Below are 71,818 nucleotides of genomic sequence, written 5' to 3'. Positions count from 1 at the left end.
TGACAGGAACAAGCATACATTGACCATAACATAATCAGTTATTAATATTTTGTTGGTTCTCTCATAATTTCTTTGTATGGCATTTACATTTAGTCATTTAGCAGACGCTTTTGGCAGCCTGGACAAAAATCATGTCCACACAATTTGTCATATTTCATTGCGTTATTATCACAAATAAAACAGACTCCAAGCACAACTGCACAATATGACTACAAAATCTTTAACACATTTAATATTTGAACAAAGGGTGAAGATGTGAATTCACTGAAATCACTTTTGGCCACTCCTGTCTGATAATTAAAACAAAGTGTGCCTATTATTGATGATTAATACATATTCTTCTTCTAAACAGCCTGAAATTTACAGAATTTGCTATTAATAAACACCTAAAAGCGTACTTGGATGCTAGATTGTGCTATGGTGCAGTTTGAGTTCAAATTTTTTTATTTAAGTTGAATTTAAACGAAAAAGTGGTATAAATTTTTGAAATTAAGCGATTGGTTTGATCTTCTCACCTGCGGATAATTTACTCATTCAACCTGTTTGTTATAGTGAATAACTTTCCCGCATTATTAGCACAGAACTTGCATGAGTTAAATCATGTGCAATATCTGCGCCAATATCTAAATAATTTTTTTTTTTTTTTTTTAAAACATCAAAATGTTACAACTGTACACTTTCCTACACTGATATGAGTGCAGTTATCAAAGTATAAATACTCATCTGAGCAAAAAGATTAAAGTGCAACACTTACCTGTGCCATTTATCACAATTTCATTTGTGAAGATCTGGAAGGGTAATGAGTTGCTTCTGGCTGCTCGAACAATAGTGTTCACTATCTGGGTGCTGTTGGGGAGAGCGGCGTTCGCTGCAAATGTAAGATCCATGGAGTTTCGGATCGAGGGTACACTCCTTGTTTTTACACTGGCATCACTACAGAGAGTTTCAAATCAAAGTTCATTGATTAAAACTATGCAGTATTATGTTAAATCAAAAGCTATGTTCAAGAACACGCCAGCATATGCATACCTGAACTTGTTTATGGTTATTATGCTGAATGATGCAGGGTAATCGGCAAAGAAAAACGGTTCAAGCTGCAAAACAAGAGTGTTGTTTAGACTAAATTGGCACAAGCATGTTTGCCGAAATAACCAAAAAAAGTAGACGTGTCACACCTACCCCTGTTTTTATCATTGTTGCCCTGTTCTTAAATTCAGGTGAAGTTGTAATTGAAAGAGCAGCCGCAAAGGTCCCATTAGTCAGGATTGTCAGTGGAATTATCTGCAGTGATTCTACAAAAATGATTTGAAAAGGTATCACATATTGCACAGAATTTTCTAGCCAAGTCAACATGGTACATTTCATAGCAATCAGGCATATCAGATAACTGTACATCGACTGTGATGACTTACTGATGACACTAATAGTGTTGGCATCAACGGTGATGTTGAGGCCGGAGTTTGGATTCGTGGCTGCTTCTTTCAGAGTCTCCACAATGGAAGTGCTGCTGGGAATGGGTTCGGTTGACTTTTCACTAAACACTATCTCAACCTCTGCCTGGACATTTTGCTCTGCTCTGGTTTTGGTAACAGCTCTGAAATGAAAAACAAGAGATTATAACTGCTTCCAGATATACTGTGCAACTAACCATAAATGCAACTAACCACACAACCATAAATGCTTAGGAAAGCAAATATTCAAAAAGGAGATGAAATCTTCTCATGTTTTGAGCTGTGTTGACAGTAATGAGTATGGTAATCATGATAAATTACAATGAAAGTACAAAATTAGTTTTTCTTGTCAGGGGGATTTAAGTACAGGCATTCCCATTGCTCAAACAGCAGAGCATCACGCTCGCAGCGGCAAAGTCATGGGTTCCAATGCGAGTACTGATGGAATATATTACATTAAATGTAAGTTCTAATGCATCTAATCTAATGCATAAATTATCTAATGAGTTAATACGACATTCTTCAGTACTTTAAGAACGTCACAAAATCTGTCAGACTGAAAGCATGATGGAGTGGAAATTTTAGGGATGCACCGATATGAAAATCTTGGCTGATACCAATAACCGATAATTCTTTATATTTGAAAGCCGATAACCGATATATTGTCCGACAATTTAAATCCAAAATTTTATAGAATGTTTGAGAGCCTGATTACAAAAACAAAAGTCTCACCATCAAAAGCCATGTCCCAAACACACAATTATTATGTTCTTATGAAAATTGTATGTAGCCGATATGACAGATTTGTGCTGCACATGTTGCAGTGAACTGTATTTTCCTTTTGAAGTGATTCCAATCATATTTCATGCCATTCAAAACCATCATGTTGAACAGTGCGCATCTGAAGTGTCTCAGCTGAAGGAAATCATACATTATTTAATTGCTTTAATATATCGGCCAAATTTTCTTATCGGGCCGATAACGATAACATAAAAATGTAAAAAAAAGAATTTAGCCGATACCAATATGGTGGCCGATATATCGTGCATCCCAAGCAAATTTAATAAAGAAATCATTTAAGTAATGAAGCAAACTTTTAACTTACATGAAACGAATCACGATGGTCCTGATGAAAAGGTCCCCATACTTATTTTTATAGACGATATCAAACTGTAAAAACAGTGAGTCAGTTTTAGGAATGTTTCAAAATATTCTATGAAAATAAAACAATTACAGTTTCTTTTAAGTTTGCCACATAATTGAACAATACTGCTAATAAACATTTATATTTGAAACCAAGTTTAGATTTTCCTTTTAGAATTGTACTATTATAAAAAAAAAGAAAAAGAAAAATGTAAGCATTTAAAATCATGAAACATTTTAAAATATATATATTGTTCTGCAGTTCCCTCAACCCTACAGAAGATAAGCAGTTTTGAAGAATGGATGAATGTTCTGCAGTTTGAAACTTACCTGACTCTCTACTTGTGTGGCTAGTTCCTGAAATTCTGGACTTTGTGGGTTTTCAAGTTGTGGAACAAATATCACAATAATGACAATCTGTATGGCTACCGATGGCGGAGGACGTGGTGGTAGTGTGGTTGTTGTGGTGGTGGTGGTGGTGGGCGTTGTTGTTGTTGTTGTTGTTGTTGTTGTTTGTGTGGTGGTTGGTTTTGTTGTAGTTGTAGTAGGACGGGTTGTGGTTGTAGTTGTAGTTGTAGTAGGACTGGTTGTGGTTGTATTTGTAGTAGGACTGGTTGTGGTTGTAGTTGTAGTAGGACTGGTTGTAGTTCTATTTGTAGTAGGACTGGTTGTGGTTGTAGTTGTAGTAGGACTGGTTGTAGTTGTATTTGTAGTAGGAGGGGTTGTGGTTGTAGTTGTAGTAGGACTGGTTGTAGTTGTAGTAGGACTGGTTGTAATTGTGGTAGGACTGGTTGTGGTTGTAGTTGTAGTTGTAGTTGTAGTAGGACTGGTTGTGGTTGTAGTTGTAGGGTTGGGTGGATTTACTGTTGTGTGTTTGGATAATTTGTAGAATAAAGTTAAATAAAATAACAATTGAGAAAACTATTAATCTTCAGCAAAATCCATAAAAATATTGTATAAACAAAAACTACAAACAACTATAGTTTAATAACAATAAAGAGTAACACAGAAAGCATTCCAAACCGTTTAGAATGACATTGCATTGATGATATTGCTTGATTGACTTACCATTAACACTGGTGATGTTTAGAGTGGTGTTGCCATTTAAAATGGCATTGGATATAGTCGTGTCACTGGGTACGGTTCTAAATGTTACATCCATATCAGTGATGATTGATCCAGCACTACAGAACGGACGGGGGAGAGAAAGAGTCATTGTCATTGTTTTTTTTTTTAAATGTAAGACTCAGTGTACAAACTCTCATAAGCATTTGGTGAAGTGTTCATGCAGCTATTATTGTTATCTTGTGGTTTTATACAAGTCTGTCAGATGCTGTTGTTAACAAAATATAGATGATTCAAAAAAACATTTGACAGTTGCTGATATATTTTGCCCTAGTGTACCAGTAGAATTCTAGATTTACAAATTCCTTTTGCAAGTTTTGTAATAATCTTGACGTTTTGTTTTATAAATAAGGAGCCCAACAACCGATGGGACAGCCCACACTGAGATCTCATCTCACCATCATTGAATCCGTCTGGGATTACATGAAAAAACACAAGCAATTGAGACTAAAGCCATACATAGATCTGTGAAAGCCTTTCCAAGATGCTGGAACAACCTGCCAGCAAACTACTGCACTGTTTAAGGGTTAATGTCTACTAAGCAAATCAAGTCAGTGTTTGGTGTGACCACACTTTGCCTTCAAAACAAGTCTTTCCTAGGAGTTTTTTAAGGTTGGTTGTTCCAAGCATCTTGGAGAAGTTGCCATAGTTCTTCTATGAATTTATGGTGTTTAGCCTCAGTTGTTTCTGTGTCTTCCATGTAATTCCAGGTTGACTCGATAATGGTGGGATCAGATCTCTGTGTGGCGCACATCTTCTGTTATAAAACTCCTTGTTCATACAAAAATATTTCTGAATTATTACAGCATTCGTAATAGGAATGTTTGGAAATCTAAAATTGTTATTTCCAACTTGTCCACTAAAGCTATATATATAGAGAGAGCTGTCTAGACTGTAGACATTTTTTGTTTTCCAAAAATGAAATGTATTCTTATTATAAGGAAAGAAATACCCACCGGAATGAAGCAACTTTCAATTCAACGAAGGAGTTACCGAATTCCCTTTCAAAGATTGGCTTAATCTGTGGAAAACAGATTCACAATGTTAGGTTCAACATTTAGTTACAAATTTTAACCACAGTTAAAAACCTACAACATGAAAGACATTTGGTGGTCATTAATTCTTTTTTACATGATCTGCCATTATTATTTACAAATTTAAGTGCATATTAACATTTACTGTAATAATCTACTCTTTAGTTCTTGTTCAACGGTGTATCTTAAAGTGCACCTGTTATTCTATTTTAAGGTCTATTTTAGGTTAAAAAACCCACATTATTTTCACATTGTCAGGCTTCTGGGAGGATGAAGTAGGAGACGAACACGAAGATGATGAATTCCAAGATTTTAATTCTCAATATAAACAAATACAAACAAAAAGGGAGCGTGTGCTCAGAACATAGATAAACCTAACATAAACATTGACCGACAAGTGAGGAGTGAACAGAAGGAACTTAAATACACAGACAGATGAACACAAGACAGGTGATGCAGATGATGATGATGATGAACAGGTGGGTAATGAAGGGAGTGAGTTCAGGTGTGGAAACAAGGAGGATTCTGGGAACTGTAGTGCAGACAGGACGATGACAGACAGTGAATGTGACATTACTCCCCCCTCCCAGTAGGCGCGTCCTCGCGCCATAGAAAGACCAAAGGGGTGGGAGGGTGGGCGCCCTGGAGGCTGACGGGGAAGACAAGGCAAGGGAGACAAGGCAGGAAGCCTCCAGGGCGGAGCAGACTGTGGGTGTGGTCACGGTGGAGCAGGCTGTGGGCGTGGCCAGGACGGAGACGACCCCTCGGGCGGCCACGGCGGTGATGTCCCCTCAAGCGACCACGGCAGTGAGGACCCTTCGGGTGGCCATGGCGGTCCGGACCCTTCGGGTGGCCAAGGCGGTGCGGACCCTTCGGGTGGCCAAGGCGGTGCGGACCCTTCGGGTGGCCAAGGCGGAGAAGACCCTTCAGGTGGCCATGGCGGAGAAGACCCTTCAGGTGGCCATGGTGGTGAGGACCCCTCAGGTGGCCATGGTGGTGAGGACCCTTCAGGTGGCCACGGCGGTGAAGACCCTTCAGGTGGCCATGGTGGAGAAGACCCTTCAGGTGGCCACGGCGGTGAAGACCCTTCAGGTGGCCATGGTGGTGAGGACCCCTCAGGTGGCCATGGCCCCTCGAGTGGCCAGGACGGAGCCCTATGGCCCCCCCCCAAAAAATACTTGGGAAAAGTCCTGGGTACCAGAGAGGGCTCGGTGCTGGGCAGCGACGAGGGCTCGGTGCTGGGCAGATCCAGCGACGAGGGCTCGGTGCTGGGCAGATCCAGTGACGAGGGCTCGGTGCTGGGCAGATCCAGCGACGAGGGCTCGGTGCTGGGCAGATCCAGCGACGAGGGCTTTGTGCTGGGCAGATCCAGCGGTGAAGGCTCTGTGCTGGACGGGACCAGCGGTGAAGAAGGCTCTGTGCTGGACGGGACCAGCGGTGAAGCCTCTGGTCTGGACGGGACCAGCGGTGAAGGCTCTGGGCTGGACGGGACCAGCGGTGAAGAAGGTTCTGGGCTGGACGGGACCAGCGGCGAAGAGGGCTTTGAGCTGGGCAGGACCAGCGGCGAAGAGGGCTCTGTGCTGGACGGGACCAGCGGCGAAGAGGGCTCTGTGCTGGACGGGACCAGCGGCGAAGAGGGCTCTGTGCTGGACGGGACCAGCGGTGAAGAGGGCTCTGTGCTGGACGGGACCAGCGGCAAAGAGGGCTCTGTCGGGCCGATGAGAGGAGGAAGATCGCTGTCAGTCACAGGCGCGGCGGGCACGACGCTTACTGCCTTGGTCTCGGCAGATCTGGCGTGAAGTGCGGGCTCGGCTGGACTGGCGTGAAGTGCAGGCTCGGCTGGACTGGCGTGAAGTGCAGACGGTGACATGGCGTGCCACGGGAGGAAGCTCTCCAGACAACAGGAGAGTGCCTCTCTCCAGTCCTGACCGGAGAGATCTGGAAGCTCCCTCGGGTCGACCTCCTTGGCCCCAAGCCGGTAACACGCCTTGATCGTCTCGTCATCCAGCGAGCAGGAGGCAGCAAGAGGAACAAACCCCCAGGTGAATTGGAACAGATCGCGGCTATCCTGAGCCAAAGCCGCGATCTGTCCAGCGAGCTCCCAGCTCATTATTTTGGTCGGTCAATCTGTCAGGCTTCTGGGAGGATGAAGTAGGAGACGAACACGAAGATGATGAATTCCAAGATTTTAATTCTCAATATAAACAAATACAAACAAAAAGGGAGCGTGTGCTCAGAACATAGATAAACCTAACATAAACATTGACCGACAAGTGAGGAGTGAACAGAAGGAACTTAAATACACAGACAGATGAACACAAGACAGGTGATGCAGATGATGATGATGACGAACAGGTGGGTAATGAAGGGAGTGAGTTCAGGTGTGGAAACAAGGAGGATTCTGGGAACTGTAGTGCAGACAGGACGATGACAGACAGTGAATGTGACACACATAATATACATTGCACATTACCTCATTTCTCAAAGAGTCTGGTAACTGTTTGTTTGTTAATTCAGTCTCTCTAAACCCCTCCTTTCTGCAAGCCTACCCTGCACTGATTGGTCAGATGGCCCAGTCTGCTGTGATTGGTCTACCGCTTACAGTGGGTGTTGGAAACAAAACGCCTATTAGCATATCTGAATTCCAGCTCTTCCTCAGCTCTTGATCACGGTGATATGAACAGTAGCGATGGCGTGGATTTTACCGTATCAATCTCATCAAAGTGGATTTGCTTTGTCAGCAGAAAACAGCATCTTCTCGACATGAACAACACAAACCAAACTCTTCGTCTCAGAAGAGGCGAAGAGGGCTCTGTGCTGGACGGGACCAGCGGCGAAGAGGGCTCTGTGCTGGACGGGACCAGCGGCGAAGAGGGCTCTGTGCTGGACGGGACCAGCGGTGAAGAGGGCTCTGTGCTGGACGGGACCAGCGGCAAAGAGGGCTCTGTCGGGCCGATGAGAGGAGGAAGATCGCTGTCAGTCACAGGCGCGGCGGGCACGACGCTTACTGCCTTGGTCTCGGCAGATCTGGCGTGAAGTGCGGGCTCGGCTGGACTGGCGTGAAGTGCAGGCTCGGCTGGACTGGCGTGAAGTGCAGACGGTGACATGGCGTGCCACGGGAGGAAGCTCTCCAGACAACAGGAGAGTGCCTCTCTCCAGTCCTGACCGGAGAGATCTGGAAGCTCCCTCGGGTCGACCTCCTTGGCCCCAAGCCGGTAACACGCCTTGATCGTCTCGTCATCCAGCGAGCAGGAGGCAGCAAGAGGAACAAACCCCCAGGTGAATTGGAACAGATCGCGGCTATCCTGAGCCAAAGCCGCGATCTGTCCAGCGAGCTCCCAGCTCATTATTTTGGTCGGTCAATCTGTCAGGCTTCTGGGAGGATGAAGTAGGAGACGAACACGAAGATGATGAATTCCAAGATTTTAATTCTCAATATAAACAAATACAAACAAAAAGGGAGCGTGTGCTCAGAACATAGATAAACCTAACATAAACATTGACCGACAAGTGAGGAGTGAACAGAAGGAACTTAAATACACAGACAGATGAACACAAGACAGGTGATGCAGATGATGATGATGACGAACAGGTGGGTAATGAAGGGAGTGAGTTCAGGTGTGGAAACAAGGAGGATTCTGGGAACTGTAGTGCAGACAGGACGATGACAGACAGTGAATGTGACACACATAATATACATTGCACATTACCTCATTTCTCAAAGAGTCTGGTAACTGTTTGTTTGTTAATTCAGTCTCTCTAAACCCCTCCTTTCTGCAAGCCTACCCTGCACTGATTGGTCAGATGGCCCAGTCTGCTGTGATTGGTCTACCGCTTACAGTGGGTGTTGGAAACAAAACGCCTATTAGCATATCTGAATTCCAGCTCTTCCTCAGCTCTTGATCACGGTGATATGAACAGTAACGATGGCGTGGATTTTACCGTATCAATCTCATCAAAGTGGATTTGCTTTGTCAGCAGAAAACAGCGTCTTCTCGACATGAACAACACAAACCAAACTCTTCGTCTCAGATAAACTACAGTGTTTGAGCGCGGGGCTAAGAGACGCTGTTCAGCCAATCAAGACCACAGGCTGGCATTATGCAAATTAGTTACAAACCTACGCGGGTTCAGCAGGAACTGAGACTGAATTACTGAAGCCTTTACCTTCACAAAGAGCTCTATTACACACTGCATGTAAGGCAATACTCGGTTACACTTTATTTTAAGGTGTCATTGTTACAGTGCAATTATATGTTTAAGTACTGAGTAATATTAAGCAACCACATGTACTTACTATAGGGTTAGGGTAGGATTAGGATTTGGTTGAGGGTTAGTTGCATGTAATTATGCTGTTATTACTATGGTAAGTACATGTAACATGTAACAAGGACACTGTGAAATAAAGTGTTCCCCAATACTTTAAATTTGTTTGTACATCATCTGGAACAAGTATTTAAAGGGGTGGTTGACTATGATTTCACTTTTCTAACTTTAGTTAGTGTGTAATGTTGCTGTTTGAGCATAAACAACATCTGCAAAGTTACAACGCTCAAAGTTCAAAGCAAAGGGAGATATATGCTTTTAAATAAATAGTTTTTTAAGGACTACAACAAAAGGCTGGTAGGGACTACATGACATTCCTCCAGGGTTAGTGACATCACCAACCCTAGAATTTACATAAACCCCGCCCCCGGAACACGCAGTCCATGTTGAGAAGAGGAAGAGTTGTTGTAGTCGAGCACATTTGTGAGTCAGCTCAAACTGTAGCATCCGTCTTTCACATGCAATAGAAAGTCACACTGAGTGCATCTCACAACAGTTCCTATATGAGCGATTTATAGATTATCATGACAGAATATGCTAATTGAACATAGTTAACTCCACATCAGCAACATAAATTCATCAACTAACCATTCAAAAATGTCCTGTTGCATTCTACGTGTTGTCACTTCTTCTTGAGTCTCTCCATCTTTGTCTGACTCCATTTAAACATAAAAGGCAGAACAGTTTCTGTCATTTTAGTGTGTGTCTGCATGAGGTAATCGTAGCTGCTAACACACGAGCTCTTGAAACCCCGCCCTCTGCGCCGGGAGCAGCAGCTCATTTGCATTTAAAGGGCCAGACACAAAACGGTGCGTTTTTGCTAACCCTCAAAAAGTGACAACTTTAACATGCTATATAAAAATATCTGTGCGGCATTTTGAGCTAAAACTTCACACACACACTCTGGGGATATCAGAGATTTATTTTACATCTTGTGAAAAGGGCATTATACAACCCCTTTAAATGCTTGGAGGGAGTATTTGCATGTATTTTCACCTAATGTTTCTGTTGTTGTTGCAAATTATTTCTGTTGTTATTTATTCACTTATCTTTTCAGCTCATAACTTTTAAACCATTTGGTGTAGGAATTTATTTTTTTTCCCTCTGTACCCTTGTTCAATAGAGTAGACCACCCGAGTGAGGGGGTTTAATTGTCAAATGTCTTTAGCACAGACAAAGTCTTCCACAATGAATTTAACTTAGGATGGACTGCTTAAACTCTTAGCAATGGCTGCGCTTTCCAAAAGCATTGTAAGCCTATGTTGATTGTAGAACAAGGATTTAGTAAAAGACTACTTACTACCTTCATCTTCGTGTTTGCGTGCATTTATCAAACTCAGACCCTTTTTTTTTTTTTGCTGATCCATAAAATGATTCCATCTGTGACTCAAAAACCGCAGTATGATTCGAGCTTTGAGTTATATGATCCGTTGCATCACTATTAAGTGGTGAAAGTAAAATCTGGACTAGAAGTTCTTTAAAAAACAGCTAATTGATATCTACAGCTGGACGCAAATAAAATACAACACTATCTGCACTTAAATAACGTACATTACATATGATGGGTGCAAATACTTTACACTAATATTAATTATGAATCCACTTTATATTAGGATTCAAAATAAAATGCTTAATACATTAAAATGCAAGAATGTTACTGTTCATTTTGCAGTTCAAATTGCATGTGCCTTAAATATTTATAACACAACTTACCTCTGTTATGGTTTTTTTTTCTCTGTTTTTAAATGCTTCTGATGATGAATTTGACAGGTCAGGTACAAAATCTTCATTGCTGGAAAAGCTAACTAGAACTGTAGAGGTTAAAGGAGTTGTAACCGTTGCTTCAGTTGTGGAAGTAAGTTGTGTTGTTGTGGTAAGAGGGGAAGAAGTCGTTGCTGTAGTGTCAGTAGTTGTAGTGCCCGCTGATGTTTGAGTTGGCGGAGCTGTTGCAGTTTCAGTAGTTGTAGCGTCAGTTGATGTTTGAGTTGGCGGAGCTGTTGAAGTTTGAGTAGTTGTAGTGCCCGCTGATGTTTGAGTTGGCGGAGCTGTTGTACTTTCAGTAGTTGTAGTGCCCGCTGATGTTTGAGTTGGCGGAGCTGTTGTAGTTTCAGTAGTTGTTGTGCCCGCTGATGTTTGAGTTGGCAGAGCTGTTGTAGTTTCAGTAGTTGCAGCGTCAGTTGATGTTTGAGTTGGCGGAGCTGTTGAAGTTTGAGTAGTTGTAGTGCCCGCTGATGTTTGAGTTGGCGGAGCTGTTGTAGTTTCAGTAGTTGTGGCGTCAGTTGATGTTTGAGTTGGCGGAGCTGTTGTAGTTTCAGTAGTTGTAGTGCCCGCTGATGTTTGAGTTGGCGGAGCTGTTGTAGTTTCAGTAGTTGAAGTACCCGCTGATGTTTGAGTTGGCGGAGCTGTTGCAGTTTCAGTAGTTGTTGTGCCCCCTGATGTTTGAGTTGGCGGAGCTGTTGTAGTTTCAGTAGTTGTTGTGCCCCCTGATGTTTGAGTTGGCGGAGCTGTTGTAGTTTCAGTAGTTGTAGTGCCTGCTGATGTTTGAGTTGGAGGAGCTGTTGTAGTTTCAGTAGTTGTAGCGTCAGTTGATGTTTGAGTTGGCGGAGCTGTTGAGGTTTGAGTAGTTGTGGCGTCAGTTGATGTTTGAGTTGGTGGAGCTGTTGTAGTTTCAGTAGTTGTAGTGCCCGATGATGTTTGAGTTGGCAGAGCTGTTGAAGTTTGAGTAGTTGTAGTGCCCGCTGATGTTTGAGTTGGTGGAGCTGTTGTAGTTTCAGTAATTGTTGTGCCCGCTGATGTTTGAGTTGGCGGAGCTGTTGAAGTTTGAGTAGTTGTAGTGCCCGATGATGTTTGAGTTGGCAGAGCTGTTGAAGTTTGAGTAGTTGTAGTGCCCTCTGATGTTTGAGTTGGAGGAGCTGTTGTAGTTTCAGTAGTTGTGGCGTCAGTTGATGTTTGAGTTGACTGAACTGTTGTAGTTTCAGTAGTTGTAGTGCCCGCTGATGTTTGAGTTGGCGGAGCTGTTGTAGTCTCAGTAGTTGTAGTGCCCACTGATGTTTGAGTTGGCGGAGCTGTTGTAGTTTCAGTAGTTGTAGTGCCCACTGATGTTTGAGTTGGCGGAGCTGTTGTAGTCTCAGTAGTTGTAGTGCCCTCTGATGTTGGAGTTGGCGGAACTGTTGTAGTTTCAGTAGTTGTTGTGCCCGCTGATGTTGGAGTTGGCGGAGCTGTTGTAGTTTCAGTAGTTGTTGTGCCCGCTGATGTTTGAGTTGGCAGAACTGTTGTAGTTTCAGTAGTTGTTGTGCCCGCTGATGTTGGAGTTGGCGGAGCTGTTGTAGTTTCAGTAGTTGTAGTGCCCGCTGATGTTTGAGTTGGCAAAGCTGTTGTAATTTCAGTAGTTGTAGTGCCCGCCGATGTTTGAGTTGGCGGAGCTGTTGTAGTGTCAGTATTTGTAGTGCACGCTGATGTTGGAGTTGGCAGAGCTGTTGTAGTTTCAGTAGTTGTAGTGTCTGCTGATGTTGGAGTTGGCGGAGCTGTTGTAGTCTCAGTAGTTGTAGTGTCTGCTGATGTTTGAGTTGGCGGAGCTGTTGTAGTTTCAGTAGTTGTAGTGCCCGCTGATGTTTGAGTTGGCGGAGCGGTTGTAGTCCCAGTAGTTGTAGTGCCCTCTGATGTTGGAGTTGGCGGAACTGTTGTAGTTTCAGTAGTTGTTGTGCCCGCTGATGTTGGAGTTGGCGGAGCTGTTGTAGTCTCAGTAGTTGTAGTGTCTGCTGATGTTTGAGTTGGCGGAGCTGTTGTAGTCTCAGTAGTTGTAGTGCCCTCTGATGTTGGAGTTGGCGGAACTGTTGTAGTTTCAGTAGTTGTTGTGCCCGCTGATGTTGGAGTTGGCGGAGCTGTTGTAGTTTCAGTAGTTGTAGTGCCCGCTGATGTTTGAGCTGGCGGAGCTGTTGTAGTCTCAGTAGTTGTAGTGCCCTCTGATGTTGGAGTTGGCGGAACTGTTGTAGTTTCAGTAGTTGTAGTGTCTGCTGATGTTGGAGTTGGCGGAGCTGTTGTAGTTTCAGTAGTTGAAGTGCCCGCTGATGTTTGAGTTGGTGGAGCTGTTGTAGTTTCAGTAGTTGTAGTGTCTGCTGATGTTTGAGTTGGTGGAGCTGTTGTAGTTTCAGTAGTTGTAGTGTCTGCTGATGTTTGAGTTGGTGGAGCTGTTGTAGTTTCAGTAGTTGTTGTGCCCGCTGATGTTTGAGTTGGTGGAGCTGTTGTAGTTTCAGTAGTTGTAGTGTCTGCTGATGTTGGAGTTGTTGGAGCTGTTGTAGTTTCAGTAGTTGTAGTGTCTGCTGATGTTTGAGTTGGCGGAGCTGTTGTAGTTTCAGTGTCTCCTGATGTTTGAGTTGGTGGAGCTGTTGTAGTTTCAGTAGTTGTAGTGTCTGCTGATGTTTGAGTTGGTGGAGCTGTTGTAGTTTCAGTAGTTTTTGTGCCCGCTGATGTTGGAGTTGGTGGAGCTGTTGTAGTTTCAGTAGTTGTAGTGCCCGCTGATGTTTGAGTTGGCGGAGCTGTTGTAGTTTCAGTAGTTGTAGTGCCCGCTGATGTTTGAGTTGGTGGAGCTGTTGTAGTTTCAGTAGTTGTAGTGTCTGCTGATGTTTGAGTTGGTGGAGCTGTTGTAGTTTCAGTAGTTGTAGTGTCTGCTGATGTTTGAGTTGGTGGAGCTGTTGTAGTTTCAGTAGTTGTTGTGCCCGCTGATGTTTGAGTTGGTGGAGCTGTTGTAGTTTCAGTAGTTGTAGTGTCTGCTGATGTTGGAGTTGGTGGAGCTGTTGTAGTTTCAGTAGTTGTAGTGTCTGCTGATGTTTGAGTTGGCGGAGCTGTTGTAGTTTCAGTGTCTCCTGATGTTTGAGTTGGTGGAGCTGTTGTAGTTTCAGTAGTTGTAGTGTCTGCTGATGTTTGAGTTGGTGGAGCTGTTGTAGTTTCAGTAGTTTTTGTGCCCGCTGATGTTGGAGTTGGTGGAGCTGTTGTAGTTTCAGTAGTTGTAGTGCCCGCTGATGTTTGAGTTGGCGGAGCTGTTGTAGTTTCAGTAGTTGTAGTGTCTGCTGATGTTTGAGTTGGAGGAGCTGTTGTAGTTTCAGTAGTTGTAGTGCCCGCTGATGTTTGAGTTGGCGGAGCTGTTGTTGTTTCAGTAATTGTTGTGCCCGCTGATGTTGGAGTTGGTGGAGCTGTTGTAGTTTCAGTAGTTGTAGTGCCTGCTGATGTTGGAGTTGGCGGAGCTGTTGTAGTTTCAGTAGTTGTAGTGCCCGCTGATGTTTGAGTTGACGGAGCTGTTGTAGTTTCAGTACTTGTAGCGTCAGTTGATGTTTGAGTTGACTGAACTGTTGTAGTTTCAGTAGTTGTAGTTTCCGCTGAGGTTTGAGTTGGCTGAGCTGTAGGACTGGTTGTAGTGGCTTTGGTAGTCGTGATGAGTGGATTTACTGTGTTTGGATAATTTGTAGAATAAAGTTTAATAAAATAACAGTTGAAAAAATTATTAATCTTCAGCAAAATCCATATAAAATATTGTATCAACAACAACTACAAACAACTATAGTTTAAAGGGCACCTATTATGCAAAATTCACTTTTACATGGTGTTTGAACATAAATGTGTGTTGGCAGTGTGTGTTCACAACCACCCTATAATGATGAAAATCCACACAGCGGCTTTTTTTAAATACCCATAAATCATAAGCACTATCTCAGAACGAGCTGTTCTAAAAATCTATGCAATGTGACGTAGAATTGCACAAGCCCCGCCCACGACTGTTGACTGACACTGCAGTTTGAGCATAGCCCCGCCTTGAGTGAGCTGGACACAGGCCACCATTGCTCCGACGCCAGAGCAGCTGTAGACAAGAATGTTTCCTAAGCGATTGAGATGTGTTGTTGTTGGATGTAAGAATGAACATAGCAGTCTTCATTTACTCCCGTTGTTACTCGAGGATGGATCTGTACAACTGCTCTCGTGATCCAGCTTACAGTCTCCGGTGGAGCGACAGGACTAACATTACTGGCAGAAATGAAAGTCAGAGCGAGCACTTTATGACAGCTCATCGAGTCGTTTTACGGATATAAAGTTTACCAGTTTATAAGCACCCACTGAAAAGGTGTGTATATATTTGTTTACTATTGGTTGGTTGTAACGAGTGTTTTGTGTACTTCGCTGTGTATGTTAATGACAATGATAGGGAGAGAGAGAGAGAGAGAGAGAGAGAGAGAGAGAGAGGGAGTTTATGGATAAGACTTTAATGCGCACTATGTTTATTAGCTTTTACAGTGATTTTCTGGAGTAAAACTAACGCTTCATCTTTTGTGTGATGTACAATAAACTTCATTAAACTCATCAGTATATTTTGGTCATCATTCGGACGGGGTCTGCTACAGCAGGCTTGTATTAATAGTGGATAAAAGCAGATGACAAATGAGTTATAACTGTAATTAAACTAAACGATACCTGTTCTATCTCCATACAGCATATATTCTCTTGCTCTGTGGGCATTATTGTCCGACTCCTGGTCGAAATGAACAGCGTTACTGAGAGTTTCTGTTTTTTATATTATTAGATGAGATTGTCCTAGCTCTTAGGGACCGTTCGGTATTTATTGAAAGGACCACCGGAGGAAAATAGGGGAGGGTCATGTCTTTTTATTCTTTGTTGAGGGGAGGGTCATCCAACTTTTTTTAGTCTAGGGGGAGGGTCACCCAACTTTTATATTCATGAAAACAGCAACATTTCAAAGTGGCTTGTTTGCTGCATATCTTTTACACGTAGCTCCATGTAGCTCTCGCGGTCTCTGCCCCCCATCGCTATCAGATGCGTCTGACCCAACAAAAATCCAGTTTGACGCTGTATGAGTTTGACAGTGCGCGCGCACTTCAGTACGCGCTCAGAAAAAGTGCATCATGTCAGAACAGAACGCCTATGAAATGTTTACCCGGCAAAGCTTTAAAGCACGAGCAAATATTTAACTTTTGTGACTGCGAATAAGTGCACAGTGTCCTGTGAGTGTAACTCTACCGCTGCATTAACATGTGATGTGAATGTACGTCGAGTTTTACAGTATTGGGACTGAGGCGCCAGAACTGCAGCTGATAGAATGTGCGCTGTAGCGCGATACTACCATATTTTGTTTCCACAATAATGTTAGTGAGTAAATATACTGAAATTGCCACCATAACAGTGGAGTGTGATGTGTAAGATGTAAGGCTACCACATCTTTAAATTACTATTAGTATTATTTAAGTTAACATAATAAAATACGTAGACCTACACCAAAAAACTAGTTGAGGATAAATTCGTTAAAATTGGGCCATTCCAGCGTTATGGACGTGACATTTGCAGTCAAAACTTGAAATATAAATTCTCAGAAAATGCATTTAATACCAATATATTGAAACGTCTGTTAATATATCCATACTCCCTTAATAAAGGAGTCAAGACATTAGAAAAATATCAGTCTACACATGCGTTTTATATTTAATATGAGGGAAATACACATGTGACGTGACACAACTTTTAGGTGGCAAAATATTTTTTAGTAATTCTATGAATTACACTGCGCAAACCAAAAGATACCCACCGGATGAAGAAGGGTCGGCCTCCACAGAACATAAAACATTCGTTTTATTTTATTTTTCGTGTTCGCATTTATGTGAAAAAAAAAAAAAAAAAAAAACAATGTTAAGGACGTGACAGTTCTCCATTACGGACATGACTGCTCTGAAAGCGACTTTAAAACTTTCACAGAGACCTCAAACAGAAAGCACAAAGCCTGTCTTTAAAGTGAATTTCGTTTTTTATTAATGGTATCTTAATTTTAATCAATGTTTCATCAACCAATTGCCTGGATTTAATAAATCAATTGCCTGGATTTAATAAAATATAGTAGAAAATAGATAATCATGACACGGAGGCGCCGGCGAGTGAACTGGACTCTCGTCTCATAAATGAACCGAAACTCAGCGTAAGGTAGGCTACTTGCCTCACAGACCTGAGAAATATATAGAAAGCTTGAAATGTCTACTTTTAAACAGAACAATTCAAAACTAAAGAAAACAGACTGCTCTCTTCTGTAATCCGTATGAAATGCGCATTTCTCTCTGCCCTGTTCTGCGAAGATCACGACGCATCGTCAACTTCATCTTTGCAGTCGACACAGAAAACACTTGTTTATTAATAAACAATTAAAATGTCTCCTTATATATTTGACATATTCATAATCATTACTTTTGCTGGTTCTTTGTGACAGCTTTTAGATGCTTTATTGGCAGCGCCACCCACATGTTGAACGCGTCACACCGCATCAGTACCGAAAACATGATTTTTTTCTAATAAAATCAAAAATCGTGATACGAACCGAATCGTAGGTTTGGTCTATCGTTACAGCCCTAGTAAGATGAGAAAGCAGGAGTTTATGGTTGTAAAAAAAACAAAAAAACAATGGCTATCTAAACATCTTTGCCAAGCGCAAACAAGTACAGAAGTAGGCTAATCGATAAATTATCGGGGAGGGTCATGCCTTTTTTCACAATCATTTTGGAGGGTCATAGAAAAATGTATTGCTGGCGAAGGGAGGGTCATGTATTTTTTGACTACAGATCTCAAAACTCCTCCGGTGGCCCCTTTAATAAAAAACGAACAGTCCCTTAGCGCGAGCTCGTGAGGCTCCGCCCCCTGCACAGACAGCAGCAGTTCATTAGCATTTAAAGGGATACACACTAAAACGGTGTGTTTTTCTGAGCCCCAAAAAATGACAATTTAAACATGCTGTAAAAAATTATATGTTGGGTATTTTGAGCTAAAACTTCACATACACACTCTGGGGACATCAGAGACTTATTTTACATCTTGTGAAAAGAGGCATAATAGGTGACCTTTAATAACAATAAAGAGTAACACAGAAAGCATTCCAAACTGTTTTGAATGGCATTGCATTGATGATATTGCATGATTGACTTACCCTCAACACTGGTGATGTTTAGAGTGGTGTTCCCATTTAAAATGGCTTTGGATATAGTCGTGTCACTGGGTACGGTTCTAAATGTTACATCCATATCAGTGATGATTGATCCAGCACTACAGAACGGACGGGGGAGAGAAAGAGTCATTGTCATTGTTTTTTTTTTAAATGTAAGACTCAGTGTACAAACTCTCATAGGCATTTGGTGAAGTGTTCATGCAGCTATTATTGTTATCTTGTGGTTTTATACAAGTCTGTCAGATGCTGTTGTTAACAAAATATAGATGATTCAAAAAACATTTGACAGTTGCTGATAACTTTTGCCCTAGTGTACCAGTAGAATTGTAGATTTACAAATTCCTTTTGCAAGTTTTGGAATAATCTTGACATGCTTTTTTTTTATATAAATAAGGAGCCCAACAACCGATGGTACAGCCCACACTGAGATCTCATCTCACCATCATTGAATCCGTCTGGGATTACATGAAAAAACACAAGCAATTGAGACTAAAGCCATACATAGAACTGTGAAAGCCTTTCCAAGATGCTGGAGCAACCTGCCAGCAAACTACTGCACTGTTTAAGAGTTAATGTCTATTAAGCAAATCAAGTCAGTGTTTGGTGTGACCACACTTTGCCTTCAAAACAACTCTTTCCTAGGAGTTTTTTAAGGTTGGTTGTTCCAAGCATCTTGGAGAAGTTGCCATAGTTCTTTGAATTTATGGTGTTTAGCCTCAGTTGTTTCAGTGTCTTCCATGTAATTCCAGGTTGACTCGATAATGGTGGGATCAGATCTCTGTGTGGCGCAAATCTTATGTTATAAGACTCCTTGTTCATACAAAAATATCACTGAATTATTACAGCATTCATAATAGGAATGTTTGGAAATCTAAAATTGTTATTTCCAACTTGTCCACTAAAGCTATATACACTCACCTAAAGGATTATTAGGAACACCATACTAATATTGTGTTTGATTGTGTTTGATTATTTTAGTACAGTGAAATCTTTGTCATGTTCAAGAAACCAATTTGAAATGATTCGAGCTTTGTGACATGGTGCATTATCCTGCTGGAAGTAGCCATCAGAGGATGGGTACATGGTGGTCATAAAGGGATGGACATGGTCAGAATCAATGCTCAGGTAGGCTGTGGCATTTAAACGATGCCCAATTGGCACTAAGGGGCCTAAAGTGTGCCAAGAAAACATCCCCCACACCATTACACCTCCACCACCAGCCTGCACAGTGGTAACAGGGCATGATGGATCCATGTTCTCATTCTGTTTACGCCAAATTCTGACTCTACCATCTGAATGTCTCAACAGAAATCGAGACTCATCAGACCAGGCAACATTTTTCCAGTCTTCAACTGTCCAATTTTGGTGAGCTCGTGCAAATTGTAGCCTCTTTTTCCTATTTGTATTGGAGATGAGTGGTACCTGGTGGGGTCTTCTGCTGTTGTAGCCCATCCGCCTCAAGGTTGTGCATGTTGTGGCTTCACAAATGCTTTGCTGCATACCTCGGTTGTAACGAGTGGTTATTTCAGTCAAAGTTACTCTTCTATCAGCTTGAATCAGTTGGCCCATTCTCCTCTGACCTCTAGCATCAACAAGGCATTTTCGCCCACAGGACTGCCGCATACTGGATGTTTTTCCCTTTTCACACCATTCTTTGTAAACCCTTGAAATGGTTGTGCATGAAAATCCCAGTAATTGAGCAGATTGTGAAATACTCAGACCGGCCCGTCTGGCACCAACAACCATGCCACGCTCAAAATTGCTTAAATCTCCTTTCTTTCCCATTCTGACATTCAGTTTGGAGTTCAGGAGATTGTCTTGACCAGGACCACACCCATAAATGCATTGAAGCAACTGCCATGTGATTGGTTGATTAGATAATTGCATTAATAAGAAATTGAACAGGTGTTCCTAATAATCCTTTAGGTGAGTGTATATATAGAGCTGTCTAGACTGTAGACATTTTGTTTTCCAAAAAATAAATGTATTCTAATTATAAGGAAAGAAATACCCACCGGAACGAAATAACTTTCATTTCAACGAAGGAGTTATCGAATTCCCTTTCAAAGATTGGCTTAATCTGTGGAAAACAGATTCACAATGTCAGGTTCAACATTTAGTTAAGAATTTTAACCACAGTTAAAAACCTACAACATGAAAGACATTTGGTGGTCATTAATTCTTTTTTACACGATCTGCCATTATTATTTACAAATTTAAGTGCATATTAACATTTACTGTTGTAGTCTACTCTTTAGTTCTTGTTCAACGGTGTATCTTAAAGTGCACCTGTTATTCTATTTAATGTCTATTTTAGGTTAAAAAACCCACATTATTTTCACATAATATACATTGCACATCACCTCATTTCTCAAAGAGTCTGAAAACGGTTTGTTTGAAAATTCAGTCTCTCTAAACCCCTCCTTTCTGCAAGCCTACCCTGCACTGATTGGTCAGATGACCCAGTCTGCTGTGATTGGTCTACCGCTTACAGTGAACGTTGGAAACAAAACGCCTATTATCATATCTGAATTCCAGCTCTTCCTCAGCTCTTGATCACAGTGATACGAACAGTAACGATGGCGTGGATTTTACCGTATCAATCTCATCAAAGTGGATTTGCTTTGTCAGCAGAAACAGCGTCTTCTCGACACGAACAACATGAACCAAACTCTTTCAGTCTCAGATACACTACAGAGTCTGAGGGCGGGGCTAAGAGACGCTGTTCAGCCAGTCAAGACCACAGGCTGGCATTATGCAAATTAGTTACAAACCTACGCGGGTTCAGCAGGAACTGAGACTGAATTACTGACGACTCGTTTCAGTTCAGAATCAAGTCTTCCGTTTAGTAGACAAAAACTCAGTTTATCTGCACTGTAGCGTCTGGACCAATCAGACACACACAAATTATTCATTTATTTAATGAATAATCCAGCAAACTCACTCTCCCAACAAATGCCTGTGAATCTTCCCCCAAAAACTAACATCCCCAAATGAAGTTAACACACTGGCAGAACGCAGTGTCTTGTTACAGGACACACAGAGACTGATAAGAGGATTTTACGATCCAAAATAATCCAGAAAGCTGCGACTCTAACTTAATTCTCACTGAGAAGGAGAAATAAACCCTGTTAATTGAATTCTATATATTCTATATATAGCCATTTGAGAAATGTGTAAACATGTATCTAATTTTCCGATCTCATGATTTTCCTTTAATGTGGTTGTCTTTTGTATTCTTGTATACTCTATTGGGTTAATATTTCAGACTTTGGATAATATGGTTAACCAAATCAAATGTGTGGCATTTTTGGAATCTGTAAACTCCAATCTTCATCCCCGTTTTGATCATTTACATTACATTCTGCTAACTTTGTGACACATTAGTTTTATAAGCATCGTAAATATTATTGTGTTAAACATCCAATCAAATTGCATGTTCAAAGGGACAATGGGTCGTAAAATTTCCCTCCAAAGGGAAATCTTCTCATTGGCTTACACAGCTCCAGAGGTTGTGCCATCTTCACGCTTTAAAGTCACTGATCAGCTCTTAGCTCTCGCTTAGTCCCTTTCTGAAATGCTGACGTGAAGATGATGCTGAACTAGAAGCCTCTAAGGAACCACCAAGCTTGTGCCAGGCTGCGGCCTTGTCTTTCCATTCACCAAAGATACTCTGGAAACCACTGGTTCTCTCTCATCAAGACCATATCAGCAAAGATAAACTGGAGCCTCAACAAATTGCATCAGGACAGTTTAATTCAAATGGGCGAGACATGCAAGTATCAAACTCAGTCTCATTATTTGATACATTAAGTATCCTTACCCCTTTAAAGGAAGGCCGTGCTAGAACTAAACTGATGGTTTGCTCAAGGCTGTTGATCTGTTGAATTTCAAACAATGCTATAACTTCTTGCTTTCCTGTATTCTGCTTCAGCTCTCTTTGCCTTGGTAAACTGTATGCATGTATGTGTGTGTATGTTAGAATAGTTTAAGTGTTTAGACTAGTTAATAAAATCTTTTTCATGTGACACGTAAAGTTGTCCATGTCTCAAGCTCATAACTGGAGTCACTAATTATTTAGATTTTTGCTAAATGATTTTAGATTTTAGATCATTTAGATTTTAGCTAATGTTGAGTTAACTCCACATCAGCAACATAAATTCATCAACTAACCATTCAAAAACGTTGTGTTGCTTCTACGTGTTGTCACTTCTTCTTGAGTCTCTCCATCTTTGTCTGACTCCGTTTAAACATAAAAGGCAGAACAGTTTCTGTCATTTTAGTGTGTGTCTGCGTGAGGTAATCAGAGCTGCTAACACACAAGCTCTTGAAACCCCGCCCTCTGCGCCGGGAGCAGCAGCTCATTTGATTTTAAAGGGCCAGACACAAAACGGTGCGTTTTTGCTAACCCTCAAAAAGTGACAACTTTAACATGCTATATAAAAATATATTTGCGGCATTTTGAGCTAAAACTTCACACATACACACTCTGGGGACATCAGATATTTATTTTACATCTTGTGAAAAGGGCATTATACAACCCCTTTAAATGTTTGGAGGGAGTATTTGCATGTATTTTCACCTATTTTTTCTGTTGTTGTTGCTAATTATTTCTGTTGTTATTTATTCACTTATCTTTTCAGCTCATAACTTTTAAACCATTTGGTGTAGGAATTTAGTTTTTTTCTCTCTGTACCCTTGTTCAATAGACCACCCGAGTGAGGGGTTTTTAATTGTCAATGTCTTTAGCACTTAAGTCTTCCACAATGAATTTAACTTAGGATGGACTGCTTAAACTCTTAGCAATGGCTGTGTTTCCCAAAAGCTTTGTAAGCCTATGTTGATTGTTGATTGTATGTTGTTTTGGAGTTTACCAAACTCAGACTCTTTTTTTTTTTTTTTTTTTTGCTGATCCATAAAATGATTCCATCTGTGAATCAGAAACCGCAATATGATTCGAACTTTGAGTTATATGATCCGTTGCATCACTATTAAATGGTGAAAGTAAAATCTGGACTAGAAGTTCTTTAAAAAACAGCTAATTGATATCTACAGCTGGACGCAAATAAAATACAACACTATCTGCACTTAAATAACGTACATTACATATGTTGGGTGCAAATAGTTTACACTAATATTCATATTATATTAGGATTCAAAATAAAATGCTTAATACATTAAAATGCAAGAATGTTACTATTTATTTTGCAGTTGAAATTGCATGTGCTTTAAATATTTATAACACAACTTACCTCTGTTATGGTTTTTTTTTCTCTGTTTTTAAATGCTTCTGATGATGAATTTGACAGGTCAGATTCAAAATCTTCATTGCTGGAAAACCTAACTAGAACTGTAGAGGTTAAAGGAGTTGTGACCGTTGCTTCAGTTGTAGAAGTAAGTTGTGTTGTCGTTGCGGTTAGAGGGGAAGAAGTCGTAACTGTAGTGTCAGTAGTTGTATTGCCCGCTGATGTTTGAGTTGATGTTTGAGTTGTCTGAGCTGTTGTGGTTTCAGTAGTTGTAGCATCAGTTGATGTTTGAGTTGTCTGAGCTGTTGTAGTTTCAGTAGTTGTAGCGTCAGTTGATGTTTGAGTTGTCTGAGCTGTTGTAGTTTCAGTAGTTGTAGCGTCAGTTGATGTTTGAGTTGTCTGAGGTGTTGTAGTTTCAGTAGTTGTAGCGTCAGTTGATGTTTGAGTTGGCTGAGCTGTTGTAGTTTCAGTAGTTGTAGTGTCCGCTGATGTTTGAGTTGTCTGAGCTGTTGTAGTTTCTGTAGTTGTTGCGTCAGTTGATGTTTGAGTTGTCTGAGCTGTTGTAGTTTCAGTAGTTGTAGCGTCAGTTGATGTTTGAGTTGTCTGAGCTGTTGTAGTTTCAGTAGTTGTAGCGTCAGTTGATGTTTGAGTTGTCTGAGCTGTTGTAGTTTCAGTAGTTGTAGCGTCAGTTGATGTTTGAGTTGGCGGAGCTGTTTTAGTTTCAGTAGTTGTAGTGCTCGCTGATGTTGGAGTTGGCAGAGCTGTTGTAGTTTCAGTAGTTGTAGTGCCCGCTGATGTTTGAGTTGGAGGAGCTGTTGTAGTTTCAGTAGTTGTAGCGTCAGTTGATGTTTGAGTTGTCTGAACTGTTGTGGTTTCAGTAGTTGTAGCGTCATTTGATGTTTGAGTTGGCTGAACTGTTGTAGTTTCAGTAGTTGTAGCGTCAGTTGATGTTTGAGTTGTCTGAACTGTTGTGGTTTCAGTAGTTATAGCGTCAGTTGATGTTTGAGTTGGCTGAACTGTTGTAGTTTCAGTAGTTGTAGCATCAGTTGATGTTTGAGTTGTCTGAACTGTTGTGGTTTCAGTAGTTGTAGCGTCATTTGATGTTTGAGTTGGCTGAACTGTTGTAGTTTCAGTAGTTGTAGCGTCAGTTGATGTTTGAGTTGGCTGAACTGTTGTAGTTTCAGTAGTTGTAGCGTCAGTTGATGTTTGAGTTGGCTGAACTGTTGTAGTTTCAGTAGTTGTAGTGCCCGCTGATGTTGGAGTTGGCTGAGCTGTTGTAGTTTCAGTAGTTGTAGCGTCATTTGATGTTTGAGTTGGCTGAGCTGTTGTAGTTTCAGTAGTTGTAGTGCCCGCTGATGTTTGAGTTGGCTGAGCTGTTGTAGTTTCAGTAGTTGTAGCGTCATTTGATGTTTGAGTTGGCGGTGCTGTTGTAGTTTCAGTAGTTGTAGTGCCCGCTGATGTTTGAGTTGGAGGAGCTGTTGTAGTTTCAGTAGTTGTAGCATCAGTTGATGTTTGAGTTGTCTGAACTGTTGTGATTTCAGTAGTTGCAGCGTCATTTGATGTTTGAGTTGACTGAACTGTTGTGGTTTCAGTAGTTGTAGTGCCCGCTGATGTTGGAGTTGGCTGAGCTGTTGTAGTTTCAGTAGTTGTAGCGTCATTTGATGTTTGAGTTGGCTGAACTGTTGTGGTTTCAGTAGTTGTAGTGCCCGCTGATGTTTGAGTTGTCTGAGCTGTTGTAGTTTCAGTAGTTGTAGCGTCATTTGATGTTTGAGTTGGCTGAACTGTTGTGGTTTCAGTAGTTGTAGTGCCCGCTGATGTTTGAGTTGTCTGAGCTGTTGTAGTTTCAGTAGTTGTAGCGTCATTTGATGTTTGAGTTGGCTGAACTGTTGTGGTTTCAGTAGTTGTAGTGCCCGCTGATGTTTGAGTTGTCTGAGCTGTTGTAGTTTCAGTAGTTGCAGCGTCATTTGATGTTTGAGTTGACTGAACTGTTGTAGTTTCAGTAGTTGTAGTGCCCGCTGATGTTGGAGTTGGCTGAGCTGTTGTAGTTTCAGTAGTTGTAGCGTCATTTGATGTTTGAGTTGGCTGAACTGTTGTGGTTTCAGTAGTTGTAGTGCCCGCTGATGTTTGAGTTGTCTGAGCTGTAGTAGTTTCAGTAGTTGTAATGCCCGCTGATGTCGGAGTTGGCTGAGCTGTTGTAGTTTCAGTAGTTGTAGCATCAGTTGATGTTTGAGTTGTCTGAGCTGTTGTAGTTTCAGTAGTTGTAGCGTCATTTGATGTTTGAGTTGGCTGAACTGTTGTGGTTTCAGTAGTTGTAGTGCCCGCTGATGTTTGAGTTGTCTGAGCTGTTGTAGTTTCAGTAGTTGCAGCGTCATTTGATGTTTGAGTTGACTGAACTGTTGTAGTTTCAGTAGTTGTAGTGCCCGCTGATGTTGGAGTTGGCTGAGCTGTTGTAGTTTCAGTAGTTGTAGCGTCATTTGATGTTTGAGTTGGCTGAACTGTTGTGGTTTCAGTAGTTGTAGTGCCCGCTGATGTTTGAGTTGTCTGAGCTGTTGTAGTTTCAGTAGTTGTAATGCCCGCTGATGTCGGAGTTGGCTGAGCTGTTGTAGTTTCAGTAGTTGTAGCATCAGCTGATGTTGGAGTTGGCGGAGCTGTTGTAGTTTCAGTAGTTGTAGCGTCAGTTGATGTTTGAGTTGTCTGAGCTGTTGTAGTTTCAGTAGTTGTAGTGCCCGTTGATGTTTGAGTTGTCTGAGCTGTTGTAGTTTCAGTAGTTGTAGCTTCAGTTGATGTTGGAGTTGTCTGAGCTGTTGTAGTTTCAGTAGTTGTAGCATCAGTTGATGTTTGAGTTGGATGAGCTGTTGTAGTTTCAGTAGTTGTAGCTTCAGTTGATGTTGGAGTTGTCTGAACTGTTGTAATTTCAGTAGTTATAGCGTCAGTTGATGTTTGAGTTGGCTGAGCTGTTGTAATTTCAGTAGTTATAGCGTCAGTTGATGTTTGAGTTGGCTGAGCTGTTGTAGTTTCAGTAGTTGTAGCGTCAGTTGATGTTGGAGTTGTCTGAGCTGTTGTAGTTTCAGTAGTTGTAGCATCAGTTGATGTTTGAGTTGGATGAGCTGTTGTAGTTTCAGTAGTTGTAGCTTCAGTTGATGTTGGAGTTGTCTGAACTGTTGTAATTTCAGTAGTTATAGCGTCAGTTGATGTTTGAGTTGGCTGAGCTGTTGTAATTTCAGTAGTTATAGCGTCAGTTGATGTTTGAGTTGGCTGAGCTGTTGTAGTTTCAGTAGTTATAGCGTCAGTTGATGTTTGAGTTGGCTGAGCTGTTGTAGTTTCAGTAGTTGTAGCGTCAGTTGATGTTGGAGTTGTCTGAGCTGTTGTAGTTTCAGTAGTTGTAGCATCAGTTGATGTTTGAGTTGGATGAGCTGTTGTAGTTTCAGTAGTTGTAGCTTCAGTTGATGTTGGAGTTGTCTGAACTGTTGTAATTTCAGTAGTTATAGCGTCAGTTGATGTTTGAGTTGGCTGAGCTGTTGTAATTTCAGTAGTTGTAGCGTCAGTTGATGTTTGAGTTGGCTGAACTGTTGTAGTTTCAGTAGTTGTAGCTTCAGTTGATGTTTGAGTTGGCTGAACTGTTGTAGTTTCAGTAGTTGTGGCGTCAGTTGATGTTTGAGTTGTCAGTTGAGCTGTTGTAGTTTCAGTAGTTGTAGCTTCAGTTGATGTTTGAGTTGGCTGAGCTGTTGTAGTTTCAGTAGTTGTGGCGTCAGTTGATGTTTGAGTTGTCTGAGCTGTTGTAGTTTCAGTAGTTGTAGCTTCAGTTGATGTTTGAGTTGGCTGAGCTGTTGTAGTTTTAGTAGTTGTAGCGTCAGTTGATGTTTGAGTTGTCTGAGCTGTTGTAGTTTCAGTAGTTGTGGCGTCAGTTGATGTTTGAGTTGTCTGTGCTGTTGTAATTTCAGTAGTTGTAGCGTCAGTTGATGTTGGAGTTGGCTGAGCTGTTGTAGATTCAGTAGTTGTAGTTTCCGCTGAAGTTTGAGTTGGCTGAGCTGTAGGACTGGTTGTAGTGGCTTCGGTAGGACTTATTACTGTTGTGTGTTTGGATAATTTGTAGAATAAAGTTAAATAAAATAACAGTTGAGAAAACTATTAATCTTCAGCTAAATCCACAACAAAATATTGTATTAACAACAACTACAAACAACTATATTTTACTAACAATAAAGAGTAACACAGAAAGCATTCCAAACCGTTTTGAATGACATTGCATTGATGATATTGCTTGATTGACTTACCCTGAACACTGGTGATGTTTAGAGTGGTGTTGCCATTTAAAATGGCATTTGATATATTCGTTTCACTGGTTACGGTTCTAAATGTTACTTCGATATCAGTGATGATTGATCCAGCACTACAGAAGGGATGGGGGAGAGAAAGAGTCATTGCCAAAAAAAACCAAAACATTTGACAGTTGTTGATATCTTTTGCCCTAGTGTACCAGTAGAATTCTAGATTTACAAAATTATTTTTGCAAGTTTTGGAATAATCTTGACATGTTTTGTTTTATAAATAAGGAGCCCAACAACCGATGGTACAGCCCACACTGAGATCTCATCTCACCATCATTGAATCCATCTGGGATTACATGAAATAACACAAGCAATTGAGACTAAAGCCATCCATAGATCTGTGAAAGCCTTTCCAAGATGCTGGAGCAACCTGCCAGCAAACTACTGCACTGTTTAAGGGTTAATGTCTACTAAGCAAATCAAGTCAGTGTTTGGTGTGACCACACTTTGCCTTCAAAACAAGTCTTTCCTAGGAGTTTTTTAAGGTTGGTTGTTCCAAGCATCTAGGAGAAGTTGCCATAGTTCTTCTTATGAATTTATGGTGTTTAGCCTCAGTTGTTTCTGTGTCTTCCATGTAATTCTCGATAATGGTGGGATCAGATCTCTGTGTGGTGCACATCTTCTGTTATAAAACTCTTTGTTCATACAAAAATATTTCTGAATTATTACAGCATTTGTAATAGAAATGTTTGGAAATCTAAAATTGTTATTTCTAACTTGTCCACTAAAGCTATTTATATATGTATATACAGTGGGTACGGAAGGTATTCAGACCCCCTTAAATTTTTCACTCATTGTTATATTGCAGCCATTTGCTAAAATCATTTAAGTTCATTTTTTTCCTCATTATTGTACACACAGCACCCCATATTGACAGTTGACAGAAAAACACAGAATTGTTGACATTTTTGCACATTTATTAAAAAATAAAAACTGAAATATCACATGGTCCTAAGTATTCAGACCCTTTGCTGTGACACTCATATATTTAACTCAGGTGCTGTCCATTTCTTCTGATCATCCTTGAGATGGTTCTACACCTTCATTTGAGTCCAGCTGTGTTTGATTATACTGATTGGACTTGATTAGGAAAGCCACACACCTGTCTATATAAGACCTTACAGCTCACAGTGCATGTCAGAGCAAATGAGAATCATGAGGTCAAAGGAACTGCCTGAAGAGCTCAGAGACAGAATTGTGGCAAGGCACAAATCTGGCCAAGGTTACAAAAAAATTTCTGCTGCACTTAAAGTTCCTAAGAGCACAGTGGCCTCCATAATCCTTAAATGGAAGACGTTTGGGACGACCAGAATCCTTCCTAGAGCTGGCCGTCCGGCCAAACTGAGCTATCGGGGGAGAAAAGCCTTGGTGAGAGAGGTAAAGAAGAACCCAAAGATCTGTGGCTGAGCTCCAGAGATGCAGTCGGGAGATGGGAGAAAGTTGTAGTAAGTCAACCATCACTGCAGCCATCCACCAGTCGGGGCTTTATGGCAGAGTGGCCCGACGGAAGCCTCTCCTCAGTGCAAGACACATGGAGTTTGCTAAAATACACCTGAAGGACTCCAAGATGGTGATAAATAAGATTCTCTGGTCCTAGATAGAATTTTTTGGCCTTAATTCTAAGCAGTATGTGTGGAGAAAACCAGGCACTGCTCATCACCTGTCCAATACAGTCTCAACAGTGAAGCATGGTGGTGGCAGCATCATGTTGTGGGGGTGTTTTTCAGCTGCAGGGACAGGACGACTGGTTGCAATCGAGGGAAAGATGAATGCGGCCAAGTACAGGGATATCCTGGACGAAAACCTTCTCCAGAGTGCTCTGGACCTCAGACTGGGCCGAAGGTTCACCTTCCAGCAAGACAATGACCCTAAGCACACAGCTAAAATAACGAAGGAGTGGCTTCACAAAAACTCTGTGACTGTTCTTGAATGGCCCAGCCAGAGCCCTGTCTTAAACCCAATTGAGCATCTTTGGAGAGACCTGAAAATGGCTGTCCACCAACGTTTACCATCCAACCTGACAGAACTGGAGAGGATCTGCAAGGAGGAATGGCAGAGGATAACCACATCCAGGTGTGAAACACTTGTTGCATCTTTCCCAAAAAGGCTCATGGCTGTATTAGTCCAAAAGGGTGCTTCTACTAAATACTGAGCAAAGGGTCTGAATACTTAGGACCATGTGATATTTCAGTTTATATTTTTTAATAAATTTGCACAAATGTCAACAATTCTGTGTTTTTCTGTCAATATGGGGTGCTGTGTGTACAATAATGAGGGGGAAAAAAATAACTTAAATGATTTTAGCAAATGGCTGCAATATAACAAAGAGTGAAAAATTTAAGGGGGTCTGAATACTTTCCGTACCCACTGTATATGTGTGTTTGTGTACACACACACACACACACACACACACACAGACACACACACAGACACATATATATATATATATATATATATATATATATATATATATATATATATATATATATAGCTGTCCAGACTGTATACATTTTTGGTTTCCAAAAATGAAATGTATTCTTATAATAAGGAAAGAAATACCCACCGGAATGAAATAACTTTCATTTTAACGAAGGAGCTACCGAATGCCCTTTTAAAGATTGGCTCAATCTGTGGAAAACAGATTCACAATGTCAGGTTCAACATTTAGTAACAAAGTTTAACGTCAGTCAAAAACCTTCAACATGAAAGACATTTGGTGGTCATTCATTCATTTTTACATTATCTGCAACACAAAGCTTTGTTTACAAAAGAAATAACAGGTTATCACTTAAATGTTACATCGCAGCCATGGAAATATTGGGGGAGAATTGGGATTCACGACGAATGAGAGAGTTGTGCGTGAGCCCATAAATTTAAGCTTTGTCGGCTTTGAATTCTGTTTTGCGATCTGGTCACCTGATTATTAGCGGATTTAACAATATTCCATTAGTTATTCCATATAGAAAGCTTGAACTCTCTACTTTTAAACAAAACATTTCAAAAAGATAATAAACCGACTAGCTATACTCTCTCTGCTTATGTAATCCGTATGAAGGGTGCATCTCTCTATAGGCGCGTTCACTGCAAGATGACGAGTCAGCATCGCCAACTTCATCTTTGCAGCCGACACTGACACACAAAACACTAGTTTATTAAAAAACAATTAAAATGTCTCCTTGTATATTTGACACATTCACAATCATTACTTTTGCCGGTTCTTTGTGACAGCTGTTATGTGCGTTATTGGCAGCGTCACCCTCCGGTTACATGAACTAAATGTAATGATGCGTCATCACCGCATCAGCGCCAGGACATGGAGATTTTATTTTAGAGAATAATGGCACAACCTATTCGATATTCTATAATTACATCAACTAATCGAATATTCAAAAATCGTGACTCATCCCTGCATGGAATCTATTGTTTCTTTTCCCAAATCTTCACTCACATCTCACCATTTTCTAAGGGGACTATAAACGTTTCTTCCTTGGTTAGCTGTTAATTAGGCCTATTGTATTCGTATCCTTAACTGTGGTAAAGTAGAAAAACGCTGTTGGACAGCCTACATTTTTACTTGCATATCATTCTTTTTAACACAGTTTGTGCTTGTTATTATATATGGTAAGGCGCGTCGAGTTAAACCGTGTTTCACACACGCGGGTGATTCTAGTTGAGAAGAGGAAGATCTCTTGTAGTTGAGCACATTTGTGAGTCTGCTCAAGCTGTCGCATCCGTCTTTTCACATGCAATACAGTACGTAACACAAATGCAATAGCATGTCACTCTGTAGGCATTTTACAACCATTCCCGCACGAGCGATTTTATATGTTGTCACTTCTTCTTGAGTCTCTCTACTATTGTCCGACTCCAGTTTAAACATAAAAGGCTGAACAGTTTCTGACAATTTAGTGTGTGTCTGCATGATGTAATCGGAGCTGCTAACTCTTGAAGCTCTGCCCTCTGTGCCGGGAGCAGCAGCTCATTTGCATTTAAAGGGACATAAACGAAACAACACATTTTTACTGACCCTCAAAAAGGGACAATTTTAACATGCTATAAAAATATATCTGTGGGGTATTTTTAGCTAAAACTTCACATACACACTCTTGGGGACATCAAAGACTTATTTTAAACATTGCAAAAAGTGGCATTATACCACCCCTTTAACTTAGGGTGGACTGTATCAACTCTTAGGCCCCGTCCACACTACTGCGTTTTAGTTTAGAAACGGAGAATTAAAACGAATACGATCTCCGTCCACACCAACTTTTTAGCTGCGTATTAGAATTGATCTCTGTCCACATTAAAATGACTGAAAATGCGGATCACGTGACCATTCACCAACACTGGGCATGCGCGTTCCGGTGTAAACACAATTTCATTGATAAAATGATCCCACCATGCGCTGGTTCTTCCCGGGTTAACCCAAAACCGACGCTCCATGTACGGTCGATGCCGCTGCTGCACACGGGAATGGTCACAGATCGCTCGAATAATAGCTCGGCGCATGTAGGCAGTTATAGCATTGTAAAATGCAGAATTTACTTGCACAACAGCTGCTAGCAAAGATATACGCCATGACTGATGACACCCAATCATAGAGCCAAATGTGAGCCTCTACTACGTCATAGTTTCTAAAGTCCTCCGTTTTGACCCGTCTTCACTAAAACGCCCTCCGGAGATTCAAAACGAAAAACGGGTCAGCAGCGTTTCTAAACTTCTCCGTTTTGGGTCTCCGTTTTTGCCGTTTTAGTCTGGACGGGATCTGTAAAAATAGCAAAAGGTCTCCGTTTAAAAAAAAAAATGCAGTAGTGTGGATGGGGCCTTAGCCATGGCTGCGTTTCCCAAAAGCATCGTAAGCCTAAGCTGATCGTAGAACAATTGCATGGATTTCCTTGTATGGATTTACCTGTGTATTTATTAAAAGACTAACTACTACCTTCAGAGTGTTTGTGTGCGTTTACCTAACTCAAATCTTTTTTTTTCGTGACTCAAAAATCGAAATTTTCATCCGTGACTCAAAAACCGCAATATTATCCGAACTGTGAGTTTTGTAATTTTGTCATTTCCAGATTTTGCTTTCACTATTTAATAGTGGTGCAGCGGATCACACCACTATTAAGTAGTGAAAGCAAAATCTGGACTAGAAATTATTAAAATACCAGCAAATTGATACCTACACCTGGAAGCAAATAAAATAGAACACTATTTGCACTTAAATAACATACATTACATATGTTGGGTGCAAATAGTTTACACAAATATTTATATTAGGGTTCAAAAATAAAATGCTTAATACATTCAAATGGAAGAATGTTACTATTTAGTTTGCAATGCAAATCACATGTGCCTTAAACATTGATCACACAACTTACCTCTGTTATGATTTTGTTTTCTCTGATTTTAAATGCTTCTGATGATGAATTTGACAGGTCAGGTACAAAAGCTTCATTGCTGGAAAAACTAACTTGAACTGTTGAGGATAAAGGAGTTGTGACCGTTGCTTCAGTTGGAGAAGTAAATTGTGTTGTTGTGGTTAGAGGGGAAGAAGACGTAGCTGCAGTGTCTGTAGTTGTAGTGTCCTCTGATGTTTGAGTTGGCTGAGCTGTTGTAGTTTCAGTAGTTGTAGCGTCAGTTGATGTTTGAGTTGGCTGAACTGTTGTGGTTTCTGTAGTTGTAGCATCAGTTGATGTTTGAGTTGGCTGAGCTGTTGTGGTTTCTGTAGTTGTAGCGTCAGTTGATGTTTGAGTTGGCTGAGATGTTGTAGTTTCAGTAGTTGTAGCATCAGTTGATGTTTGAGTTGGCTGAGATGTTGTGGTTTCAGTAGTTGTAGCGTCAGTTGATGTTTGAGTTGGCTGAACTGTTGTGGTTTCAGTAGTTGTAGCATCAGTTGATGTTTGAGTTGGCTGAACTGTTGTGGTTTCTGTAGTTGTAGCATCAGTTGATGTTTGAGTTGGCTGAACTGTTGTGGTTTCAGTAGTTGTAGCATCAGTTGATGTTTGAGTTGGCTGAACTGTTGTGGTTTCTGTAGTTGTAGCATCAGTTGATGTTTGAGTTGGCTGAACTGTTGTGGTTTCTGTAGTTGTAGCATCAGTTGATGTTTGAGTTGGCTGAACTGTTGTGGTTTCTGTAGTTGTAGCATCAGTTGATGTTTGAGTTGGCTGAGCTGTTGTAGTTTCAGTAGTTGTAGCATCAGTCGATGTTTGAGTTGGCTGAGATGTTGTAGTTTCAGTAGTTGTAGCATCAGTTGATGTTTGAGTTGGCTGAGATGTTGTAGTTTCAGTAGTTGTAGCATCAGTTGATGTTTGAGTTGGCTGAACTGTTGTGGTTTCTGTAGTTGTAGCATCAGTTGATGTTTGAGTTGGCTGAGATGTTGTGGTTTCTGTAGTTGTAGCATCAGTTGATGTTTGAGTTGTCTGAGCTGTTGTAGTTTCAGTAGTTGTAGCATCAGTTGATGTTTGAGTTGGCTGAGATGTTGTGGTTTCAGTAGTTGTAGCATCAGTTGATGTTTGAGTTGGCTGAGATGTTGTGGTTTCTGTAGTTGTAGCATCAGTTGATGTTTGAGTTGTCTGAGCTGTTGTAGTTTCAGTAGTTGTAGCATCAGTTGATGTTTGAGTTGGCTGAGATGTTGTGGTTTCTGTAGTTGTAGCATCAGTTGATGTTTGAGTTGGCTGAGATGTTGTGGTTTCTGTAGTTGTAGCATCAGTTGATGTTTGAGTTGGCTGAACTGTTGTGGTTTCTGTAGTTGTAGCATCAGTTGATGTTTGAGTTGGCTGAACTGTTGTAGTTTCTGTAGTTGTAGCATCAGTTGATGTTTGAGTTGTCTGTGCTGTTGTAGTTTCAGTAGTTGTAGCATCAGTTGATGTTTGAGTTGGCTGAGATGTTGTGGTTTCAGTAGTTGTAGCGTCAGTTGATGTTTGAGTTGGCTGAGCTGTTGTGGTTTCAGTAGTTGTAGCGTCAGTTGATGTTTGAGTTGGCTGAACTGTTGTAGTTTCTGTAGTTGTAGCATCAGTTGATGTTTGAGTTGTCTGAGCTGTTGTAGTTTCAGTAGTTGTAGCATCAGTTGATGTTTGAGTTGGCTGAGATGTTGTGGTTTCAGTAGTTGTAGCGTCAGTTGATGTTTGAGTTGGCTGAACTGTTGTGGTTTCAGTAGTTGTAGCGTCAGTTGATGTTTGAGTTGGCTGAACTGTTGTGGTTTCTGTAGTTGTAGCATCAGTTGATGTTTGAGTTGTCTGAGCTGTTGTAGTTTCAGTAGTTGTAGCATCAGTTGATGTTTGAGTTGGCTGAACTGTTGTGGTTTCTGTAGTTGTAGCGTCAGTTGATGTTTGAGTTGGCTGAACTGTTGTGGTTTCTGTAGTTGTAGCATCAGTTGATGTTTGAGTTGGCTGAACTGTTGTGGTTTCTGTAGTTGTAGCATCAGTTGATGTTTGAGTTGGCTGAGATGTTGTGGTTTCTGTAGTTGTAGCATCAGTTGATGTTTGAGTTGTCTGAGCTGTTGTAGTTTCAGTAGTTGTAGCATCAGTTGATGTTTGAGTTGGCTGAGATGTTGTGGTTTCAGTAGTTGTAGCGTCAGTTGATGTTTGAGTTGGCTGAACTGTTGTGGTTTCTGTAGTTGTAGCATCAGTTGATGTTTGAGTTGGCTGAGCCGTTGTAGTTTCAGTAGTTGTAGCATCAGTTGATGTTTGAGTTGGCTGAGATGTTGTAGTTTCAGTAGTTGTAGCGTCAGTTGATGTTTGAGTTGGCTGAACTGTTGTGGTTTCTGTAGTTGTAGCGTCAGTTGATGTTTGAGTTGGCTGAGATGTTGTAGTTTCAGTAGTTGTAGCATCAGTTGATGTTGGAGTTGTCTGAGCTGTTGTAGTTTTAGTAGTTGTAGCGTCAGTTGATGTTTGAGTTGGCTGAACTGTTGTAGTTTCTGTAGTTGTAGCATCAGTTGATGTTTGAGTTGTCTGAGCTGTTGTAATTTCAGTAGTTGTAGCGTCAGTTGATGTTTGAGTTGACTGAACTGTTGTGGTTTCTGTAGTTGTAGTGCCCGCTGATGTTGGAGTTGGCGGAGCTGTTGTAGTTTCAGTAGTTGTTGGGTCAGTTGATGTTTGAGTTGTCTGAGCTGTTGTAATTTCAGTAGTTGTAGCGTCAGTTGATGTTTGAGTTGTCTGAGCTGTTGTAGTCTCAGTAGTTGTAGCGTAATTTGATGTTTGAGTTGGCTGAACTGTTGTAGTTTCAGTAGTTGTAAAGTCAGTTGATGTTTGAGTTGACTGAACTGTTGTGGTTTCAGTAGTTGTAGCGTCAGTTGATGTTTGAGTCGGCTGAACTGTTGTAGTTTCAGTAGTTGTAGCGTCAGTTGATGTTTGAGTTGGCTGAACTGTTGTAGTTTCAGTAGTTGTAGTTTCCGCTGATGTTGGAGTTGACTGAGCTGTTGTAGTTTCAGTAGTTGTAGCGTCAGTTGATGTTTGAGTTGGCTGAACTGTTGTAGTTTCAGTAGTTGTAGTGCCCGCTGATGTTGGAGTTGACTGAGCTGTCGTAGTTTCAGTAGTTGTAGCGTCAGTTGATGTTTGAGTTGGCTGAACTGTTGTAGTTTCAGTAGTTGTAGCATCAGTTGATGTTTGAGTTGTCTGAGCTGTTGTGGTTTCTGTAGTTGTAGGGCCCGCTGATGTTGGAGTTGTCTGAGCTGTTGTAGTTTCAGTAGTTGTAGCGTCAGTTGATGTTTGAGTTGTCTGAGCTGTTGTAGTTTCAGTAGTTGTAGCGTCAGTTGATGTTTGAGTTGACTGAACTGTTGTGGTTTCTGTAGTTGTAGGGCCCGCTGATGTTGGAGTTGTCTGAGCTGTTGTAGTTTCAGTAGTTGTAGCGTCAGTTGATGTTTGAGTTGTCTGAGCTGTTGTAGTTTCAGTAGTTGTAGCGTCAGTTGATGTTTGAGTTGACTGAACTGTTGTGGTTTCTGTAGTTGTAGTGCCCGCTGATGTTGGAGTTGGCGGAGCTGTTGTAGTTTCAGTAGTTGTAGCATCATTTGATGTTTGAGTTGGCTGAACTGTTGTGGTTTCAGTAGTTGTAGCGTCAGTTGATGTTTGAGTTGGCTGAGGTGTTGTAGTTTCAGTAGTTGTAGCTTCAGTTGATGTTTGAGTCGGCTGAACTGTTGTAGTCTCAGTAGTTGTAGCGTAATTTGATGTTGGAGTTGGCTGAGCTGTTGTAGTTTCAGTAGTTGTAGCGTCAGTTGATGTTTGAGTTGTCTGAGCTGTTGTAGTTTCAGTAGTTGTAGCGTCAGTTGATGTTTGAGTTGACTGAACTGTTGTGGTTTCTGTAGTTGTAGGGCCCGCTGATGTTGGAGTTGTCTGAGCTGTTGTAGTTTCAGTAGTTGTAGCGTCAGTTGATGTTTGAGTTGTCTGAGCTGTTGTAGTTTCAGTAGTTGTAGCGTCAGTTGATGTTTGAGTTGACTGAACTGTTGTGGTTTCTGTAGTTGTAGTGCCCGCTGATGTTGGAGTTGGTGGAGCTGTTGTAGTTTCAGTAGTTGTAGCATCATTTGATGTTTGAGTTGGCTGAACTGTTGTGGTTTCAGTAGTTGTAGCGTCAGTTGATGTTTGAGTTGGCTGAGGTGTTGTAGTTTCAGTAGTTGTAGCTTCAGTTGATGTTTGAGTCGGCTGAACTGTTGTAGTCTCAGTAGTTGTAGCGTAATTTGATGTTGGAGTTGGCTGAACTGTTGTAGTTTCAGTAGTTGTAGCGTCAGTTGATGTTTGAGTTGGCTGAACTGTTGTGGTTTCAGTAGTTGTAGCGTCAGTTGATGTTTGAGTTGGCTGAACTGTTGTGGTTTCAGTAGTTGTAGCGTCAGTTGATGTTTGAGTTGGCTGAACTGTTGTGGTTTCAGTAGTTGTAGCGTCAGTTGATGTTTGAGTTGGCTGAACTGTTGTGGTTTCAGTAGTTGTAGCGTCAGTTGATGTTTGAGTTGGCTGAACTGTTGTGGTTTCAGTAGTTGTAGCATCAGTTGATGTTTGAGTTGACTGAACTGTTGTAGTTTCAGTAGTTGTAGCGTCAGTTGATGTTTGAGTTGGCTGAACTGTTGTAGTTTCAGTAGTTGTAGCATCAGTTGATGTTTGAGTTGACTGAACTGTTGTGGTTTCAGTAGTTGTAGCGTCAGTTGATGTTTGAGTTGGCTGAACTGTTGTAGTTGCAGTAGTTGTAGCTTCAGTTGATGTTTGAGTTGGCGGAGCTGTTGTAGTTTCAGTAGTTGTAGTGCCCGCTGATGTTGGAGTTGACTGAGCTGTTGTAGTTTCAGTAGTTGTAGCGTCAGTTGATGTTTGAGTTGGCTGAGCTGTTGTAGTTTCAGTAGTTGTAGCGTCATTTGATGTTTGAGTTGGCTGAGCTGTTGTAGTTTCAGTAGTTGTAGCGTCAGTTGATGTTTGAGTTGTCTGAGCTGTTGTAGTTTCAGTAGTTGTAGTGCCCGCTGATGTTGGAGTTGACTGAGCTGTTGTAGTTTCAGTAGTTGTAGCGTCAGTTGATGTTTGAGTTGGCTGAGCTGTTGTAGTTTCAGTAGTTGTAGCGTCATTTGATGTTTGAGTTGGCTGAACTGTTGTAGTTTCAGTAGTTGTAGTGCCCGCTGATGTTGGAGTTGACTGAGCTGTCGTAGTTTCAGTAGTTGTAGCGTCAGTTGATGTTTGAGTTGGCTGAACTGTTGTAGTTTCAGTAGTTGTAGCGTCAGTTGATGTTTGAGTTGGCTGAACTGTTGTAGTTTCAGTAGTTGTAGCATCAGTTGATGTTTGAGTTGACTGAACTGTTGTGGTTTCAGTAGTTGTAGCATCAGTTGATGTTTGAGTTGACTGAACTGTTGTGGTTTCAGTAGTTGTAGCGTCAGTTGATGTTTGAGTTGGCTGAACTGTTGTAGTTGCAGTAGTTGTAGTGCCCGCTGATGTTTGAGTTGACTGAGCTGTCGTAGTTTCAGTAGTTGTAGCGTCAGTTGATGTTTGAGTTGGCTGAGCTGTTGTAGTTTCAGTAGTTGTAGCGTCATTTGATGTTTGAGTTGGCTGAGCTGTTGTAGTTTCAGTAGTTGTAGCGTCAGTTGATGTTTGAGTTGGCTGAGCTGTTGTAGTTTCAGTAGTTGTAGCGTCATTTGATGTTTGAGTTGACTGAGCTGTTGTAGTTTCAGTAGTTGTAGCGTCAGTTGATGTTTGAGTTGGCTGAGCTGTTGTAGTTTCAGTAGTTGTAGCGTCAGTTGATGTTTGAGTTGGCTGAGCTGTTGTAGATTCAGTAGTTGTAGTTTCCGCTGAAGTTTGAGTTGGCTGAGCTGTAGGACTGGTTGTAGTGGCTTCGGGAGGACTTTTTACTGTTGTGTGTTTGGATAATTTGTAGAATAACGTTAAATAAAATAACAGCTGAGAAAACTATTAATCTTCAGCTAAATCCATAAATAATATTGTATAAACAACAACTACAAACAACTATAGTTTAATAACAATAAAGAGTAACACAGAAAGCATTCCAAACCGCTTTGAATGACATTGCATTGATGATATTGCTTGACTGACTTACCCTCAACACTGGTGATGTTAAGAGTGGTGTTGCCATTTAAAATGGCATTGGATATATTTGTTTCATTGGTTATATTTGTTTCATTGGTTACGGTTCTAAATGTTACTTCGATATCAGTGATGATTGATCCAGCACTACAGAACAGACGGGGGAGAGAAAGAGTCATTGCTATTTTTTAAAAATGTTTTTAAAAGTGGTTTTATACAAATCTGTCAAATGCTGTTAATAACAAAGTATAACATTTAACAAACATTTGATTGAAAAAAACACAAAAACATTTGACAGTTGTTGATATCTTTTGCCCTAGTCTACCAGTAGAATTCTAGATTTACAAAATTCTTTTTGCAAGTTTTGGAATAATCTTGACATGTTTTGTTTTATAAATAAGGAGCCCAACAACCGATGGTACACCCCACACTGAGATCTCATCTCACCATCATTGAATCCATCTGGGATAACATGAAAAAACACAAGCAATTGAGACTAAAGCTATCTATTGAACTGTGAAAGCCTTTCCAAGATGCTGGAACAACCTGCCAGCAAACTACTGCACTGTTTAAGAGTTAATGTCTATTAACCCTCATGTTATGTTGGAATTCTGTGCACTCCTCTTATGGTCCGGGTCAAATTGACCCGCATTGGATTCAATACAATTCCTCAAAAATCACACTATGAAAAACAACAAAGATTCAGGTTCAAACTGTAAAATTTTAATGTCAACATTTGTCAAATATTCCAAAAAATATATATCTGAAGATATGATTTAATGAAAATGTTTTTTATCCATTTTTTAAAACTGTTTTGTTTTGACAAAATTTGGATTTGATTATATTTAAATTTAAATTTGATTATATTTATATATATTTGCATATACCTTTTTTTTTTACTTTTTTTTTTTTTTTTGCTTAGAACATCATAACTGAACAATTAATCAATTAATCTGAGCTCATTTTTCCTGCTGTCTATGTCGAAGTCTCAAGATATTTCAGATATCTTGAATATATAAATGACAACTTATTTTACTATCTGTGTCTGTCAAAGATTTTCATTTGTAATTTGCAATTAATTCTGAACACCATGATTTAGCTTTTTCAAGTGTGTTTGGTTTGGGTTAGATCACTTTTAGATACACTTACACTTTAGAACTGAAGTTGATGCCCTGACATACATAAAATAAATGTTTTTATTTTGTGTCTGTACAGTTGCTTTTGAATAGCTGCCTATGATGGTCAAATTGACCTGCGAACATCACAAACGTAATAGTAATTTTGTTTGTATATGTCAAAAAAAGAAAAAACACCAGCATGTTGAAACTTTGCATGCATGTTCATGATGATAAATGTGAAAAAGTCACAAAATATCAAGAAAAAAAAAAGGTTTAATATTATTTCAGGTAGCTTGAAAAAATAAATGATAGGTAATTTTTACCATCTGTGGCTGACAAAATATTTTTCTGTATTGAAATAAGTGTGGAAAATCTAATTTTTTAGATTCATAAGGTAGTAAAAAAAATAAAATAACAAAATATAACCAAGAAATTGTATTATTTTGGGCCCGTACAGTTGCCTTAGAGCGTTAAAATATGCGGGTCAAATTGACCCGCGAACATCACGAAAGTAACAGTAATTTTTTTTTGTATATGTCAAAAAACACCAGCATGTTGAAACTTTGCATGCATGTTCATGATGATAAATGAGAAAAAGTCACAAAATATCAAGAAAAAAAACATAGGTTAACCAGTATTTCCAACAACTAGAAAACGCCTCGGTTACGTCTGTAACCTCGGTTCCCTGAAGAGGGAACGAGCGTTGCGTCGAGTTTGACGCTATGGGAACGCTTTGCGTGATGACGTCTTGAAGCACATGTAAAATCAGTCCAATGGTGTGGCGGAACGTCAGAGGCGGGTGACGTCACATACCAGGAAGCTATAAAAGCCGGCCCGAAACAGAAAACGAAAGCTTCGTAAAAGTCTGAAGTCGTGCTGACAGGCATGAAGGAGATATGGCAAGGTGACGCAACGCTCGTTCCCTCTTCAGGGAACCGAGGTTACAGACGTAACCGAGGCGTTCCCTTTCAAGGGAACTCGCGTTGCGTCGAGTTTGACGCTATGGGAACGTCTATACCAACGCCTCCATAGCTACAAATGTCTGTCCTGTGTGAAATCTGGTGAGCAGCACTAGGAAGACAAAACATGAGACCCTGGAGCAGAGTCTAGATCCAGAGAGTAGAACCTGACGAAAGTGTGCGGTGAGGACCAGCCTGCCGCATCACAAACATCCTGTAACGACACTCCTGAAATAAGGGCCTTAGAGGCCGCCATACTCCTCGTAGAGTGCGACCGGACAGCCAAAGGAGAAGGCTGTCCAGCCGCCTCATAAGCAAGTGAGATAGCCTCGACCACCCACTTGCTCATCCTTTGCTTAGACACCGGACCTCCTTTGTTAGGGGACCCAAAGCATACAAACAACTGATCACTTTTGCGCCACAGGGCAGCTCTGTGGACATAGGCGTCTAACGCCCGAACTGGGCAAAGCAAATTATTAGCCTCCTGGTCCGCATTCTGAAAAGGAGGAGGACAAAAGGCCTGCAGAACAATAGGTCTAACCACATTAGTGGGGACCTTGGGGATATAACCCGGTCTTGGATGAAGAAAGGCTTTAACCATACCCGGAGCAAACTCTAAGCATGACGGAGCAACCGACAATGCTTGCAGATCCCCTATTCTCTTAAGAGAAGAAATAGCCAGAAGGAAAAGAGCTTTCAGAGTTAGAAACTTCTCAGGAACCTCCTCAATGGGCTCAAAGGGGGCCAGGGACAGGCCTCGTAGAGCAATGGACAAGTCCCATGGTGGCACCCTAGAGTGAACTGCAGGCCTCAGCCTCCAAGTGCCACGAAGGAAACGAGATATTAAAGGGTCTTTCCCCACAGACATTCCACCCAAAGGAATGTGGTAAGCACCTATGGCCGCCACATAAACCTTTAAAGTGGACGGGGTCAGACCTGCCGTGAACCGGTCCTGCAGGAACTCCAGCACTGTACCAATTGGGCAGTTAACTGGGTCCAACCGACGGTCACTACACCAAGAAGTGAACACTCTCCACTTCAGGGCATAAAGTTTCCTCGTGGAGGGAGCTCTGGACTGCAGAATGGTCTCAACAACCTCAGTTGAGAGACCTGACTCTATGAGCTGGGCCCCCTCAGAGGCCAAGCCCACAGGTTCCACAGTTCTGGGCGGGGGTGGAATATTGAACCCCTTGCTTGGGACAGAAGGTCCCTCCTGACAGGAAGCTCCAGAGGATGCCCGTCGAGGAGGGACACAAGATCGGGAAACCATACTCTGCCCGGCCAGCGCGGGGCTATAAGAAGCAGGCAAACCCGGTCCCTGCGAACTCTCTCCAGAACTCCCGGGAGCAGAGCAACTGGGGGAAAGGCGTACAGGCGTAACCTCGGCCATGCCTGTACCATAGCATCCAGTCCGAGAGGAGCTGGATGCGTGAGGGAGAACCAAAGTGGACAGTGAGACATCTCTCGAGACGCAAACAGATCCACCTGTGCTTGGCCAAACTCCCTCCATATCAACTCCACCACCTCGGGGTGGAGCCTCCATTCCCCGGGCCTCGGCCCCTGCCTCGACAGAGTGTCTGCTCCTATATTCTGGACCCCGGGGATGTAGGCTGCCCTGAGTGACAACAACTTCCCCTGGGACCACAAGAGGATATGGCGTGCCAGATTTGATAATGGGCGCGAGCGCAAACCCCCTTGGTGGTTGATATAGGCGACTACCGACGTGTTGTCTGTATGCACTAACACATGGTGCCCCCTGAGATCTGTGATGAAGCTCCTCAGAGCCCGGAAGACAGCTAACATCTCTAGGCGATTGATATGCCAGGAACGATGATGGTCTTCCCACAGACCTTGCGATGAGCGACCCTCTAGGATCGCTCCCCAACCCGTGAGGGAAGCATCCGTCGTTAGCAGTTTGCGACGACAAGGAGCTCCCAACACTGGGCCCTGGGACAGGAACCAAGGTTTCTTCCACATAACCAGGGCACGTAAGCATCGCCGCGTGACCTTGATTGTGCGAAATGGGTTGCCCCTCGGGGAAAACCCCCTGGTCCTGAGCCACCACTGCAGGGGCCTCATGTGTAGCAGTCCAAAAGGTATCACGTTGGAAGCTGCTGCCATGAGACCCAACAGTCTCTGAAACTGTTTGACAGTGAGTAGCTGGCCTAGCTTTACATTCTTCACAGCTGCAAGGATGGACTCTATACGTGGCGGTGACAGGCGCGCCTGCATCGACACTGAATCCCAAACTACGCCTAGAAAAGTGGTCCTCTGGAGAGGAGAAAGCACACTCTTCTTGGCGTTCAGCCGTAACCCCAACTCTTTCATGTGGGCGAGAACAACATCTCGATGTTGAACCGCCAACTGATGCGACTGAGCTAAAATCAACCAATCGTCGATGTAGTTCATGATGCGAATACCCTGGAGGCGCAAGGGCGCCAGTGCTGCATCCATGCATTTGGTGAAAGTGCTGGGTGATAAAGCTAGGCCGAATGGAAGTACTCGATATTGGTATGCTTTGCCCCCGAAAGCAAACCTCAGGAACTTCCAATGACACGGACGGATGGAAATATGGAAATATGCGTCCTTGAGGTCTATCGTGACAAACCAGTCCTCGGATCTGATCTGTGGCACGATCTATCTCAATGTTAACATTTTGAACTTGAGCTGCATGACTGACTCGTTCAGAACTCGAAGATCTAAAATGGGACGCAATCCCCCGTCCTTCTTCGGAACTATGAAATACCGGCTGTAAAACCCGGTTTCCCTGTTGGAGGGAGGTACATATTCTATGGCCCCTTTCTCTAACAGAGTGTTTACTTCCTGTTCCATAACCAGAACCTGCTCGGGACCCACCACTGTGGGCAGGACCCCCATAAACCGAGGTGGGCGTTTCTTGAATTGTATCTGATACCCTTTTTCCTCGGTCTGCAGGACCCAACGAGAAACATTTGACAGTAGCTTCCACGCTGTCAGAGATTCTACTAAAGGTACCAGCCTCTCGAGACTGGTTTCTGGATTTTGTTGTTGTTGAGTAGTCAGTTCGTCGCCCTGTAGCGGCGCACCGGCAGGGAACGACCGAACAGACTGCTCTAACACCCTCCTCGGAGGGGGCGGGCATCCCGAGGCCACTACGTTTCCGGGTGGTCCTTGAGATATGTGCTCGCCGGAGACCGCTGCGCCCTGTAACACCGGAGGCGGCAGGGTTGGCAGAACGGTCCCCTGAGGGTACCGAAGAGAGACGGGCACCGTAAAAAGAGGTGTTGACCGCTCTGCTTCGGGGGGGACTACCCTCATTTGTCCTGAGCCCTCGGACGTCAGGACTTCTTCCCAGCAGCCTTCTTGGCGGTAATAACGGTCCGCAGATTCGTTCTACCCCTCGAGGGCTGCTGGGTTTGAGAGCGCCCTCCGTGTCCCCGAGATTTTTGTGGGGGAGCACGGGAGGACACACTCTGTTTCTGAGTGGCACGGTGCTCAGCGCTCTTCTTAGAGGAGTGAGGCTGCTCCCGCTCAGCAGCCTCAAAGAAAGAACGGCGGGGGAGAAGTTTTTGGAGAGCAGCTGCTTGTTTAGAAGCTTCTATTGATTTTGCTACCGCACTATTGCATCGCCAAACAAACCAACAGTGGAGACAGGAGAATCTAAGAGAACATGCTTCTCTTTATCTTTCAGATCGCTCAGATTGAGCCACAGATGCCTCTCAGTGGCCACCAGGGCTGCCATAGACCGCCCGATTGATTTAGCGGTCTCCTTGGTGGCCCTGAGAGACAGATCTGTGGCCCTGCGTAGTTCTGATACAGTGTCAGGACCAATTCCCCCGCCCTCCTCTAAATCACCCAAAAGTTCAGCCTGATAGGCTTGCATTATGGACATCGTATGCAGACACGCTGCAGCTTGACCAGCGGCTGCATACGATTTATGAACCAGGGAAGATGTCATTTTAACTGGCTTAGATGGAAGTGTAGGAGCCTTCAGGGAAGATGCCGTTGCTGGAGAGAGATAGCTCGCAAGCGTCTCCTCCACCTTCGGCATCTCCCCATAACCATACTCTTTATATTTATAAATTGAAGAGTAGTGAGATGTGTGTGGTGTAAAAACTCTGTAAGACACTGGTTTCCCCCACGATCTCGACACCTCGGTGTGGAGATCGGGGAAAAACGGAAGGCTCCTGCGCTGGGGCTGCGCACGAGATGGCAGGAAGCGTTCGTCGAGCTTGCTTTTCGAACGAACGTCCTGCCTATCCTCTGGCCACTCAATAGAAAGTCTGTCAACTGCTCTAGTGATTACATCGAGCAGTTCCTCAAACGCGTGAGACTGAGGTGGCGAATCCTCAGACTCAGCGTCAATACTCACAACATTCAACTCCTCAGAGCTGGATAGTTGCAGTACTGGTGCCTCCATCGGGGGGGAAGAAACCGCAGCGCGTGCTTCCACACCCCGATGAGAGGCACTGGATCTGTCAGAAAGAGGCTGAGATAAGGCAGAGCCCGTCTCAACATCCACTGACAGATCCATTTGCGAACCCCAGGTCTGAGATCGCCGCCGAGCCTCAGCCGCGGCGGGACCCGAGCCCTGGGGAACGTGGTCGGGATTGAACCGATCCAAGCGGGTTCGGAGCGTACGCAATGGAAGCGCACAGCAATGCACACAGTCACCACCCTCGAGTGCTGACCGGGCATGCTCCTCTCCCAAACAAACAACACAAAGAGTGTGAGTATCACCTCCCGTTAAATAACGCGGGCAGGGATGGACACACACTCTAAACTGCTGCTTGCTCGCCATACTGAATATAATATATATAGACAGACAACACCAAATAACAAGACAGATTACAACACAGAGCGCAACTGAAGACTCAAAAAGCTTTCGTTTTCTGTTTCGGGCCGGCTTTTATAGCTTCCTGGTATGTGACGTCACCCGCCTCTGACGTTCCGCCACACCACTGGACTGATTTTACATGTGCTTCAAGACGTCATCACGCAAAGCGTTCCCATAGCGTCAAACTCGACGCAACGCGAGTTCCCTTGAAAGGGAATCTAAACGGGTCAAATTGACCCGCAACATAACACAAGGGGGTTAAGCAAATCGAGTCAGTGTTTGGTGTGACCACACTTTGCCTTCAAAACAACTCTTTCCTAGGAGTTTTTTAAGGTTGGTTGTTCCAGGCATCTTGGAGAAGTTGCCATAGTTCTATGAATTTATGGTGTTTAGCCTCAGTTGTTTCTGTGTCTTCCATGTAATTCTCGATAATGGTGGGATCAGATCTCTGTGTGGCGCACATCTTCTGTTATAAAACTCTTTGTTCATACAAAAATATTTCTGAATTATTACAGCATTTGTAATAGAAATGTTTGGAAATCTAAAATTGTTATTTCTAACTTGTCCACTAAAGCTATTTATATATGTATATATATGTATGTGTGTGTGTGTGTATATGTGTGTGTATATATATATATATATATATATATATACACACACACACACACACATACACACATACACACACACACACACAGACACACACACACACACACACACACACACACACACACACACACACACACACACACACACATATATATAGCTGTCCAGACTGTATACATTTTTGTTTTCCAAAAATTAAATGTATTCTTATAATAAGGAAAGAAATACCCACCGGAACGAAATAACTTTCATTTTAACGAAGGAGCTACCGAATGCCCTTTTAAAGATTGGCTCAATCTGTGGAAAACAGTTTCACAATGTCAGGTTCAACATTTAGTAACAAATTTTAACGTCAGTCAAAAACCTACAACATGAAAGACATTTGGTGGTCATTCATTCATTTTTACATGATCTGCAGCACAAAGCTTTGTTTACAAAAGAAATAACAGGTTAGCACTTAAATGTTACATTGCAGCCATGGAAATATTGGGGGAGAATTGGGATTCACGACGAATGAGAGAGCTGTGCGTGAGCCCATAAATTTAAGCTTTGTCCTTTGAATTCTGTTTTGCAATCTGGTCACCCGATTATCAGTGGATTTAACAATATTCCGTTAGTTATTCCATATAGAAAGCTTGAACTCTCTACTTTTAAACAAAACATTTCAAAAAGAAAATAAACCTACTAGGGCTGGACCCGAATATTCGAATATTCGTTCGGTGGGTTGGTATTCGATTTGAAAATGTGATATTCGAATATTCGTTGTTTTTTTTTTTGTTTGTTTTTTTGCACACCTGGGATCCCCCGCGAAACGGTTCTCATTTGCGCTTGAATAAGGCCGGCGACACACTGGCTGCGTGGCGTGAGCGTCTCAGCTGCGTGGAATGTCCGTTTTTATTTCGGCTCCCATGTTAACAGGTTGGAGTTTGCACACTGCCTGCGTGAGACACGCGTCTCAGGCGCGGCTCGAGCCACGCGGAAAACGCATGCATGCTAGAAATAGAACCAGCGTACCAGCAATTGGAGTGTTCTCTGGCTAGAGCGCAGTTTGTGTTTTGGGTTAAGCTGCGTTGCTTTGACATTGTGGAAAATACAATAATAGAAACGAAATGTATTAGCCTTTTTACCCGTTATTATCAATCTAAATTAATCTCGTTTTTAATTTAACTTAATTTTGTTTTTCTTTATTTAAATTTAGTTTTTCTTTCGTTTTTCTTTATTTAAATCTACCCTTTACTGTGTCAGTAATTTGTTAGTCAGAAAAATATTAGACTACCTTAAAAGTATTGCTTAATTTAACAGACCTGTGTGTGTGCGTTTTAAATCACCAGTGCAGTGTCTGTTCTCGGACGCGTTCTCTGCCCGTGTGAGGTGCGCCGCTTCCCGCTCGCGCTGTTCTGTAGTTTACTAAAAGTTTATTCATTCTGAATGTGTCGCGTCTCGCGTGTCCATCTATATTGCACCAAATGCGACACTGCATGCACTCCCTTGTGAAGTCGATTGGATGAACGGTTCTCGAAATAATAAAAATGCAAACGGACATACAGACACATAGAGATTCCTGCCTTTATTAGAGAGAAGAATATGTTCAGCCCCCTCTCTCATCAGCGCGCATAATCGCACAACCTATTCGATATTCTATAATTAAATCAACTAATCGAATATTCAAAAATCGTGACTCATCCCTGCATGGAATCTCTTGTTTCTTTTCCCAAATCTTCACTCACATGTCACCATTTTCTAAGGGGATTATAAAAGATTCTTCCTTGGTTAGCTTTTAATTAGGCCTATTGTATTTGTATCCTTTACTGTGGTAAAGTAGAAAAACGCTGTAGGACAGATAGCCTACATTTTTACTTGCATATCATTATTTTTAACACAGTTTGTGCTTGTTATTATATATGGTAAGGCGCGTCGACTTAAACCGTGTTTCACACGCGCGGGTGATTTTAGTTTCGCAAAGGCAGTGTTGAGAAGAGGAAGAGTTGTTTTAGTCGAGCACATTTGTGAGTCTGCTCAAGCTGTCGCATCCATTTTTTCACATGCAATACAATACGTAACACAAATGCAATAGCATGTCACTCTATAGGCATTTTACAACCATTCCCGCACAAGCGATTTTATATGTTGTCACTTCTTCTTGAGTCTCTCCACCATTGTCCGACTCCAGTTTAAACATAAAAGGCTGAACAGTTTCTGACAATTTAGTGTGTGTCTGCATGAGGTAATCGGAGCTGCTACCTCTTGAAGCTCTACCCTCTGTGCCGGGAGCAGCAGCTCATTTGCATTTAAAGGGACAAACACGAAACAACACATTTTTACTGACCCTCAAAAAGGGACAATTTTAACATGCTGTAAAAATATATCTGTGGGGTATTTTTAGCTAAAACTTCACATACACACTCTTGGGGACATCAAAGACTTATTTTAAACATTGCAAAAAGTGGCATTATACCACCCCTTTAACTTAGGGTGGACTGTATCAACTCTTAGGCCCCGTCCACACTACTGCGTTTTAGTTTAGAAACGGAGAATTAAAACGAATACGATCTCCGTCCACACCAGCTTTTTAGCTGCGTATTAGAATTGATCTCTGTCCACATTAAAATGACTGAAAATGCGGATCACGTGACCATTCACCAACACTGGGCATGCGCGTGCCGGTGTAAACACAATTTCATTGATAAAATGATCCCACCATGCGCTGGTTCTTCCCGGGTTAACCCAAAACCGACGCTCCATGTACGGTCGATGCCGCTGCTGCACACGGGAATGGTCACAGATCGCTCGAATAATAGCTCGGCGCATGTAGGCAGTTATAGCATTGTAAAATGCAGAATTTACTTGCACAACAGCTGCTAGCAAAGATATACGCCATGACTGATGACACCCAATCATAGAGCCGAGTGTGAGCCTCTACTACGTCATCGTTTCTAAAGTCCTCCGTTTTGACCCGTCTTCACTAAAAGACCTCCGGAGATTCAAAACGAAAAACGGGTCAGCAGCGTTTCTAAACTTCTCCGTTTTGGGTCTCCGTTTTTGCCGTTTTAGTCTGGACGGGAGGTGTAAAAATAGCAAAAGGTCTCCGTTTTTAAACAAAAACGCAGTAGTGTGGATGGGGCCTTAGCCATGGCTGCGTTTCCCAAAAGCATCGTAAGCCTAAGCTGATCATAGAACAATTGCATGGATTTCCTTGTATGGATGTACCTGTGTATTTATTAAAAGACTAACTACTACCTTCAGAGTGTTTGTGTGCGTTTACCTAACTCAAATCTTTTATTTTTCGTGACTCAAAAATCGGAATTGTCATCCGTGACTCAAAAACCGCAATATTATCCGAAATGTGAGTTTTGTAATTTTGTCATTTCCAGATTTTGCTTTCACTATTTAATAGTAGTGCAGCGGATCACACCACTATTAAGTAGTGAAAGCAAAATCTGGACTAGAAATTATTAAAATACCAGCAAATTGATACCTACACCTGGAAGCAAATAAAATATAACACTATTTGCACTTAAATCACATACATTACATATGTTGGGTGCAAATAGTTTACACTAATATTTATATTAGGGTTCAAAAATAAAATGCTTAATACATTCAAATGGAAGAATGTTACTATTTAGTTTGCAATGCAAATCACATGTGCCTTAAACATTGATCACACAACTTACCTCTGTTATGATTTTGTTTTCTCTGATTTTAAATGCTTCTGATGATGGATTTGACAGTTCAGGTACAAAAGCTTCATTGCTGGAAAAACTAACTTGAACTGCAGAGGTTAAAGGAGTTGTGACCGTTGCTTCAGTTGGAGAAGTAAATTGTGTTGTTGTGGTTAGAGGGGAAGAAGTCGTAGCTGCAGTGTCTGTAGTTGTAGTGTCCTCTGATGTTTGAGTTGGCTGAGCTGTTGTGGTTTCTGTAGTTGTAGCGTCAGTTGATGTTTGAGTTGGCGGAGCTGTTGTAGTTTCAGTAGTTGTAGCGTCAGTTGATGTTTGAGTTGGCTGAACTGTTGTAGTTTCAGTAGTTGTAGCGTCAGTTGATGTTTGAGTTGGCGGAGCTGTTGTAGTTTCAGTAGTTGTAGCGTCAGTTGATGTTTGAGTTGGCTGAACTGTTGTAGTTTCAGTAGTTGTAGCGTCAGTTGATGTTTGAGTTGGCGGAGCTGTTGTAGTTTCAGTAGTTGTAGCGTCAGTTGATGTTTGAGTTGTCTGAGCTGTTGTAGTTTCAGTAGTTGTAGCGTCAATTGATGTTGGAGTTGACTGAGCTGTTGTAGTTTCAGTAGTTGTAGTGCCCGCTGATGTTTGAGTTGTCTGAGCTGTTGTAGTTTCAGTAGTTGTAGCGTCAGTTGATGTTTGAGTTGTCTGAGCTGTTGTAGTTTCAGTAGTTGTAGCGTCAGTTGATGTTTGAGTTGGCTGAACTGTTGTAGTTTCAGTAGTTGTAGCGTCAGTTGATGTTTGAGTTGGCTGAACTGTTGTAGTTTCAGTAGTTGTAGTGCCCGCTGATGTTTGAGTTGTCTGAGCTGTTGTAGTTTCAGTAGTTGTAGCGTCAGTTGATGTTTGAGTTGGCTGAGCTGTTGTAGTTTCAGTAGTTGTAGAGTCAGTTGATGTTTGAGTTGGCTGAACTGTTGTAGTTTCAGTAGTTGTAGAGTCAGTTGATGTTTGAGTTGGCTGAACTGTTGTAGTTTCAGTAGTTGTAGCGTCAGTTGATGTTTGAGTTGGCTGAACTGTTGTAGTTTCAGTAATTGTAGCGTCAGTTGATGTTTGAGTTGGCTGAGCTGTTGTAGTTTCAGTAGTTGTAGCGTCAGTTGATGTATGAGTTGGCTGAACTGTTGTAGTTTCAGTAGTTGTAGTTTCCGCTGAAGTTTGAGTTGGCTGAACTGTAGGACTGGTTGTAGTGGCTTCGGTAGGACTTATTACTGTTGTGTTTGGATAATTTGTAGAATAAAGTTAAATAAAATACAGTTGAGAGACTATTAATCTTCAGCAAAATCCTTAAAAAATAGTGTATAAACAACAACTACAAACAACTATAGTTTAATAACAATAAAGACTAACATAAAGCATTCCAAACCGTTTTGAATGACATTGCATTGATGATATTGCTTGATTGACTTACCCTCAACACTGGTGATGTTTAGAGTGGTGTTGCCATTTAAAATGGCATTTGATATATTCGTTTCACTGGTTACGGTTCTAAATGTTACATCCATATCTGTGATGATTAATCTAGCACTACAGAACGGACGGGGCAGAGAAAGAGACATTGTCATTTTTTAAAAGTGGTTTTAAAAGTGGTTTTATACAAGTCTGTCAGATGCTGTTGTTAACAAAATATAGGTGATTCAAAAAATATTTGACAGTTGCTGATATCTTTTGCCCTAGTGTACCAGTAGATTTCTAGATTTACAAATTCCTTTTGCAAGTTTTGGAATAATCTTGACATGTTTTGTTTTATAAATAAGGAGCCCAACAACTGATGGTACAGCCCACACTGAGATCTCATCTCACCATCATTGAATCCGTCTGGGATTATGGTGGATCAGATCTCTGTGTGGCGCAAATCTTCTGTTATAAGACTCCTTGTTCATACAAAAACATCACTGAATTATTACAGCATTCGTAATAGAATGTTTGGAAATCTAAAATTGTTATTTCTAACTTGTCCACAATATATATAGAGAGAGCTGTTTAGACTGTAGACATTTTTGTTTTCCAAAAATACCCACCGGAACGAAGTAACTTTCAAGTCAACGAAGGAGTTACCGAATTCCCTTTCAAAGATTGGCTTAATCTGTGGAAAACAGATTCACAATGTCAGGTTCAACATTTAGTTACAAATTTTAACCACAGTTAAAAACCTACAACATGAAAGACATTTGGTGGTCATTCATTCTTTTTTACATGATCTGCCATTATTATTTACAAATTTGAGTGCATATTAACATTTACTGTAGTAGTCTACTCTTTAGTTCTTGTTCAATGGTGTATCTTAAAGTGCACCTGTTATTCTATTTAATGTCTATTTTAGGTTAAAAAAACACATTATTTTCACATAATATACATTGCACATCACCTCATTTCTCAAAGAGTCTGAAAACGGTTTGTTTGAAAATTCAGTCTCTCTAAAGCCCTCCTTTCTGCAAGCCTACCCTGCACTGATTGGTCTGATGGCCCAGTCTGCTGTGATTGGTCTACCGCTTACAGTGGGCATTGGAAACAAAACGCCTATTAGCATATCTGAATTCCAGCTCTTCCTCAGCTCTTGATCACAGTGATACGAACAGTAATGATGGCGTGGATTTTACCGTATCAATCTCATCAAAGGGGATTTGCTTTGTCAGCAGAAAACAGCGTCTTCTCGACACGAACAACACGAACCAAACTCTTTCAGTCTCAGATACACTACAGAGTTTGAAGGCGGGGCTAAGAGACGCTGTTCAGCCAATCAAGACCACAGGCTGGCATTATGCAAATTAGTTACAAACCTACGCGGGTTCAGCAGGAACTGAAACTGAATTACTGACGACTCGTTTCAGTTCAGAATCTAGTCTTTCGTTTAGTAGACAAAAATTCAGTTTATCTGCACTTTGAACTTTGCAGAGCTTTTACCTTCACAAAGAGCTCTATTACACACTGCATGTAAGGCAATACTCGGTTACACTTTATTTTAAGGTGTCATTGTATAAATAAAGTGTTACCAATACTCTAATAAGCATAATAGGGGCACTTTAAATTTGTTTGTACATCTTCTGGAACAAGTATTTCAGTGCTTGGAGGGGATATTTGCACCTATTTTTCTGTTGTTGTTGCTTATTATTAAGTTGGCTTGAGAAAGCCAACTCACTGAAATCCTATTTAAACTTATTAAGTTGGCTTGAGAGAGCCAACTTACTGAAACCCTATTTAAACTTATTATTATTAAGTTGGCTTGAGAGAGCCAACTTACTGAAATCCTATTTAAACTTATTAAGTTGGCTTGAGAGAGCCAACTTACTGAAATCCTATTTAAACTTATTATTATTATTAGTGGTGCTTGCTGAAAGCAAGGCATCACTATTGTTATTGCTCATACTTATTATTAGTGGTGCTTGCTGAAAGCAAGGCATCACTATTGTTATTGCTCATGCTTATTATTCTTATTAGTGGTGCTTGCTGAAAGCAAGGCATCACTAGTGTTCTCTTGCATACTTATTATTAGTGGTGCTTGCTGAAAGCAAGGCATCACTATTGTTATTGCTCATACTTATTATTATTATTCCGCCGAAAGTTTGGCCCGTAACTCCTCCCGCAGCTTTTGTCACAGACCCACAAATGAGGCGTCAAATCGTGCGGATTATTCGGGAATGGTGTGCTATGACTTTTATAAGCGATCGGGGGTACGGTGTTCGCCCCAGGGGCGAAAAAGCGGCCGAAAAATCCCATAAACATTGCGACAAACTTTGACCGCTCGTAGCTCTGAGCGAGGATTTTGCAGAAACGTGTGATTTGCCACATTTGAAGAGGCTGACAGGCTCTGTAAGAACATACCTCACAATGGGGTAAAAGTTGCACCCCTGGGGGGCAGAAGCTGCCCAAAGTTTACCATTGACTTACTATGGTGTAGGACACCATAGCATGTGTTTTTCCTACTATGGTAAATTTGCATAGGGACATTGTATTGAACATAGCCCTGGATCACAGTGTCATAGAGACAAGGGGGCGGGCTCATTTTACTCAGATGACCAATCATTCTCTCAGGATCATTGTGAAGCTATCAAGCCACGCTCTAGCAACAATTTAGAGCACCTTAGCAACAAGTTCCATAGACTTCCATTCAAAGAGATCAAAGGGATATCTCCGGACTGAATTGTCGTAGAAACATGAGGGTGGTTTCATTTGACTCGGGGCAGCAAACAGCCAATCATGAATCACCTCAACACTTCCTAGCCCCTCCCTAGCAACCATTGTCGAGCACCTTAGCAACCAAAATCCTAGAGGGATATCTTCTATTCTGAATGTCACAGAGGCATGGGAGTTGGTTTATATCATTCACACTGACAAGCAGCCTTTGGAGTTTCATCATTGGCAGCTGCCAAGCCACTCCCTAGCAACCAAATAGAGTACCCTAGCAACTATTTAGCAAGACCTATATCTCTGTATCAGAACACTGTATAGAGATGGGGGTTGGTTTATATAATTCATAGTGACAAGAAGCCTTTGGAGTTTCATGATTGGCAGCTGCCAAGCTACTCCCTAGCAACCAAACAGAGTACACTAGCAACCGTTTTGCAAGACCTATATCTCTGCATCAGAACATTGTATAGAGATGGGGGTTGGCTCATTTGTTTCAGTTTGGAAACAGTCTATAAATATCACTATGATAACTGTGTAGCCACACCATAGCAACCGTTTAAAGCCACCTAGCAACCATATTGCAACATATAGAAGCCATATTTCAGCTCCACAACATCGTACAGACATGGTTGTTGGCTTGTATGCAATCTTGTACAACACCCTAGCAACCGAGCGGCGAGTTTTGCCACTGCAAGCACCACTTCACATTTTCTTCAGGAAATGTACATTCTAGTTATTCTTCTACTTCTTATTATTCTGGACAAAAGTTTGGCGCATAATGCGCCCCGCACCATTTGTCTCAGACCCCTGAGTGAGGTGTCAAATCGACCGGCTCATTGAGGAGAGGTGTGCTATGACTTTTCTCAGCGATCGGGTGTACGATGTTCGCACAGTGGACGAAAAAGCGGCCAAAAAAGTCCCATTGACTTTACATTGGGAGTTCTAAAAATATTTGAATCCCGTTCTGCCGTTTTCACACACACAGACTCCAAAGGGCCTGACACCCCTGCATCTCTCCCTCTCTCTCTCCCTCAGAGGATTTATAGACCCTTTTACAGTTGGTAAACATGGTGACGTATTTGTGTGGGCGGGGCTTAGCTGGAGGCAGAAAGATCCCTCTGGCCGCTTCACTGACGCTAGTTTGCAAGTTTTGTTAGCTTGTTTTTTTAACAATGACTGGAGAAAATCCGATTTTGTCTTAATGTGCAAGGTCACCACTGTCCAGGACCGCGATTGTTATTTGCAAAAGTTAATTTTAACGGACGGAACCAGATGACCGTACACGCTCAGTCAATGGACGATCTGAAAGGATTAACGTTAACCTCCGGTTGAGTGGCCTGACTTCTACACCTACCCGATAGAGAAACCGAGGGTAAAGAGAAACTGAGGGCATATATATTTAGATGCCTATAACTATGTGCTGAATGGTCATGTAAAGACTTGTGTGGTACGATCCGCAGTTCTGCCTAGCCAGCGCCAAGAAGACGACAATGTAAAGAGTGACACTACGGTGCAATTTTAATGATATGAATATTTTCTAGAAATAAAAATTCCAGATACAGCATACTCATTTTTCATCGATTCTTGCACCCAACAACACAACAAGATGACATTTAATAATAAAAATAATAATTTAAGCTCCTTATTATGTAGCCGAATCTGTGCTGGTTTGTATTGGCCGCCTCCAGTTTTCCGTTTGTTTTGCCTCCAGCTAGCACCGTGACGTAACTGTGACGTCGGCGCAAAAGGGGTCTATATTATCAAGCAACCAATAAGTAATGGCCTAAAATCTTCATAGCCACACCCTAGCAACCAGTTTCAGCACCCTAGCAACCACTAAGAGCTCCCTAGCAACCACCCTAAACCAATAAATAAGTTAAAAAAAATTTTTTTTACATTTTTTAAAGCAATATCACACTCGTAGCCTTGTGATATTGCTCCATGCTTGTGCATATTCGGCCAAAGGGGCCTGCGGCCTTGTGCCATACTGAAGGCACTCATTATTAAAGATTTTAAGAACTCTATAAAAACTCCATAGTAACCATCTTTGACAACTACCAACCACCTAGTAACACCATAGCAACTACCAAACATACCTTAGCAACCACCCTGAACACCCTAGCAACATCTAGAAACGCTCTAGTAACCACCAAAAATACCATAGCAACCACCCAGAACACCCTAGCAACTGCCTAGCAACCACCCAGAACACCTAGAACACCCTAGCAACTGCCTAGCAACGCCCTAGCATCCACCCAGAATACCATAGCAACTGCCTAGAAACACCATAGCAACCACCCACAACACCCTAGCAACCACCTAGCAACGCCCTAGCAACCACCGAGAATACCCTAGCAACCGCCTAGCAACCACCCAGAACACCTTAGCAACTGCCTAGCAACACCACAGCAACCACCCACAACACCCTAGCAACCACCTAGCATCGCCCTAGCAACCACCAAGAATACCCTAGCAACCACCTAGCAACCACCCAGAACACCTTAGCAACCGCCTAGCAACACCATAGCAACCACCCTAGCAACCATCCAGAATACCCTAGCAACTGCCTAGCAACGCCATAGCAACCCCCAGAATACCCTAGCAACTGCCTAGGAACACCATAGCAACCACCCAAAATACCCTAGCAACTGCCTAGCAACGCCCTAGAACACCCTAACCCTAACCCTGCCTAGCAACGCCCTAGCATCCACCCAGAATACCATAGCAACTGCCTAGCAACACCATAGGAACCACCCAGAACACTCTAGCAACCACCTAGCAACGCCCTAGCAACCACCAAGAATACCCTAGCAACCGCCTAGCAACCACCCAGAACACCCTAGCAACCACCTAGCAACGCCCTAGAAACCACCTAGAATACCCTAGCAACCGCCTAGCAACCACCCAGAACACCCTAGCAACCACCAAGAATACCCTAGCAACCGCCTAGCAACCACCCAGAACACCTTAGCAACTGCCTAGCAACCGCCTAGCAACCACCCAGAACACCTTAGCAACTGCCTATCAACCGCCTAGCAACCACCCAGAATACCATAGCAACTGCCTAACAACACCATAGCAACCACCCATAACACCCTAGTAACCACCTAGCAACGCCCTAGCAACCACCCAGAACACCCTAGCAACCACCTGAACAACATGAATACGCCATATCTCAGCACCAGAACATCGTACAGACATTTTTGTTGGCTCGTATGCAATCATGTACCACACTCTAGCAACCGAGTTGCGAGTTTTGCAACTGCAAGCACCACTCACATTTTCTTCAGGAAATGTACATTCTAGTTTCTGTTGTTATTGTTATTTATTCACTTATTTTTTCAGCTCATAACTTTTGAACCATTTGGTGTAGGAATTTAGTTTTTTCCCCTCTGTATCCTTGTTTAATAGACCACCCGAGTGACCAGTGAGGGGTTTTTAATTGTCAATGTATTTATGACTTAAGTCTTTCACAATTAATTTAAAGGGGTGGTTGATTATGATTTCACTGATTTTTAATGTTCCCCCAGGGGAATGGTTTCTTCTCCCACAGACGGTTCAGCTGATATGGAGCATCTTCGGCGAGGCAGAGGTCGACCTCTTCGTTTCAGAAGACAACGCTCGTTGCCAAATATTTTTCACAAAAAGTAGGGACGCGCTTGCCCACGACTGGCCGAGCTGCCCGCTGTATGCATTCCCTCCAGTCACAATGCTACCACAGGTCATCGAACGGATCAGGGAGAGCAAGTGTGCAGTGCTACTAATAGTCCCTCTCTGGAAGACCCAGTTATGGTTCTCCGAGTTGGCACAGCAGCTGGAAACAGCCCCATGGCCGATACCGCTGAGGAGAGATCTCCTCACGCAGACAAACAGGAAAATCTGTCATCACTGTCCCGACTTGTGGGCCCTTCATGTATGGCCCCTCAATGGGTACCTGGGTGTCCCCCGGAAAGGGTGCTAAAAACTATTACTGAAGCAAGAGCGCCTTCGACTAGGCGCCTCTATGCTCAGAAATGGGTGTTATTCTCTGGCTGGTGTGCAGCACAGAGCCTGGACCCCTACTCGTGCGAAGTATCAAGTGTACTCGCCTTCTTGCAAGAGCTCTTGGATGCGGGTCGCACCCCCTCCACGCTCAAAGTGTATATGGCAGCCATAACAGCATCTCACGCTCTTGTGGCCGGACAATCACTAGGAAGAAACAACCTCGTTGTGCGCTTCCTTAAAGGGGCAAGGAGGCCAAACCCTCTGCACCCCCTCTCTGTGCCTATCTGGGACCTCTCTACAGTCCTGGAAGCATTGAAAGGTGCCACCTTCGACCTGAAGCATCTTTCGCTCAGAAACCGCTCTCTTACTGGCGCTCACTTCAGTCAAGAGAGTGGGCGATTTGCAAGCGCTATCAGTAAGTGCTTCTTGCCTTGAGTTTGGGCCTAACGACTCCAGAGTCGTCCTTAAGCCAAGGCATGGTTATGGTCCTAAAGTGCTCTCCACTCCGTTCGACTTAGGACGAAAGAGACGCGAATTTACTCTGTCCCGTCTGGGCTCTCAGAGTTTATCTGGAGCATTCTGCCTCATTCAGACAGTCGGAACAGCTCTTTGTATGCTTTGGCAGCCGCACCAAGGTGCTCGCCGTCACAAAGCAGAGATTATCACACTGGATAGTGGACCCTAACGTGCTGACTTATGAGTCTAAGGGCCTTCATTGCTCCTTAGGCGTCAGAGCTCATTTCACGAGAGGTATGGCCTCGTCATGGGCTTGTTAAACTCTTTACAATTATTTGTGGATCTTAATTTATTTATGTAAAGTAAAATCTGGACAGGAAATGATTAAAATAACAGCAAATTGATATTTCCACCTGAACGCAAATAAAATAGAACACTATTTGCACTTAAATAACGTGCATATGTTGGGTGCAAATAGTTTACACTAATATTTATATTAGGGTTCAAAAATAAAATGCTTAATACTTTAAAATGGAAGAATGTTACTATTTAGTTTGCAGTGCAAATTGAATGTGCCTTAAACATTGATCACACAACTTACCTCTTTTATGACATTGTTTTCTCTGTTTTTAAATGCTTCTGATGATGAATCTGAAAATACAAAATCTTCATTGCTGGAAAACCTAACTAGAACTGTAGAGGGTAAAGGAGTTGTGACCGTTGTTTCAGTTGTAGAAGTAAGTTGTGTTGGGGTGTCAGTAGTTGTAGTGTCCGCTGATGTTGGAGTTGTAGTTTCAGCAGTGGTACTACAATATACTGTTGTTAAAAATATCAAAGTAAAAATCAAAGTAACAGTCATCATGGAGCAAATGTCACACTTAAATAAGTAATATGTTAAAGGTGCTCTAAGCGATGTTGGGTAACGTCACTTCTTGTTGACGTTCAAAGTATTGTCAAACAAAATGGAGGCTAGCTCAACCCTCCCTCCTCCTCATTCCGTCCCCTCCCCTCCTCCCTTCCGTGCTTCCTGAAACAGTCATGAACGAGTCGAAGGCTTTTCTGATGTAAATTCGGGACTTTGCGCGTTACTTCTCCTTTTCCCTATTCTCTGCTATTTGTTCATCGAAACGTCGTCTCTTTGGTCGTGTGTCGGCCATATCAAAATTCTCCCCCAGGGTTTTTCCTGGGTCGAAAATGGTCTTTGGTGGTGGCTGACAGACACTGTCATCTTTTTTTTTGCCCTTTTTATTAAAAAAAGCTGTGATTTTACCTCTGGATTTCATAGCTTTGTAAGATAAAATCCTTCTTTGCTAGACCTGATAATTATTTTGGTATAATCATATTAATATAAAAAAGTAGAATAAAAAAGTAGCATTAAAAATCTTGCTAAGCACTCTTACTAAAAGAAAAAAAAAATGGGGTAAGCACACTTACATTCTCAATAACTAACTAGGCTATGAACTAACCATGAGCAATACATTTGGTACTATATTTATTAATCAGCTGTTCATTGTTTGTGCATGTTATTTCACAGTGCATTAACTGTTAAAGGAGAACTCCGGTCAATTTTAACATTGAGCTCATTTTTTTGTAAATTTGGAGTGCTGTCAATACAGAGAACAACGACAAAAATCTACAGTAGTCGATTGTCGAGTTCACGCGCATAGGTTTAGTTCGTACGATCATGCGCCCGAACTCGACAATCGACTACTATGGACTTCAGCCGAAAACAGGAAGAAAACACAGGTATGAGCGCTGGCTGAATTAACATCACTTTTATTCATATCTTGCACATCTACTGCAGTCAGATTCACCGTGTTCACTCTGAAGGAATCACTCACATTTTCTGTGCACTTGTAATGACACATCAAGGATGTTAAGAGGCTAAAAGCAGGTTTAAAACTTGGCCCATTGAATCAACAGGGTGCAAATTTTAAAAAGAGGATAACACGGTGTAGGCAACACCGATTTTTGTCTTTGTTCTCTGTATTGACAGCACTCCAAATTTACAAAAAAATGTTCTCCTTTAACAAATACAACCTTTGATTTCAATAATGTAGGCTTTTAGTAGACTAGCCTAAATGTTGAAATTAACATTAACAATGCTTTAGAAGTGCAGTTTATTAAAAGTAAATTTGAACTAATGTAGTTAGTTAGAGTTTAAAAAATGGAACATTATTGAAATGTGTTACCGATTAGTTATACACCAATTCAGACGTCTCGTGAGTTCAGTGTTGGACAGTTGTTTTAACCATTCATTAAAATGAATCGGTTCACAGGAATCATTAGTTCGCGAATTGGACGTGTCATTATGGCACGCGTTGTGTGATTATTTCGACAGTTTAGGACATCGCACAAAATGTGTGTCAACACAGAAAATATTTCATCACTGGATAGGTTTTTTCATTTATTGAAATTGTGGTTTATGTCAGCTGAATGTGCGGAACACTTTTCAGAGAAGATAGGGCAACGTTTTGTTTAGCACAATTCACACCCCGCGGTAATTCAGGAGAAAAAATCTCTGAATGCGCCACGTGAAACTTTGGTCTTCCGACCTTTTACTATCATGTCAATTGATTTTGATTAATATGTTTCAGCCTAAAATGTTTCAGCCTAAAAAACGCGTGACATCGCTTAGAGCACCTTTAAATAAAGAATTTTCATGATAACTTACGGACCTAAACTCAGCACTGTAATGATCAGTGCTTTTCTACTCATCTTGGTAGCTGTCAAATAGTTCACCTATAAACACATACATAAGATCAGAAAATACATAAGTAAAGGCATCTTGAGATCATTTTGACATGTCATTTACAGTGAAAAAACTAAAAAACTTATGAATACAAACACCCTCTTTCCAGCACAGGAACCCGTGATGACTCCTTTTTTGTCTGTATATCAAAAATGATTTATCATTTTGTACAGTGCACATTAAGATGAAAGTAGTTATCATAAATAACAAGAAAACAAGGGAAGAAATGCAGTTCTATTTAGAAGTTTGAAGTCAATAAGATTTTAAATGGTTTTGAAAGAAGCCTCTTCTGCTCACCAAGGCTGCCTTTTAGGGCTGCAAGATATCATTTCAGCATCAACATTGCAATGTGTAATATCACCACAAGGTGGCAGTATCACAGTATCTCCACAAGGTGGCAGTATCACAGTATCACCACAAGGTGGCAGTATCACAGTATCACCACAAGGTGGCAGTATCACAGTATCACCACAAGGTGGCAGTATCACAGTATCACCACAAGGTGGCAGCAATAGGTTTAAGTCCAGGTGTAGCGGTAAACCGTGAGTGAGTGAGTGACCATTAACCCTCAGACGGTCTTTGTTTCGGAGTCACATCCTGGGCCTTCCCGGTCAGAAGTGACCGGATGCCTAAAAATGAAACTTCCTCCATCCCAGTAAAACCAATGCAATTTATTTTTGTTCTATAATATTTATTCTTTTTAATTTTGTATTTTGAGATCATTTTATTGAATTTATTAATATTTATGCAATATTTATGGTCTATTTTTGCCATTGAAATTAATAAAAAAAATTATATAAATATATGTATTTTTTTATTTTTTATTTATGCAGTATTTTAGTTTAATATAGAGTCTAGGCCTTCAAAAAAAATGTTTGAAGCAGATTAGCACCATCTGGTGAGAGTATGGAGAGAAAGCGTAGAAGCATGGTGTAACCACTAGATGGCATCTACAGTTCTCTATGGAGAGGCATGTGAATTCCCCAGCTGTTTATGGATACATTTACTTTTTTTTTTTTTTGTACAGAATTTGTAACAAAAAATGCAATTCATTCAATTATAATACTTTTTGTAAAATATTTTTTTTTTTTTTTTTTTTTTTTTTAAATTTCCCATTCATTTTCTATGGGGGTCATTTTTGACCGAAGACCACAAGTGTGACTATTTTTTTTACGACCACTTAGCATGCTCGAATCATGACCTCAATTTTTTTGTGTGTGCACATACAAGTCACCAAGTTTCGTAACATTCCAATGAAGCTGTGATTTTTAAAAATTCAAAACAGATTTTTTGTAATCAAAATTTATTGGTGTTTATGTGTATAAAAGTGTGTGTGTATGTGTGTGTGTGTGTGGGTGGGTGTGTCTTTTTTGTACTCTTGATGTTGTAGAGTGTCACCCCTTTACAGCGGTGTACTTTTTTTTAGGATTGAGGCCGATTTGTAGATTGTACACACAAAAATTCGGAGAAATTGGGGTTTTTTTGTCAATTTCCCATTCATTTCCTATGGGTCGGTCATTTTTGACTGAAGACCAAAATCGTCACTATTTTTTTTACGACCACTTAGCATGCTCGGATCATGACCTCAATTTTTTTTTTTATTCACATACCTAATGCCATAAAAGTCACCAAGTTTCATAACATTCCGATGAAGCTGTGATTTTTAGAAATTCAAAACAGAAAATGTTTCGGTCAGAAATGACCGAGGACCGTCTGAGGGTTAAAGGTTCAGACATGGCTTTTTATCAGGAATTTGGGATACCACCATTGCCACATTAAAGAAAGAAAGTAGATAAGAAGGGCCGTCGATTTTATGAGCACTGGAAATCTGATCATTTTTCACTGGGAGTCATAATAATTGCATTTGTATAAATTGCTAAGAGACAGTCTCCGTTATGAAAGAATATGATGTGAAGAGGCTTAACAGCGAACGTGAGCTTAAACAGTTGTTCCTTACTGAAATCCTAGTGAAGCGTCTTCTTGAACAGGAAAATATGTTACTTAATTGTTTATAAAGCCTGATGGAGTTATGCTAAGTGCCTGTAAGTGTAACTAAAGGAAAATAGTGCTTTTGTTTGGGAATAATTGCATATTTCATCAATATTTACTTGTAAAAATACTGTTGATTATAATATAAATTGATAGTGCAGCTGAATATTGAATATATACAATTGTAATGTACTTTCCCATATGAAACTTCTCAAGTTAATTGAACATTGCTTTATTATTGGTTAATTTATACATTGAACAATGTTTTAGTCTGTGACAGTTTGACTGTAATCTAACAGTAAAGAATATTGAACTTAATATTGAATCTGGCACCTCTTGGATCAACATGAACAATTATAATGTGTATCATTATATTGGATCTGTGCATGAAGTCTTAAAGTGACAGCAGCCTATAAATACCATTAATGTTAATCAAACAACAAAAGACAAAGAGAAAATCACTTTTGTAGCTTTAACAAAGATTAATTTATATTACATTTATACAGTGAAGACTATGCCGTGTTATTTTACATTTGATTATACATTTTCTGTCCCTAAATACTGTTAGGCTTACCTGAAAAACATAAAGCACAAGTTTATTTCATTTGTATCTTTGTTTCACTGTATTTATCTACGCTTGGAATTTGTTTATTATTTTCTATGCAGATTAACTCCACTACAACATCAATAGGCCTAATCTTTCTAGAATTATTACTTATTTTCAAATCGAGCTTTTCAAGTAATCTGGTGAAATTGTTTTCATATCGCAATATATATCGCAGAAAAACAAAATATCGCAATATCATTTTTTTTTTCTTCCAATATCGTGCAGCCCTACTGCATTTATTTAAAAATACAATAAAACAGTCAAATATTATTACAGTTTTAAACAGCTGTTTTCTATGTGAATATATAGTAAAGTGTAATTTATTCCTGTGATCAAAGCTGAATGTTCAGCATCATTACTCCAGTCTTCAGTGTCACATGATCCTTCAGAAATCACTCTAATATGAGGATTTGATGCTCAAGAAACATTATGATTATTATCAATGTTGAAAACAATATTATTTCTGTAAAAACTGTCACTTAATAGCATTCTTTAAAATTGCACAATTGCCTTTCTTTAAAAAAATAAAATAAATAATTAATTCCAATCCCAAACTTTTGACCTGTAATGTAGATTAAGAACAAAATTATGAAATTGTCTTTAATGTCTGGAGAAATTTATGAAAATCACTCCAACTGCATCTTCAAATTGAGACAATTTTAAAATATTTTTACTTAAATTAATCGCTTATTATAGTCGCTGTCGAAGTGTCAGCCATTTCTTACAATGTGCATGGAGTATAAAGTCTGAATCTGTTATAACTCTTATATGATACACAACAACAAAACAAAAAAAAATTAAGAAATATTGTATGGTTAATTATGATTATGAGTATAAATAATTATGGTTATAGTAATATTGAACTCAGTCAAACTCACCCAAACCATTGCTTATCTGAATGTAATATCCTACACACAGGTTAAGCTGTAAGTCCCTTGATAAACTTGTTCATGCTCTCCTCAAAGTCCCTGTTTTTATTAGCTTCGAGTCAAATGACAAACCACATAGTTGTCACTCTGAGTGGTTCATTTACTATTACATTCGATCTTTAACCAAACTAGAAATACCTACAACAATGCATTCCTCCCTAAGCATTCAGTGTTATGTAAATATCCCATTGAAAGGTAAGCGAGAAGGCGTGTGTTCGTGGTTGAGTTTTTTGCAGGTGTTTTAGTTCAAACGATTAAACCTATAAAACAGACAAAATAATTTTGTAGGCTGCTTTATCACTTGTAAAGTGCAGTGTATATTACGTTTGTTGATCATTTGTTTATTTATTTATTTATTTCCTATGTAGAACACATTGGACCTCATTGGCTTTTATTGTATGGATGAATAAACATTGACCATGCACAATATGAGAGTTTGAAATTAGGGTGAGTAGATGATGGCAGAAATAAATAAAAAATAATTATCCCTCATTAGGGCGGAATGAAAGGTTGTGATAAGAAGAAGAAGAAGAAGAAGAAGAAGAAGAAGAAGAAGAAGAAATACATTTTATAGTCCCAGAGGGAAATTTGTTTTGGACTCAAGGTGCATTTACATTGACAATACATTGGATCATAAACAACAAATACAATAAAAACATAAATCCCTAACCTTAAAAAACTTTTACTCATAGATTAACATTTTAATTTAACAAGCGATTATACCAAACAATTACAATTCATTCTCTGTGTGCAGTGTGGATCCGCTAAAACTGTACAGAATGTGCTTTTCTCATGAGAAAAAGATTTCATAGGGCATTTATTCATTCATTAAAGTAGTGGATGCTTTTATCCAAAGCAACTTACAAATGAGGAAAATCACAAACAATTTGCCAACAATATTCATACTAATCTTTAAAGTATAAACAAGATTCCACTGAAAAAATTTACTTGTACATTTCACAGCTAATAAACTAAGTAAAGTAATTACTAAATTAAGTAAATTTAACTGATAATTACAAAGAAACTGCAAATAACACAATAAATTAAATGGGAAAGACTGAATTAGTATTTTCTTGTAAAACACACTCCAGTTATCCGTTTTATTCACAACTTTGAAAAGGTATATTGAAATGTAGAAAAGAGAAATGTTTTGTGTTGCATGACAGGTTTTAACATAAAACGGTATCACTATAACCCTAAGACAGTGCTGTAGATAATTATATTAAACATATTTCTACATATGATACATATTGTATTATATTTGATATTTTGTTGAAATGGAAGTTAGTCTTCATGCAACATTGAAACGGTTCTTCAAAATGTGTTTCCTGTTTCACTTGTTTTTGTTTCGGTCTTTGCGTGTTTGTTTGTTTGTTGGGTTGTTATAAGCACTTAGTCATATGATCTGACATAGATACATTAAAATAACTGGAATAACTGGAATAGTCTTCCTGTGCGTTCAGTTGCCACTGAAACATCTCAGCTAGTTCATGCTTATATGGTCAATCTCTTTCTGGTAACAGTTCGCAGAGAGTTTCTGTTCAAAGAGCACAATAGAAGCTCTCTGAATTGCACACTTCACCTTTAAGTAGTTTTGTGTGACTGTTTCATGGTCTTAGCACTGTGGTCATGATTGTGACTTGATTTACTAGAGGGTAATTGAAGGTAATAGTTTTAAACATGGGTTCTTGGTGTGTGTTATCAACACTTCTTTCTCTGGTGATGTCGTTTTGTGAGTTTGTGAGATCTGTTGGTATTGAAGACATGTGGTTTGACAAGGTGCCTGTGATTGTAGCTGCTTCCGATTCGGGATCGTTTAGCCCTGGTTGAATGGATAAACCCAAAGGAGAATCTCGGTGTTCATAAGCTAATGTGGTGGTCACAGGTTCAGGAGAAGAGATTGAGTCATTGCTTTCCTGAGTGGTTGGCATGGAATCAGGTGTCACTGCTTGTCTTGAAACTGTTCCCTGTAAAGAATATGAAAATGGTTGAATGTGACTAACTTACCACATATTGTAGGGTAAAAAAAGGTTTAACACGCTTTGTATTAGGGCTGGGAAATAAAACAATAACGATAATTATCACATACATTTTTCCCTCAATATATTTTTCCAATGAAAAGCGAAGACGATTAATGTCTCGGTGATTTAAACTAGTTTAAAGCCAGATGAAACGGCTCTGACAAACACTGTTTGCAACGATACAGTCAGAAGGCTTTTTAGTCAACAAATCACCATCATTTACAATGGATATTAATATGGAATTGTATTATATTATTAATGTAGACATGTATTAAATGTATTAAAGGAGTAATTTAAAATAATTGCAGTATTGTTTGTGATTAAGCTATGGGCATTTATACTAAATATATTAAGGGTGTGTGGTCTATTGAGCTCTGCGTGGACTAACATTAACACTACGGGCCCTATTTTAACGTTCTGAAACGCAAGTATCAAGCGCGAAATGCAAGTAACTTTGTGTGCGGGTCTCGGGATAAATGACTCTTGCGCCCGACGCAAATCTAAAATGTGTTGGTCTGAAGTAGCTTCATTACTCATAGGTGTGGTTTGGGCGTAACGTGAAATAAACCAATCAGAGCATCATCTCACATTCCCTTTAAGAGCAGGCGCGCTTGTTCCATGGCGGATTGCTATTATAATGGCGGATTTGCCAGGAGCGGTTCACAGCCGAGGAGACCGACGTTCTCATCAGGGCCGTAAAACACAGAGAAGTGACGTTGGGGATGGAGAAACACATCCAAATTAGCTTCGGTTAAACAGGCGTATAATAATTTGGGTAAATGTGTAAGCTAGATTTATGCCTATTTTTCCACATCTTCATGGACACCACAATGATTTCCCTCGTGTGGAATATTTTGTATGGTTTGCAAAAATGAGAACTGCTGCTTCTGTGTAGATGAGAGAAGCAAAGTGCATGCACGTTGTGCACACGCTACATTATGGCCAAGCATGCGCCCTTAAAACAGCATCTGAATAACATGCGCCACTGACTTTAGACGAGGTTTCTCCTGGTCAGTGGAGGAATTGTTTTCTGAAACTGCAAAATAGCACCAGGGAACGTTTGCGCCGGAACACGCCTCCTCTTTTCGCTGAACCGCCCCCAAGAGCGCAAGTTCATTCCCTGATTTACCGACGTGCGTCTGTGGAGGGAAAAGTCCGCTGTGCGTCGGGTGAGAAATAAGAATGATATATGCGTCGCTGTACAAAGTCAATTGCGCTGGGTGCAAGACTGGGTTTGATGTGTACAATAAAGCTTACATGATAATATGTTGGTAATACGTATATGTCTGTCATTTATTTATCTGCCAAACAACTGTAACTTTCTTTAAATCTGTGCGTTATGGAGGGTTTAGGGTAAGCGGATCCACAGCATGTTGATGTATCATCATCAATGTCCCACGTTATCATTGTTTTGCTGGCTTATGGGGGATTATGCTCGCCCATGAGGAAAAATGTGTGAAATTTGTTTTTGAACATATCACCAAGACCTACATTATATGTAATTTTAGTGTAAAATATATAGTTTACGGTGAAAATTATTAAAAGGACATTCCCAGATGTCCCTGCTGGATGCATCATGTGATTTATATTTTATTTTTATTTATTTATTTGTATTTTTATTTCATTAGTATTGCACATTAGGATGTTTTTTTTATTTATTTACATTTTTCTGGTGTTTAGTTAATGTTTATTGCATTATTTTAGTGTCGTGTGTTACTCTGATGGTGTTTTGTCTTTGTGTGTGTTGTTGCCATGTAACTTTCTATTTTACAACCTGTATTACAATTCCAAAAAAATATGATGCTCTGTCACACACCTCAAACAAGTACAGTAAGTGGTGTGCTTGTGTAGATAACAGTACCTGAGTTTGCATATGTTTAGTAACCAGCACATGCATTGTTGATGTTCCCTGTAGAGTTGATGTTCTGAAACCAGTTACAGATGTTTGTGAGAGCTCTCGGATGCTGAGTTCAGTCGTAGGAGGAGTTGTGTTTGTTGGCGTTGTTTCCATTATAGATGTAAGTTGTGTTGTCGTTGCTGTAAGAGGCGCAGTAGTTGTAGATGTATGTTCTGTTGTAGATGTTGAAGGAGTTGTGGTCATGTCTTCAGATGTAGATGTAAGTTGTGTTGTTGTTGCTGTAAGATGGGCAGTAGTTGTAGATGTATGTTTTGTTGTAGATGTTGAAGGAGTTGTGGTCATGTCTTCAGATGTAGATGTAAGTTGTGTTGTTGTTGCTGTAAGATGGGCAGTAGTTGTAGATGTATGTCCTGTTGTAGATGTTGAAGGAGTTGTGGTCATGTCTTCAGATGTAGATGTAAGTTGTGTTGTTGTTGCTGTAAGAGGGGCCGTAGTTGTAGATGTATGTTCTTTTGTAGATGTTGAAGGAGTTGTGGTCATGTCTTCAGATGTAGATGTAAGTTGTGTTGTTGTTGCTGTAAGATGGGCAGTAGTTGTAGCTGTATGTTCTGTTGTAGATGTTGAAGGAGTTGTGGTCATGTCTTCAGATGTAGATGTAAGTTGTGTTGTTGTTGCTGTAAGAGGGGCAGTAGTTGTAGCTGTATGTTCTGTTGTAGATGTTGAAGGAGTTGTGGTCATGTCTTCAGATGTAGATGTAAGTTGTGTTGTTGTTGCTGTAAGAGGGGCCGTAGTTGTAGATGTATGTTTTGTTGTAGATGTTGAAGGAGTTGTGGTCATGTCTTCAGATGTAGATGTAAGTTGTGTTGTTGTTGCTGTAAGATGGGCAGTAGTTGTAGATGTATGTTTTGTTGTAGATGTTGAAGGAGTTGTGGTCATGTCTTCAGATATAGATGTAAGTTGTGTTGTTGTTGCTGTAACAGGGGCAGTAGTTGTAGCTTTATGTTCTTTTGTAGATGTTGAAGGAGTTGTGGTCATGTCTTCAGATGTAGATGTAAGTTGTGTTGTTGTTGCTGTAAGAGGGGCCGTAGTTGTAGCTGTATGTTCTGTTGTAGATGTTGAAGGAGTTGTGGTCATGTCTTCAGATATAGATGTAAGTTGTGTTGTTGTTGCTGTAACAGGGGCAGTAGTTGTAGCTTTATGTTCTTTTGTAGATGTTGAAGGAGTTGTGGTCATGTCTTCAGATGTAGATGTAAGTTGTGTTGTTGTTGCTGTAAGAGGGGCAGTAGTTGTAGATGTATGTTTTGTTGTAGATGTTGAAGGAGTTGTGGTCATGTCTTCAGATATAGATGTAAGTTGTGTTGTTGTTGCTGTAACAGGGGCAGTAGTTGTAGCTTTATGTTCTTTTGTAGATGTTGAAGGAGTTGTGGTCATGTCTTCAGATATAGATGTAAGTTGTGTTGTTGTTGCTGTAAGAGGGGCAGTAGTTGTAGATGTATGTTCTGTTGTAGATGTTGAAGGAGTTGTGGTCATGTCTTCAGATGTAGATGTAAGTTGTGTTGTTGTTGCTGTAACAGGGGCAGTAGTTGTAGATGTATGTTTTGTTGTAAATTTTATAGGAGTTGTGGTCATGTCTTCAGATGTAAATGTAAGTTGTGTTGTTGTTGCTGTAAGAGGGGCAGTAGTTGTAGCTTTATGTTCTGTTGTAGATGTTGAAGGAGTTGTGGTCATGTCTTCAGATGTAGATGTAAGTTGTGTTGTTGTTGCTGTAAGAGGGGCAGTAGTTGTAGATGTATGTTTTGTTGTGGATGTTGAAGGAGTTGTGGTCATGTCTTCAGATGTAGATGTAAGTTGTGTTGTTGTTGCTGTAAGAGGGGCAGTAGTTGTAGATGTATGTTTTGTTGTAGATGTTGAAGGAGTTGTGGTCATGTCTTCAGATATAGATGTAAGTTGTGTTGTTGTTGCTGTAAGAGGGGCAGTAGTTGTAGCTTTATGTTCTTTTGTAGATGTTGAAGGAGTTGTGGTCATGTCTTCAGATATAGATGTAAGTTGTGTTGTTGTTGCTGTAAGAGGGGCAGTAGTTGTAGATGTATGTTCTGTTGTAGATGTAGAAGGAGTTGTAGTCATGTCTTCAGATGTAGATGTAAGTTGTGTTGTTGTTGCTGTAAGAGGGGCAGTAGTTGTAGATGTATGTTCTGTTGTAGATGTTGAAGGAGTTGTAGTCATGTCTTCAGATGTAGATGTAAGTTGTGTTGTTGTTGCTGTAAGTGGGGCAGCAGTTGTAGATGTATGTTCTGTTGTAGATGTTGAAGGAGTTGTAGTCATGTCTTCAGATGTAGATGTAATTTGTGTTGTTGTTGCTGTAAGTGGGGCAGCAGTTGTAGATGTATGTTCTGTTGTAGATGTTGAAGGAGTTGTGGTCATGTCTTCAGATGTAGATGTAAGTTGTGTTGTTGTTGCTGTAAGTGGGGCAGCAGTTGTAGATGTATGTTCTGTTGTAGATGTTGAAGGAGTTGTAGTCATGTCTTCAGATGTAGATGTAAGTTGTGTTGTTGTTGCTGTAAGTGGGGCAGCAGTTGTAGATGTTTGTTCTGTTGTAGATGTTGAAGGAGTTGTGGTCATGTCTTCAGATGTAGATGTAAGTTGTGTTGTTGTTGCTGTAAGTGGGGCAGCAGTTGTAGATGTATGTTCTGTTGTAGATGTTGAAGGAGTTGTAGTCATGTCTTCAGATGTAGATGTAAGTTGTGTTGTTGTTGCTGTAAG

The 71,818-nt window shown here is 41.0% G+C and overlaps 2 protein-coding genes across 2 annotated transcripts in view; both read right to left on the bottom strand.

Annotated features, from left to right (window-relative positions):
- LOC307156087 (uncharacterized protein) overlaps window positions 1-23,879 on the bottom strand; it is a 25,552-nt gene extending 1,673 nt beyond the window's left edge. Inside the window, exons 1-9 of the mRNA XM_079867296.1 lie at window positions 23,315-23,879; window positions 20,078-20,142; window positions 18,045-18,160; window positions 2,925-3,457; window positions 2,557-2,621; window positions 1,413-1,594; window positions 1,180-1,292; window positions 1,030-1,094; window positions 755-933 (exon numbers count right to left, since the gene is read on the bottom strand). Coding sequence (XP_079723422.1) covers window positions 755-933; window positions 1,030-1,094; window positions 1,180-1,292; window positions 1,413-1,594; window positions 2,557-2,621; window positions 2,925-3,457; window positions 18,045-18,160; window positions 20,078-20,097 — 1,273 coding nt within the window. The 5' untranslated portion in view covers window positions 20,098-20,142; window positions 23,315-23,879. The remainder of the gene's footprint in view (window positions 1-754; window positions 934-1,029; window positions 1,095-1,179; window positions 1,293-1,412; window positions 1,595-2,556; window positions 2,622-2,924; window positions 3,458-18,044; window positions 18,161-20,077; window positions 20,143-23,314) is intronic.
- Window positions 23,880-26,484: 2,605 nt separating this feature from the next.
- On the bottom strand, window positions 26,485-65,272 carry LOC307156284 (uncharacterized protein; the record flags this gene model as incomplete). Its single annotated transcript, XM_079867578.1, has 14 exons — window positions 65,129-65,272; window positions 61,581-61,644; window positions 59,504-59,718; window positions 52,356-52,420; window positions 51,746-51,861; window positions 50,308-51,545; window positions 46,866-46,930; window positions 39,148-39,281; window positions 38,216-38,941; window positions 33,012-35,548; window positions 30,200-30,264; window positions 27,583-27,698; window positions 27,236-27,375; window positions 26,485-26,517 (listed from the first exon to the last, which is right to left on the bottom strand). Exons 1-14 carry the CDS (start codon window positions 65,135-65,137, stop codon window positions 26,485-26,487), a joined length of 5,523 nt encoding a protein of 1,840 aa, XP_079723704.1. The 5' UTR covers window positions 65,138-65,272.
- Window positions 65,273-71,818: the final 6,546 nt, after the last annotated feature.

The sequence above is a fragment of the Squalius cephalus genome (assembly GCF_949319135.1).
Source record: "Squalius cephalus genome assembly, chromosome: 3".
NCBI lineage: Eukaryota > Metazoa > Chordata > Actinopteri > Cypriniformes > Leuciscidae > Squalius > Squalius cephalus.
Note: the sequence above shows the minus strand (reverse complement) of the source record. Positions and strands in the feature narration are given on the sequence as shown.